This window comes from Gigantopelta aegis, chromosome 7 (genome assembly GCF_016097555.1).
Source record: "Gigantopelta aegis isolate Gae_Host chromosome 7, Gae_host_genome, whole genome shotgun sequence".
Classification (NCBI taxonomy): domain Eukaryota; kingdom Metazoa; phylum Mollusca; class Gastropoda; order Neomphalida; family Peltospiridae; genus Gigantopelta; species Gigantopelta aegis.
This window is the reverse complement of record NC_054705.1, coordinates 27,111,410-27,183,498: the sequence shown is the minus strand read 5'-3', so window position 1 is coordinate 27,183,498 and position 72,089 is coordinate 27,111,410. Positions and strand designations below refer to the sequence as shown.

Here is a 72,089-nt window from a genome sequence, read left to right as displayed (position 1 = left end):
ATATGTAAGCAACAACGAACAGTTACTCAACTTCTGAAGTAAATTTCAAAACATTTAATGATACACGGACATGATACAAGTAGTTAGGGCCCCACTATAGGGTATATCGATTTCACTATTGCATCATCCAAGATGGCCGCCAATCTGCGTAGTAAAGGGGACGATGCAATACTGACGTCACTAGGCCCCGCCTCCAGAAGGGTGTATACATCTTTATTTTAAGAACTGACTGATGCAATGCACTAGGCCTCTAGAGTTTATTTTAAGAATGGATGTAATACTGACGTCACTCTTACAGTGTGCATTACACTTTTTGTTTTAAGACAAATACTAAAAAGCCATATGTTAATTAATATCCCCACCCCTTTTTTTTATTATATAGCAGCTAATGAAAGAGCCCATTTATTAAACCCAACATATACTAGAGAAGTAAAAGGAATTTTGAGATGTAGAACGTTAGTACTTTATATATTTGTAATACCCATTTATCAGCAAAACCATTCCTATGAAGTCTAGTATTTCCAAAAGGTGTAACATATTCCATCAATGAAAAAAATCCATGATTCATTTGTGTGTGTGTGTGTGTGTGTGTGTGTGTGTGTTTGTGTTTGTGTGGTACCGAACAGTAAAAAAATAATAGTGAAATGTTAATAAATGATACCTTGATATTTGTATTATACATTTATCAGAAAAAAGCCCATTCCTATGTCGTCTTGTATTTCCAAAAAGTGTAACATAATCAATGCAAAAAAGTAAAAAATGATTCATAGATGTCTATTGTACCGACCAGCATGATGTAATCCTCCCGCACATTTAAAGACATGAATCACATGTACATATTTAGAAATTAAGAAATACTTGTTTTGATTCGGTACCACACAAACACAAACACACACACACACACACACACCAATGAATCATGGATTTTTTTCATTGATGGAATATGTTACACCTTTTGGAAATACTAGACTTCATAGGAATGGTTTTGCTGATAAATGGGTATTACAAATATATAAAGTACTAACGTTCTACATCTCAAAATTCCTTTTACTTCTCTAGTATATGTTGGGTTTAATAAATGGGCTCTTTCATTAGCTGCTATATAATAAAAAAAAGGGGTGGGGATATTAATTAACATATGGCTTTTTAGTATTTGTCTTAAAACAAAAAGTGTAATGCACACTGTAAGAGTGACGTCAGTATTACATCCATTCTTAAAATAAACTCTAGAGGCCTAGTGCATTGCATCAGTCAGTTCTTAAAATAAAGATGTATACACCCTTCTGGAGGCGGGGCCTAGTGACGTCAGTATTGCATCGTCCCCTTTACTACGCAGATTGGCGGCCATCTTGGATGATGCAATAGTGAAATCGATATACCCTATAGTGGGGCCCTAACTACTGATACATCCTGATATTTAGCCTAAGTGACTAGGCAAGAAACTTTTATCAGTGTTGGGAAGTGCTCAACGCTAAAAGGAACAAGACTCACGACCGAACTATATACATGAAATTGTTATATATGATTTTACAACCTGGAATAGTTAGGTCATTTGGTATGTCAAACTAAATTAAGGTATTAATAGGCACCATGGCCTTGAACGAAAAACGTTTAAGGTCTTGTGAAAGTCAGATAAAATATTAGTATTTATAGTGAAAAGGTACATAGGTTACTGTCTATCCCAATGTCATGTGTCTGGTTAATAAAAGCCGTACATTTTTATTTTGTGAAGAAAACTGTGATTAAAAAAATGTACGTTTTTCATCTGGAAACGCTCCTCGTTTAACCAATTTTCAGAATCTTAAAACAAACTGTGAAGTTTTGTGTGCTCTCATATTACAAAGTATCCATTATCAACCAATAAATAAGGTTCTTTTCTATAATATAATATTATGTAATCCATAAACATACATGTATTGCAGGCCGGCGTGAACGATATCTCTAATAACCGTTAAACAAAACGAACTTGAACAAACTTTATTCATACAGGGTGGTTTTGTTTTTTAGTAACAGTATCATTGTTTCATTCATTCATTCATTCATTCATGTGTTTGTTTGTTTTTTTGTTTTTATTTTTTTGACGAAGTTTGTATTTGGATATGCACACTTTACTAATTTTGTAAATGGCCCACAGCAAATGATCCTCGTAGTTCGTGAATAAGTCATTCTCTTGGTATCAAACACATTGTCGGTGTTAGATTTAATAATATTTGATTCAGTTAATCGTGATGTAGTCCTACTAAGTTTGGGGCATGCAAATAAGAATACATATAGTGACTTTACTTGTTATTTCATTCTATTTTAAATGAAATAAATATATTGTAAAAGACGTTTATGTTAATAATTAATATTTAATGTTTTTTTTATCTAAATCAATTTGTTTAATGTATTCGCCCGTTCAACTATCATCGAAATTTTAATTTGTAAGTAGCCATGCAAAAGAAAAGTACCCTCAGACGCATTTGTTTGTTGTTTTTAAATAAAAGACATCCATACAATATTTTTTTAATTGTTAATCTTCTTTTTCTAATTTATATGAATCATATATTTTAATGTCTCCATCTTATCTTATTCTTTATTTTAAAAATCCGACCGCAGATGTTAAAAATGTGCGCGTAATACCAGGATGAACTTGCTAAGGTAGATAACGAAAATGGGTTACAGGCGTAAACTGATTATATGACTATAATTATATATTTACTGCTATAGTAAAGTTAGCACACCGTGTCGTAATTTAGGGTCTGGTAGAATTTTGATTCCCACATTGAGTGAGGTGTGGATATTGTCCATTCTTGTAATCATTGTGTCCAAATGATGTAATGACCATCCATAACTCAATTTGGGCAGCAAACTCCTACAGGATGACATGGTCGAGCACACTACCTCGGAAACTTGGGGACATATGACCTATTTACTTTCAGCTATGTACTATTTATTTCCGGGTTAAACCCTAATCTTCCGTAGCCGTGTTCCACGGAGCGATCTTAGCACTACTATGGCCGTATAGTATAGTTTATTAGCTTTAAGCCTTACGGCTCATAGGCATATACATATACATTCAATAAACAATGATACAAACAGATAATATATACAATGGGTGATTGTGTAATTGGAGGATGGACAGTTATATATGCTTAGAACGTAAAAAGGTTGCATGTTTGAGAAATTTACCGAGATTACATAGTTCTTTTCTGTTTTGAACTGATAATAATTGTACAATTTTAAACATAGATGGTTTGAACCAATAATATTTTTTTTATGTAAGTAATTCGTAAACCTGTATACAATGGACATATCAGAATAAAATGATATTCGTCTTCTATATCGTCCTTATTGCACAATTTACATTTTCTTTCAGATCTTTCTATACCATAATATCTTCCTTGTTCAATGAGCAATTGATGGGAAGATACACGAAATTTTGTAATAAGCGTGGCATAACATTCAGGAATTGATATTCTAAGATAATATTGCAAACAAAAAGTATCTATCAGCAGTTTATATAATGTACATTTTGGAGATTTGTCTATTGTAGCATCTTTCTCTTGAATAAACTGGTCCGTTAGACGTATTTCTAAACATTTTAAAAATGAGTTAGCACTATCTACATGCTGACTACACCAAACATCTTCGAAACCTATTGATAGTAGTAAATATCTTACCTGGTATAGCCAATTAGAGGGATTCATGTAAATATCTACCATCGCGACCTTACTGTTTGTTCTACGATCGCCAGCCCGTTCCACGACGCGGCGTAGCTTACTATCGTCATAAATACTGTGAAACGTTACAATAGGTATGAGGCAAGCTGTAAGCTACTAACGTAAATGTCAGATGGCAGTTAGATGATGATTTGATAATTATTTAACTAATTCGTACTTCTTCGCAAAGAAGATTTTAATCATTAAAGGAGCACTTATTGTGGGGCAGATATGTGGCAAAATTGAGATGAATTATGGCTTTTGTGATAAAAGCACCAAAATTGGCACAGATCATATTTGATATGTTCTAAATGATTTTAGATATAGTGCCAAGCTGAATATTTCCCTTGAAGTCCATAAATGCGGAAAATCCAAGATGGCCGCTAAAGACAAAATCTCTTAAGTTGCATATGTTCGTCAATTTGTGACATAAAAACATGAATGAATTGTTCTTTTCTAGGTTGTCAACCATAAGGAATTAATACTATGATAAGTAAGTTTTTACAATACAGAAAATGTTTCAAAAGGACAATTTTATGGTGAAATGGGCAGACCCCAATATCAAGAATAGCATTTTTGATATTAAAACTTTGACAGTCACTATTTTGAAATGATAAGAAAAGAAGCAGTATTGAGTTCACTTGAACACTTTCATGTATAAGAACCATGCAATCTAGTTTTCTTAATAAGCATTGTAGTCACAGGTGCCAACACAATGACAGAGCGCTGTACATTGTAGAACTGTCTCAATACACTTGCATTGCCTTCTGCACCCCTTCTTGCAAGATTAATGTCTTGAGAACAACAAAAGCACCCTGTACGAATTGCCTTGCTACATCTGGAACTTGGTCATGCAATATCGCCATATCACGTATGTGAACGGGAAGCCACATAGAATAGTGAGTGTGGTCCAGGGCAAAAACCTATGGAGATAGTTCTGTTAGGGTAGAAACATAGAGTGAGAAGTTGGATTCGCGAAGAGATCGCACATACACCATTATGAGGAGCTGAAACTGCATTACAGTAAACCAATACTGGAATTGTGGAAATGCCTCAACTTGTTTGAAGCACCGGGCATCAAAATGAATTGGTTCAGTTTCATCACTGCTGTATTCATCATAGGCTTTTTGAAGGAGTATTGACAAAGCACTGGATGTCACCTGATGTGCGTATCTCGTTCGTGTGACATGTGAGCATTTGAGAAAGGAATCAGCCGTTCCAGGTGTAGCAACATCTGCTTGAGTCAGAGCATTTGTTCAGCCATTACGTTAAAAAACATCTGTTCTCCATATCCATCTGGCCACTGCCACTGGATTAGTTTAGCAGTCGTGAACAGTGGCTGATCCAGTGTTAGCACAGGAACCTGTCCAGGGTTTTAAAAATGTAAAGCATGCTGGACAACACCATAGGATGACGAATTATAGCCACAGTCTTAGAATCACTAGGGAACAATGGTACAAGTGAGTTGATGATGACGTTATAGTTGCCTGGTTGCAGTGCATTTGCATGAAATGCAGCCCATAAAATTGGATCCGTAATACTCTGTTGCTCTTTGCTTATAAGCAGCTGCTTCTTTTTTACACTTCTTCGCAGCCTTTAGAGAATGGTCATCGCCTGTGAAAGCACCTTCTATGTAAAGGATGAGGGTCCTTGTTCCACAGGGTCACAGGGGTCAAATTTGTGTAAGATTCTGGTAGTAGTGATTAAAGGTCCAGTCTTCAGTGTAGCTCTTTTACGTTCAACACCATCAGGCTCCGATGAACGAGTTTGTACCATAAACGTATCGGTAGCGGTCAATGAGCTGGAATTGTGGTCAGTTTTATCAACTCTTCCATACATTAGCTTACGAGTTGGGAGGGGTGTATCTCAGTAGCATAGTGAGGCGGGTGTATCTCAGTAGTAGAATGGGACGGGTGTATCTAAGTAGTATTTATGCACGTCCTCTTTGAACGTTGAGACTGAACACCTGCAAAACATGGTGATATTTTGTGACTAGTTGATCTTACAAAGAAGCCAATAGTTGACATTTTCAAAAATCCACAGGCACAAGAGCAGTTGTTAAAACATGACAGCAACTTGTTCACATTGTCTACCAGGTACGTGACATAAACTTAAAACACTTCCTTTTCTATGAGAATCAACCATTTCATCCACCACTATTACTTGACTATGGTAACGTAAGACTTAGTGGGGGGAAATCCCAGGTGCTTCATTTGAACTTTTTTTGCAAGACTGGTGACACCAGAGACTTGAAGTGGACATTGATGGTGCAACTATCGCCAAACACATTTGATGATTATGCATCTAGGTTGATATTTTACATAAACATGCAGTTCACAGATTATGACATTATCTTTCATGTGTACAAGTCGAGCCAGCCTCAAGGCAAATAAACACAACGGAAAATTAACACACATTTGCGGATGGAATAAGTGTTCCTGTGTGACAAGAAAGAAGTGTTCACTGTATTATTAAGTGAAAGAGTAGTCATCAAAATGTTTGATGATAATTATAGTGAAAACATAATGTGCTCAGAGGCTGCTAATGAAAAGTATTCGTCACCATGTACACACGAAAAAACAGACGGGTGCATATTTCTTCAAGCTGCCGATGCTAAAGACATTACAAAAGAATACAGATTAGAACATTAGACACACTCGCCAGCAGAATCAGATATGCATTGCCTTTAACAGAAAGTCACATACAAATGTGTACCTCAATGCAATTGCTATTGCATTGTCACTGGAGAAAGCCAAATGCAGTGCATGGTTAGTATTTCCTGCTCTGACTAGTGTGCTTTGTGCAATCTCAAAATGTTAAGGAACCATTCTAAGATACATTATAGATATGTATCACCAAGGAAGGGCAGAGATTAGTGTAAGCAGAACTAAAAAGGCCATGTTCACACGAAAAGGCAGAGGAATAGAACATAATTTATCAACACAGAATGCACTAGTCCAACGTCTTGTTATTTGTGTGGGGTACTAAGCAGACCTTGGTATTGTTCGAAAGAAGGACTGTTAAGTGGAAGGTGAAATGAACGACATTAAAAAGCTGCACAGGATACAAGCAAAGTAACACTAAACTCTGCAAGTTTGTTGGGTGTGACCGAGAACGGAAAATGGGTCTGATACCCACATTAACACAGGGTTTGCTAATAAAATGTAATATTGGAATCATCAATCAATAATCGTAGCTGCAAGTCATACTGAACTAATTTTAAATCACATTTTGTTTATTTATAACAGCTTACTACAGATTAATCGATCCCATATATAATCTGCATAATTACGCTTAATTCGATAATATCAAATTTGTAATGTGATGGCACTCAGTGTAAACTGTGACTTCCCCAAGAATCCATGGTAAAGATAACGAGAACACAGAAAAATCTGCTTCAAGTATTCACCAAATCAGCAGCCAATTTTTTGCCTTCAAAGATTTATTGGTAAAACAATTGGTGCAAAATATGTACCCAAAATTCGAAGTGAGCTATTGGTCAACTCAGTAGGTTTTCGAATAAAATTAATACCTTTTACTAGTAAATGAATTATTTTATTGTATTGTTTTATGTAGTGTAAGGTATAATCTTCATATTTTAACTTAATGAAGCCTTGTTATGAATTTATATAAATTTTTACAGTTATGACCCTGAAATGACCTCTAAAGTTCATCTGAGGTCAATGTTCTAATTATGTCTTTAATTCTAGAGGTTCATTTATGAAAATAGTTTAACATAAAATGACAATAAAATATTATTTAGGGTTATGTTGACCATGCTTTTACATAGGGAAATTGCAGTGGTGGCCATTTTGAAAAATGGCCGCCATTGCCAACACAGGTTATATTGAGAATGCCTCCAATCTTAAACGTAATCTCTGTGATGTGTAATATGTCTGTGCCAAGTTTCATGCTTTTATCGATAAGTGCATGATTCATTCACATATCCTCTGGAATAAAGAACAAAAACTAAATTAAATAACAACTAAGAAATAAAAAAGTCAGTCAAACAAATGATCAAGATTTAGTGTATTTTGCATTGGATTCCTTGGATGTCAATACCTAGTAAATGACATTTCATTCATGTTTTCACGTCATAATATGCCAAAGGTATTACGCATGGTGGCCATCTTGGATTTTTCCCATTTGTGGGGGCCATGGAAAATATTCAGCTTGACACTATATCTGAAATCATTTAGAACATATTAAACATTATATATGCCAATGCTGGTGCTTTTACCATAAAAGCCAATTTTGTTTTACATAGCTGCCCCACTATTACGACTACCATAAGGTTGCTTTGTGAAACAGATGTAAAGTGTACGATGCCAGTTGTAAAACTCACCTTAAGTCACTACAATTAACCTTAGCTACAATTCTTTCGTGGAAAGGGGTCCTGGACTATGGGAATTACGGTGACAATTTACAATTGGTACGAGGCAGTTGGAAGCCACTAACGTAGATGTCAAATGGCAGTGTACTGGCGTATGAAGTCGGGGGGGGGGGGGGGGGGGGGGGGGCAAGGGGGCATGGCATGTGCCTATCACTTTTTAGCAGCAGCGATGTTTTATATATTTATACATGTATTTGTGTGTGTGTGTGTGTGTGTGTGTGTGTGTGTGTGTGTGCCCCTCCCCACACTTTCATGTACAAATGGATCTAATATATACCGAATATATTTTATGAAACTGCGTTCCATGAAAAATGTTCTAAGCCATACTACCTTCACACGAAAATATGAGAGATAACTCTCATGTCTTACGCATTCGGCAATCATCGTTTAGCAAATAAACTAACAAATCCACTTCATGGATATCCGATACCAGTGAATACATCCAATATGTTCAGAAAAGTCGGTAACCAATTTATTATTTTACTAATTCGCACTTCTTCACAAAGAAAATTTTAATCATTAAATGGGAACTTACGACTACTGTAAAGTTTACTCGGGACATACATTTGATAATAATTGGTAACTCGTTTGTTATAATATATATTCTATATAATATATGTACTGTTATTCGTATATTTTGCTGCTTCAATACACTATTCAGCAATTGGGATTTTGGCCCGACTTCGTACATAATTATTAGAATTGGGACGTCTTGGGCAGTTTCGACATTTTGGGCCCAATCACACTTCTTCTTTTTTCTTACTACCTTTTTGCTCCATGGCACGTCTTGTAGAGTGTCATTGACACACACACACACACACAAACACACACACACACACACACACACACACACACACACACACACACACACACACACCACCCAATGGGGGTTGCATGTGTAGGGGTGATACGAGATAATAGTCAAGCTAATATTTATATAAATTAATATTGCAGTGGTTTGTTCAAAGCTTAGTGCAATTTACTGGAATTTTTTTCTGATTTGTTTTTGGCATTGGGGTTTTGTGAATTTTGCGCTTAAATAGTGCTTTGAAATGATATTGTAAATGAATTTACTTTACAGATAAACCAATTAGGTTGAGAAAAGAACTGAATTTTGAACATACCAGATTCCGAAAGTTCAACATATCGATTACACCACGTAACAATTTCTGTCCTTCTGAGAGTTACTGGCTTTATGTTGAGGTAATAATTATGTCATGCTTGTAATATACAAAATTAATATTCAAGTATTTCTGCTGTTTAAAAAACAAACAAAACCCCCAACAATAATGTATTAACGTTGGAGATTGACGAACAGGCGAGGTAAGAAGTGAAGATTGTAGATGAGAATGTGTGTGTGTGCGTGTGTGTGTGTGTGTGTCTGTGACGAGAGATAGACATACATATATATATTTATCATATATCTTACATTTTCAGTGCGATCAAAGTATGTGATATTTTTTATACTTTAAGAATTTGATAACTTTGCAAATTAGATGTAAATTAATCGAGGTCACGGCTCTAGGATTACTGGCATTTAAGCAAATGTACTAGGATGACACTCCATAATTGACATATGCATCCATAGTCATCAAATAAAAACATTTCATTAGCAATTTTACACTGAGGCTCGCATATTACAATTTTTATTCCTAATATATGATATTGACGATACCGAAAAACACTTTGGTAATAACTGGTAATAACCTCTATTTACACACACACACACACACACACACACACACACACATATATATATATATATATATATATATATATTCACACACACATACACACACACACACACACTATATATATATATATATATATATACACACACACACACATACAGAGAGAGAGAGAGAGAGAGAGAGAGAGAGAGAGAGAGAGAGAGAGAGAGAGAGAGAGAGAGAGAGAGAGAGAGAGAGAGAGAGAGACAAATATACAGGTTTTATTTTCAGTTATTTATGTTTATTATATCTAGTTATATAAACAATATGTACTATCATTTCTATGATTACCTCCACGTTTGTCATATAAAAACTGTATGTACTGGTATTTCTTTTAAAAACAAAAACAATATGGCGGATTTTTCGAATTAATATAGCCAATATCCGGAAAGTTTACAATTACTATAATAAACGAAACGAGACGTATGACCGGTTTCGATGGTAAAGTAGGTAACCATCAGATTTAAGACTGACATGACATGATTTGGTAGGTGCTGAGTTCATGTATCAATAAGAACTCCAGTCAACAGAATTTGCACACCTCAGGTGTGGGGCCAGTACGCTGAATTCTTACGGAGTAATCACTGTCCATTCACGAATTGGTCTTCTTACAACGTTTTGAATCTTTATATTGATTTGGTAATCAATTCATTCGTGTACTTACCTTTGTTTGACGCCCACTGAGAGTTTAAGATTGCTTTGTTTGACACCAAAGGGCGGGATCTAGCTCAGTCAGTAGAGTGCACGTCTGAGGTGCTTGCGTCGTAGGATGGAACTACGTCACCCATCCCAACCAGTGCACCACCACTGGTATATCAAAGGCCGTAGTGTGTGCGGTCAATTCGTGGTGTTTTTCACAACCCAATGTTTGTCAAGTCTTACACGGAGACAAGTAAACCCGCGATTCACGAGCAGATGAAATGTTGGGAATTGTTGTCACACATCCCGATCTGTCAACACCATATTTCCAAACATTATTTAAAAAAACACAATTGTCATTAAAATGCGCACAAAAGTGTCAAATCACGACACTCCCTTGAGTATCTAAAGACAATCAAGAAAATCCACATCCTCTCGAATCAATATTCTGAACAAGCATCTGTCACTTTATACAGATGTGTATGTATCCAGAGAGGGGATCGAGGGGTGTGGATCACCCTTCCCCTGGCCACGACGAACAAGTGTTCGGTGGTTTGTCTACTTATTTGAAAGTGTATTCACCGCTAATCTACAAGTAGTTGCATGTAGACACCTACCCTCCAAAAAAACACTGGATCCACGCTTAAACTCCTGCCCTGATATGAATTTTCATCTCATGTGCTTTTACTTTAGATGGATATAAGAACAACATTATATTAAAACAGACGAAATGCGTAACATGTCTATTGTCTTGTAGATTGAAGATGAAAATGATCCGCCAACCCTGGGACCGAAGGATGTGAGGGAAATTGTAGACGAAGGCAATGTAAGTTAACGTATATATATGGTCATAAACATTTCAGTAAATGAACATGTAACCACTCCAGTCGATATTCCTGCGGTGTCCTGTCAATTGCATGGACTATTCATGCTTTGTGACCACAAGTTGCATTACTAGCATTCTTTGTCACGTGCTCCTGTTTGACGTCATTTTTTTTATTATTGGACTTTAAAACTACTGTATGGATTTTCCTCACTCAGAAAAACATTTTTGTTGGTATCTGATCGTCGTCAGTGTGATGCCACGCCTCCCAAAAAATGGACTCCTTCGAACGATGGAGGTTGGATTGAGGTTAGAATGGCACAAACGCTGTTGCTAGTAATTTTGGTATTCATTGGTGTTCATCAGAACACTATGCAATATCTACGGAGATGTTCTCGACAGTTTAAGGGTACTAGAGAGCTTCCATGTTTAGGGAGTCGACACGTGACACCACGTCAGCAAATCGTCAGTATTAAGCGGGTACACATATGGAATCATTTGGAAATGATGCATTTAACATCCTAATGCATCTCTGAGTTAAGGCCAATCAGTAGAAGAACTGAACGCAACCGATTAGGTGATAACAAAGTACGACCATGACCGTACATCAGTACGTTGTTCTGTTACATCGTCACCGACGGCTCACCAAACTTTGTGTAAACAGTACTTCAGGTTCAGAAGGCAGGAGAGGATCACCGTACTTTTAACAGATAAATAGTACATCTATGTACATTTTAAAAATATAAGTCCTACTGAAATTTTAATAATGCGCAGGAACTTTTTTCCGTGAGTATATATACTGAACCGCTTTAAAAACGCAACACTTATTGTATCAAACATACTATATTTCATTTAATAATTTTTTTGAAATCATTTAACATTTTATGACAAACAACACATTAGTGCTTTTTACTTTAAAGTTGATTTAAAGCCGCACGCCCTAGTTCCATCCAGCGAAAATAAATTATAATTTGGTTAATCTACAAACCTGTAACACACTTAGATCACGTTTTTATCAAATGGAGTGAAAAAGCAGGTTTTATATCGATAAATACCATGGGAATCCCCACGTCCCAATTGCTTGAAATAATTTTGAAAGTTAGTATTCTGATGTCACCGGTAGATGTCGCTCGAAGCACAACAATGCCTACGTCACGACAAATTTCACAGAGTGCGCACAGACTTGGGGTGCGTTCCTTTCACCTCTCCTGGACATGTTCCAACTGTTCTGTCCTGGTTGTATCCCCTCTCCAGATATCGTAAGACTTAGCAAAATATTGGTTTTAAGGGTTTGTAACATTTTGTATTGAGATACTTACTTGTCTGAACTTTATTGTTACTAAAAATGTTCACGAACTGTGAAGAAAAATCTCACAAATGAACAACAAGCAAACGACAACTAATCGGATGTTGATTGCGCGAACCGTGCACGAGAAAACAAACCGAACCAAAATGATAACGGTCACGTGGTATACCAACGTCTGTGACATTGAAATGGGATATCCCCTCTAAAAATAGATTAGACCTTGTCTGCTCAACGGTTTTTTCTCAGAGGCCCGTGGCATTTTATGAAATACGAAAAATGCATTTTGTGGTATTACAAACACCAGGATTACCAGGATTACCAAAAAACACTTCAGGTGAATGGAAATGTATATTCTAAATAATAAACGGTAAGTAAAGTGCAATTTTATTTGTGAAAAAAATGGGTTTAATAGCGAAAAACAACGGCGTAATGGTTAACAGCTAGGGCGTGTCCCTTTAAGGTAAGTCTCAGTATTTAAGCATGAGCGAAACATTTTCTTTTGATCGTCATATATAATAACTGACGATTAAAAGAAAGTATACCAATTATTTTTATTATAAATAAACACAATACACGTTCATGGAAGGTTAGATAGGTTCCAGTATTGTTCGTTATAATGCAATCAATGACGAATAGTCGCACATTGCTGCGTTTGGGCGATGCCGCACGTGCAAAATGAGTTTATTCATCAAATTTATACTGCACGAGAAACATGATACTCGTGCACATAAGGGTATAAAAAAGGGTGCCATTGCTTAGAATTGCCTCAGTCAACAATAAAACACCAGAGAACATGGCAAGGCTAACTGCTGAAGAAAGAGAGAGCTACTGGTATGGTGCAGGTGGGTGCGAGTTATGCCCATGTGGCAAGAATCCTGAATTGCACAAAATTGACGATCACCAGGTTAATACAGCGTTACAGGGTGACTAGCAGGACTGCAGACAGACCACGAAGTGGAAGATCCCGCATCACAACGGCCAACGAGGACGCCATCTCCGCATCTTACACTTACGTAACAGATTCCTCACTGTGACGTCAACTGCAGCGACTGGCCTTGGACATATCATCAGTCGTCACACTGTACGTCGTCGACTACGACAGCATGGTATCAGGGCCTATCAACCATTCAGAGGGATGACATTGACGAGGCAACATCGACTTCGACGTTTACGTTGGGCACGTCAGTTTCAACGTTGACAACATCGGAACTGACAACGTGTACTCTTTTCTGATGAGAGCAGGTTCCAGTTATTCAGAGCTGATGGCAGGACTCGGATATACCGACGTGCAGGAGAAAGAATAGCTCCGTGCTGTGTTCAGGAGATTGAACCGTTTGGTGGTGGATCTGTGATGGTTTGGGGCGGTATCTGTGGCCAACAGCGGACAGACCTTATTGTCATTGACGGAAATCTTAACGCACACCGTTACATAAACCTGATTTTACGTCCCGTCCTGTTACCGTTCTTGCAACACCATCCTAGACTCTTTTTTCAACAGGACAATGCCAGACCTCACACAGCTCGTGTGGTGCAACAGTTCTTCGCATCAAACAACGTTAATGTTTTGCCATGGCCAGCCCGTTCACCTGACCTGTCACCGATAGAACATTTGTGGGATCATCTTGGCCAGCGAATTCGACGTCGTCCTAACCCTCCAATGAACAGGGATCAGTTGGTACAGGCACTGAGGCAGGAGTGGAGGGCAATACCTGATGTCGTCATTAGGCGCTTAACAAACTGTCCGACGTCGAGTCCATGCTTGCATGCTTGCACATGGTGGACATACACGCTATTGAACATGTTCTTTGTGGTTAAATTTATTCACCTTCGTTATGAGTGGTCCTTTATGAAATCGCACATTTCACCCCTAGTGCTGTTGTGCACTGTGATATTATCATTTTATGGGTTTTATTGAGTATACTCGTGTTTATTTATCGCCAAATTATTATACTTTCAAAATATAACATTTGCATCAACTTGTGTTTTATGTTGTTTTTAATACTTTGAAAAAATAATTGGTATACTTTCTTTTGATCGTCAGTTTATATATATATATATATATATATATATATATATATATATATATATATATATATATATATATATATATATTAATTATATTACTACTCAAAAGAATTTAAGGGTCAGACGATATTTTCGACATTATTTTCTGAATGTCAGTTATATTAGCTAGACCATAATGTCACGCATGGTATTGTTCCTTTTTGACGAAAGTGGGTCTAAGCAACCCATAAATGAATTAAAATCCACTGTCATTGACACTGTCGACTAGTTCTAATGGCGAAAACATGCTTACATTTGCACGTAAATTAGGGCGAAAGCGAAAGGTCTGCTAAGTGCCCATAACTTGCTTTTTCACAAAGCGCTTCATTTGCACGCTTTGCATGTGTATTCCATGTTCCAAATGCTGAATTTCCGTATAATTGGAGCTTGCGTTCGTGTATGGTGCACACTCCAAATTCGACAATGGTACGACTTCAACTGACTATCGAAGATCGAGGAAGGGCTATTGCTTGGCTTCAGGATGGCAATACGCAAAGAAATGTTGCTCTGAGACTTGGTGTCAGTCAGAGTGTCGTTGGCCGACTGTGGCAACGGTACCAAGCAACGAATTCTGTTCGAAATCGTCCACGTTCGGGAAGACCCCGAAGCACTACAAATAGAGAGGACCGCTACATCACCAATATGGCTCTACGTCAACGCACAACCACTGCACACCGATTACGTGACAATCTGCGGACTGCGACTGGAACTCGAGTGTCTGATCAAACCATACGCAATCGTCTGAGAGCCAATAATCTACGCTGCCGTCGCCAGGCTGTTCGACCACCACTCCTACCACGTCACAGAACGGCCAGACGTCACTGGTGCACGCTTCATCTGCGGTGGCAACGTGTTCAGTGGGGTCGAGTGATGTTCACTGATGAGTCCAGGTTTAGTCTCCAGTTCAACGACGGTCGGGTTCGTGTCTACAGACGTCCTGGGGAGCGCTTCGCTGACGTTAACGTTAGACAACGTCACCGGTTCGGTGGTGGCAGCGTCATGGTGTGGGGTGGCATCTCTATCCACCACACGACCCCCCTCTATTTGGTGGATGGCAATCTGAATGGAATCCGCTATCTGAATGAGATTATCCGGCCGTTGGTTCTCCCAGGCCTTCAGCAGATTGGCGGCGGGGCATTTCTGCAGGATGACAATGCCAGACCCCACCGCGCCAGGGTGGTAACGGACTTTCCCAGACAACAAGGTATCGCCAGAATGGATTGGCCAGCATATTCGCCTGACTTGGCCCCAATAGAGCACGCCTGGGACGAATTAGGCAGGAGAGTTCGGGATAACCATGCCCCTCCGGCCAACCTTCATGATCTGGGTCAACTTCTTATGGCAGAGTGGCAGGCCATTCCCCAAGAGTTCTTCAGACGTCTGATCAACAGCATGAGGCAACGATGTGTCGAGTGTATTCGCGCCAGGGGTGGATTCACACACTATTAAACGAATGTTCTAATGTGTAAAATCCATGTTTGACAACCTTCAACTTTGACAGCATGTCATGTGACTTTCTTGTATACAGTGACGTTTATTTGTGGTTTTTTGTAAATATGGAACAATAAATAAAAAATTTGGTGTAGTTTACATCATCAATCTAATACACTCTGAAACTTATTTGGTTATAAATTTTTGACCCTTAAATTCTTTTGAGTAGTATATATATATATACTTGAAAAGAGCTCAGTCAAACCCTATATGAAACCAAACAACACACCTTTATACATCCACAACAAGAGCAACCACCCTCCAAATATTATCCGCAGTATACCAAAAACAATAAATAAAAGGCTTTCTGATATATCTTTGAATGAGTGCATCTTTGAAGGAGCGAAACGCGCATATAAGGAAGCCTTACTCAAGAGCGGATATAACTATAACCTCAAATACACCCCAACAGCAGAAAACAACAGACGCAGAAACAACCGCAATAGAAACATCACCTGGTACAACCTACCATATAGCTCCAACGTGAAAACCAACGTAGGTCACCAGTTCCTCAGATTACTCGATAAGTGCTTTCCCAAAAGCAACCCTCTCCACAAAATTATAAATCGAAACACCGTTAAAATTAGCTATAGCTGCATGCCTAATGTTGGGAAAATAATTTCAGCGCATAACAAAACCCTACTTCAACAACACAGAGACAAAGACGCCGTTCCCCCCAGAGAATGCAACTGTAGACGAAGAGCTGAATGTCCACTTGAGCGCAAATGCTTGCAGAAAGGTGTAATATATCAAGCTACCGTTAATACACTCGATAACAACAAGCAAGAAACATACGTTGGTTTGACCGAGAACACATTTAAGACGAGATATACCGCGCACACGAGCAGTTTTCAAAACGCAACACAGAAGAACGCAACAGCGCTAAGTCAATACATTTGGACACTGAAGGATAGATTCACCCCATACTCCATTAAGTGGAAAATTTTATCCAAAGCAAAATCATACTCTCCAGCGAGCAAAAGATGTAACCTCTTGCCTGAAGGAAAAACTGTTCATAATGTATAAACCTGAAACCAGGGCCCATATTTTCGAAGCTATCTTAGCCTACGAAATCGTGAAATTATCGTAAGCTATGACGTCACTATGGCGTGCGCTGTAGTGACATCACAACCTACGACGGTTTTACGATTTCGTAGCGCTAAGATGGTTTCGAAAATAGGGCCCCAGCACACTAAACTCCAAGAATGAACTCGTATCAGCATGTCGACACAGACGCAAATACCTTCTGTGCGCATACCTATAGACATCACCTATAGACCTGCATAGTGACGTAACCTCGACGTCACAGAGTCCATTACGTCATCAGCTTTCCGTTGACGGTGTAATTAAATCTACATCTGATGAGTGAGAGCAATTCAACTCTCTCACGAAACAAGCCTGTCATGTAGACACTTTTTAACTATATATATATATATATATATATATATATATATATATATATATATATATATATATATATACACAGATATATATATATAATTAAAATAAAGGAAAGACGGGGGGGGGGGGGGCCCCCCCTGCCACCTTCCCCCAATCCCCCCCCCCCCCCCCCCCCCCCCCGTACGCTTTATCATATACTGTTACAGATCAAGTTTAACTTTTATGGCGACCTACCCATTTTTGACAATCGGTCTCGGTGGCGTTGTGGTTAGGCCATCGGTCTACAGGCTGGTAGGTACTCGGTTCGGATCCCAGTCGAGGCATGGGATTTTTAATCCAGATACCGACTCCAAACCCTGAGTGAGTGCTCCGCAAGGCTCAATGGGTAGGTGTAAACCACTTGCACCGACCAGTGATCCATAACTGGTTCAACAAAGGCCATGGTTTGTGCTATCCTACCTGTGGGAAGCGCAAATAAAAGACCCCTTGCTGCTAATCGGAAAGAGTAGCCCATATAGTGGCGACAGCGGGTTTCCTCTCAAAGTCTGTGTGGTCCTTAAGCATATGTCTGACGCCATATAACCGTAAATAAAATGTGTTGAGTACGTCGTTAAATAAAACATTTCTTTCTTTCCATTTTTGACAAGAGTTATGACCTTTCCAGATTGTTTTTTGGCAATGGCTGAAGATATTTAGTTGAACTTTTGTGTATATCTTTATCATATATCATATATATGAACATTCGTTTTCCGAAAAATAGTTTTTGCAATGCCTCAAAATATTTAGATGAATTTTGTGTATAGCTTTATCATATTTTGTTACAGACAAATTTAGACTTTCGTGGTAAGTTACCCATTTTTCACATAGTTTTGCCCCTTTAACTTAGCAGATATGAACATTATGTTTTCCGAAAAAACAATCCAAATGCCTGAAAATATTGAGATGAATGTTTTTATATAGCTTTGTCATGTACTGTTACAGGTCAAAGTTAAATTGCATAGCGTTATGGCCCTTGCGGATATACATACGTGCTAATCGAAAAGAGTAGCCCAATATCTGTGTGATCCTTAACTATATGTCTGACGCCATATAACCGTAAATAAAATGTGTTGAGTGCGTCGTTAAAAAAAAAAAAAAAAAAAATATATATATATATATATATATATATATATATATTGTAAACCACCCGGCTAACAAAAGGAACAAGTCAGGAATGGTAGAAAACATCAGTTCAGATTTATTTACTGCAGCAGATAGGCAGCCAAAATAACACAGCAACATCAACATCATTATCCAGTAGATCCTGTCTGGTGTTTCAAGTGAAGCTGAGCTACGAACTTAGCAAAAGTAGTGTAATAGGAATGCAGGCACAATAATAATTTCATTTGATTTTAATGCTTTAAATTGCTTGTAAACAGTGTCAGTCTGCATTCCAAATGTCAGGCCTAAATAGTTAACTATTGGTCATAAAGGTAATCTTCCATTTTCTGTTTATTATTATTATAGATGCATTGACTTTTAACACTGAAGTGCAAAGTGATAAACAAACGTTCCTTCGCGCTTTTTATACTTTTCACATCACGTCACATGACGTCATCTAACCAATCGCGTTACGTAATTTGGCTTGCCGATACACCAGATCGGATCTATTTTACAAAGAAAATGCTAAATAACCTAATAAATAACGTGGGGCAATTTCTGCCCCACACGCATTCAGAATCTACTAGTACAGAGCATTCATGTGCACTTTACTGCCCCAAAACTAAGTAAATATTGGCTGCACAGTTTATGAAACAAACATCGAGTCGGCCATTCGGCTTGCTTCGAACATTTACGTTTACGGAATTAGTGGGGCACAGCAATACGTAATATCATACAACAATTCATTTTACGATAAATTCTACGTAAAACCATGCCCCGTTATTTTGTGGTGATGCAACCAAAAGCCGTGCTATACAAATAGACTACAGAGTCCTATAAAAATCACCAGTAAACTCGTACAGCATATCAGAGTAATTCTGTACACATTATAAACAAATAGCTTTGTCATTTAACATCATTTTACAATATTTTAAAGTTAACTAATTAATTTATTTTTAACACGTGTTGTATTTTCGACCCCCGTGCCAATAACGCCGGTGAAGTCAATATGGCGGACATCGATGAATTCGTCTGCGAATAGGTTCCAAAATAATATTAACTAAGGGAAATAACATAATTCTAGGTTATTTAGAGTACAGTGAAATCAATAGCAAAATGTACAGAGTAACAACTTCATCGAAATATCGTCTTATTAAGTAAAATAAAATTCCTCACGGCTAAAGTGTCAAAATCAGCTGTTTGCCATTAACGTGTTAATCACGTGATTTCGTACATTACTATAAATACTCATAATAATTAATGGACACGGTAGTAGGGTCCATTACAATATATATATATATATATATATATATATATATATATATATATATATATATATATATATATATATATATATATATACATACGTGGTGGAAGATACTAGAAACTGGGTTGGGGTGTGTGCGTGTGTTATATTAATTCACCTCTCAAATGAGGAGTAGGCAATGCTTAATCTTTGAAGGTTTTCTTTTGTTTTTTGTTTTTTTCTTTTGTTTGTTGTGGGTTTGTTTTGTTTTGTTTTGTTTTGTTTTGTTTGTTTGTTTTGGGTTGTTTTGTTGTTGTTGTTTTTTCTGGGGGGAGTGGTGTTTCAGCTCTCCCCGCTCCTCATCTCTGACACGCGCTATTTTCTAAGCACTGGAGATGGTGAATGGTGCTGAAATGTCAAAACAAATTATACTTCAAATTTCTGTTTCAATTTTCTTTTTCAGATCAAAATCAACTTTCATAAGTATTTTTCGATTTTTGACGAAGACGAGTTAAGTGGTGGCGACACCTGGGAGTATAGCCTAGTAGGCAATAGCTATGGTTTCAGTATCAATAGATTCACAGGGGAGATAACTGCAAACGACTATGACGTAGATCAACCGCTGGAGCAGAATGTCAACCTGACCATCATGGTGAAGGATTCTAAAGGAGCAGGCACCACCGGGCGACTCAACGACACAGTGCAACTACATCTTCATATTCGTGACGTCAACGACAATCGGCCACATTTTGCGAAAACTGGTTTCATTTTGAGTGTATATGAGTGTGACCCAATAGGTTATGAGCAGAATTTCGATCCTCCAGCAGACTATCTTTCAATAAACGACAGAGATTTGGGCTACAAGGAAAGTAATATGACGAATTGTGTGCCAGTTAACAACGGGAAGATTGCCGTCAGCGCTGACTGTAAGGTATGCTTGTACTTGTAATTATATTTGTCAATAAGTATAATTTCATTTTAAAGTTAGCGATAAGAGTAGTATTAGGGCCTGTATAGAGTCATGCTTGACCTACTTTCCCGTGATCACGTGACCTTGGTAGGAGACAATGGGCTTTGTGTAGGAGACAATGGCCTTTGTATAGGTGGGTGCAGGTGTGTGACCTCGGTAGGAAACAATGGTCAAGGAAACAATGACACAATGGTCTTTTGTGTGGGAAGCAATGACACAATGGTCTTTTGTGTGGGAAACAATGGTCTTTGTAGAGGTGTGGTGCAGGTGTCTGACCTGGGTAGGAAACAATGGCTTTTGTGTAGGAAACAATGACACAATGGTCTTTTGTGTGGGGAAACAATGGCACAATGGTATTTTGTGTGGGAAACAAGGGGCCTTTGTAGTGGTGGGTGCAGGTGTATGGCCTCGGTAGGAAACAATGGCTTTTGTGTAGGAAACAATGACACAATGGCTTTTGTATAGAAACAATGGCCTTTGTATAGGTGGGTGTAGGTGTATGATCTTGATAGGAAACAATGTCCTTTGTGTAGGAAACAATGGCCTTTGTATAGGTGGGTGCAGGTGTATGGTCTCGGTAGGAAACAATGGCCTTGGAAAGGTATGCGATCATGGTAAGAGACAATGGCCTCTGTGTAGGTGTGCGATCATGGTGAATTCAATTCAATGTATTGCATATTACCAAACAAACTGGTGTCAGCAAACAAATAAAAACAAAGAAACAACAACAATTAATAATAACAATATGTACAGGCCAGGTGTAAGTCTGACGTTGGTTTTGGCTTCATTGTATAACGTCTATTGTGTTGTTTTTTGTATTCACAGTGGACATACACGTGGATGTTTTTTCACAGTGTTTTATTCTAGAAACCCAAAATAATAGCCGTTAAAAGATTTCTCGTGTGCAAGGACTGTAACTGTTTGCTGACTGTTTGGTTTAAAGTGAGGCTTTCATGTCGCCAGACAAAATGCGTGTGTGATGATTTTCATTCATTTGTATTTCTTTAGCACATTGTCGACGTTTTCTTTTGTGCTCGGAGGATCATTGAGCCATTCATTCGTTTAATAATAGAGGAGTACAAAGAATGAACGATCAAGAGCTTTCTATTCAGTCTGTAAACCTTTATTGGTAGCCATTTTACAACTGTCGGACCTCATCCAAAGACATTTTATTAAGGCTCTCAGTGTTTATGAAACCAGGTGAACTGCAAAAGACATACCGACGCGTGCCCGTGTCAAGTAGCAGAATAAATTTGTTATGGTATGCACACTGACCGTCAAAGTTTGTTTGTGTTTAGCGACATCACTAGAGGACATTGATTTATGAATCATCGGTTATTGGATGAAAAACATAATTTTGACAGTTTTAGAGAGGAAACCCGCTACATTTTTTCCATGAGTAGCAAGGGATCTTTTATATACACAATCTCATACCCCTTATGAGGCCAGTATTTCATAATTAAATACCAACTTTTTTGTGCGTGCGTGTGTGTGAAACACTCCAGCCCATTCCTATGAAGAAAGAACGCGTGACTGCAACTCAACACTCCAACCTAACCTATGCTCTTTTAACTGCATTTTAAACGAGTATTTCCCAAGAGTACAAGCCTTTATAGACAACCAGTGTATTATGTCTGGTATATCAAAGGCAGTGGTATGTGCTGTCCTGTACACACAACTCTTGATACTATAAAGTAGCGGCAGAAATATTAAATCACAAATCTATTATAGAGTAGAATACACCAAAAAAAAAACGCAATGGTTGAGAGAGAGAGGGAGAGAGAGGGAGGGAGAGAGAGAGAGAGAGAGAGAGAGAGAGAGAGAGAGAGAGAGAGAGAGAGAGAGAGAGAGAGAGATATGTCACACGTGATTAATCCATTAGTGTAAGTCGGCGACACGCGCGCCGCCATGGGTTTAACAAGTAGTACGTGTTAACCAAAGGGAAATAGCTGCATTTTTAAACAGAAATTTTCTCTAGAGTACTAGCCTTCCGACAGGGCTTTTTAATTACCAAATGGGTAAATACAGTGATCGATCTAGCATCGATCCTCATCGATGGCCAAATAGTCTATAGCCAACCAGTGCATTATGTCTGGTATATCAAAGGCAGTGGTATATGTTGTCCTGTACATACAGCTCTTGCTACTATAAAGTAGCGGGGTAGAAATATCCAATCACAAATCTAGTCATAGAGTAAAAAAACACAAAAAACAAACGCAATGGTTTGGTTTTTCATTTTTTATTTCTAAATTACAATCACTATAGACAACTGCACATGCAATGGACACACATTGGGTTACATCAAGAGGCCTTAAGGGTGACATGTGAATAATATGAGTGTTCATTTCTCTTCATCTTCGTCGTCCTCCTCATCGTCGGTATCGTCGTCGTCTTGTTCGTCCAAATATTCGCCAATCCATGAACGATACTGATTTAATTTAGAACGAATCTGAGGTCTGAGATCTCGGTCTGGATTCACAAACTGTTGAATTTTTCTCGTGTTGGGGCCTTTGTCAAAGTAATGCATATACGTCAGAAAGCGAGAGTACGTGTTTTTAAATAACTTCCATTGCAGTGTCTTCATGTTTCTTTCGATGGCAACTTGGGACATGTTTTTTTCTTCGTAGCATTTCCTCTTGCTTTCGAAATAGTCACGATTGATGTCGAATTCACGCTCGATCGTCAGACGTACGCCTTCGTTTTCCAGATCAGACGACGGCTCTTCATTTCCCTCCTCGCACGTTTTCACGTGTTGCTGCAAGTCACTCCCGTCTTTAAAGACCAGACCGCACGTATCGCAAGACTGCATCCTCTTGACCTTTTTCAGATAGGACTCTACCTCATCTTCTTCTTCGTCGTCGTCACTTTCGTAGGCGGGTATGCCTGGTAGTTTTCTCTTGAATGCGTTTCTTTGCATGATTTGCACGTAGAGCTTTTTCTCCGACGGTGGTTGAAACTCTTCTGAGACATTCGCCGTTACGTTCGTGCTTTTATACCATTCGGACGGTCCCATCTCTAAACCATTAGGTCGAAGGCGCCAATGTTCGGGCGTGGTCGGTTTCAAGTCCACCAAGAGATGTCCGTAGGGCCTGTGGGTAGCTTCCTCAAACCGCTGCATGAAATGACGAGTATTTCTAGGATACATCTGCTGTGCCAAGGTTAGGACTTGCTGCTTGTCGATGGGGTTGTTGAACAGTGCCAGGTAATGACAGTTTCTTCTCTGTGTCGGGTCTTTGCTGTTATAGAGGTTCTGGTTGATGGCAATCACCGAGAGGTTTCTGTGAGGACTTCCTTCCGTGAACAGATCGGTGATACGAGAGTCTTTTCCAGCTGTAGACATCAGGTCGTCCAACACGATGAGATTTCTGACTCCTGGATCCAAATAACGATCATTTTCCAAATTCTCAGGTATGCCTTGAACAAATTTTACTCGAGCAACCATTTTGATCGTATCATAGAGGGGTTGCCATCGTTTGTAGAGCCAGATGATGCGCTGGGGACGCGGGTGGATTTTACCATCCCTTAGCAGTTTGTACAACAAAAATGTTTTTCCACACGACGTGGGTCCCGACACGATCATGGTGAACGGATGTATCAATCTTAGGGGATGCTGCTGCTGTGGTGGCTGTGGTGGTGGTGGTGGTGGTGGCTGCTGTGGTGGTGGTGGTAGACCTTTAGCATGTTTTTGTTGAAAATGTCTTAACATGGCGTCTCTCCGAGAGAATGTGAAACCACATTCTGAACATGTGCTCTGCATGACGACTCTAAATGAAATGACGATATCTGACCCACATAGTTCCTTTTATAGCTTATTTAGAAATGCTTCTGCAGTTTCGGGGCTTTCCAGCCCGTACCACTTTGTTGTTGTTGTTGCTGTTTCCGTTTCAGATCGGCCTTGGCTTGCTCTACCACCTGTTGTGTTGGGGACACCATGACGACTTTGGGTGTCGGAGGCTTGTTCTGTCCCTCTTTTTCTTTTTTCCATGTAGGGTCATACAGTTCTAGACATCTACACTGTACATCATCTGACTTTTCCCACCACGTTGCACTGGAAAATGAGGTTGAAGTTTACCTTCTGCCTGCAGTTTATAGAAACGGGTCCACTTATCCACGTCGGGTACATATAACTTGTACTGGTCTGACATGTTGCTCCTATGAAGGTTCTACCTCAAATGACGAATTTTCCAAAACTATTATACTTATATACCTTATGACGCATAAAGATATGGTACAGGAATGTTTGAATGTGTGTGATACGTATGACCAGTGCCCCTTCTCCCAAACACGAATCTCGTCGTGCGAGCTCCCAAAAAAACATCGTTACCAACATATTACCCTTTACCAGTGTCACTACCATAGGGACACGTCCAGAGACACACACATGGACGCAGGACATAACTAAGAAAGCAAAACATGTTATTCACGGTTTTATTCACAACATACAACATGAAAACATAGCACACAAGTGCCTGAAATATTTAATGTCTGAACATGTTGTTCACATAGGGACATCTTGGAGAGAGTCTGTAATGTTCCATCACTGGGTCGTCTGTCTTCTTCCATCGGTAGATGCGAAGTCCGCAACAATAACAGGTGATGGCATCGTGGTCTCCCGTGTAGTAGAAACCGGCCTTGGCAAGTTCTTTTGGTTTTTGACGTAATTGTATGGGCCACCGAGCATACGTCAGCATCCGGGCATAGAAATGTCTCATTTCGGGACGATGACAGAACACGTAACGTCTCGAATAGCAGTCTTCCTCACAGGCAGCATCTGATACACAGGCAGCATCCGTCTGATCTGTGGGTTCATCCACGAGTTCGCCATCTTCAGTTCCAACCCCAATTTCACGTGTAGCGTCCGTTTGATCCGTATAATGAATACTCGTCTTCTTCTCATCTTGTTTGGTAGTCACTCCTTTACATTTGATTGTATGTCTTTCTGAACATTTGCAGATCAAGACGTCGTCCTCGTCGCTACTGCTGCTGCTACTAACACTGCTCGAATATCCCGATGCCATCGTCTTCTTTCAGAATATCTTCAAACTCCAAAAGCAAAAGTAGATCTCCTTCACAGAACTTTCGTCAAGCAAATGACGCTACTAACAACACACCCCTTTTTATATCCAAATACGAGCCTATTTTCTTTCAACAAACATGAACGTTGATCTGTAGACTTTTCGGCGAACCAATGACAATGAAGCCAAAGGCACCCTTTTTATACCCGAGGGAGGCACCCCCAGCTCGGTCCAAGGATGCACACCTGCACCCAGACCATTGTTTCCTACACAAAGGCCATTGTTTCCTACCGAGGCCATATACCTGCACCCACCTATACAAAGGCCATTGTTTCCTACACAAAGGCCATTGCTTCCTACCAAGGTCAGACATCTGCACCCACCTATACAAAGGCCATTGTTTCCTACACAAAAGCCATTGTTTCCTACCCAGGTCAGACACCTGCACCCCACCTCTACAAAGGCCATTGTTTCCCACACAAAAGACCATTGTGTCATTGTTTCCCACACAAAAGACCATTGTGTCATTGTTTCCTTGACCATTGTTTCCTACCGAGGTCACACACCTGCACCCACCTATACAAAGGCCATTGTTTCCTACACAAAGCCCATTGTCTCCTACCAAGGTCACGTGATCACGGGAAAGTAGGTCATGGCCCCAGACAGGCCCTAATACTACTGATAAGTACCACACAAAATGCCAACTTACCCAAACACACCCATACTTACATACTAATTCAAATACTTTGTATCCCGATGACAGCATGCTTTGAATCTTAAATGGATATAGGCACGTCAGATACTATAAAAGCAAAACTAAAGGAAGGTTTTGATTTGTGGGTAGCAGTGGCGACTGTTTGCTGTCAGCTGTTTGTGGTCTATTCGCTACTTCATTCCGGGAATCAGGCATATTCTGGAACCTAGTTTTCAACATTCCTGAGAAAATGCTGAGGTTGGTTGAGACAGCTCTTGAAATTCGGACTATCTTGCAATGTCAATTTATTACACTAATAACAGAGTGAATATCCAGTAATTATGAGATAATCGTTGCAAATCAATTTTGAAAACCTTTTAGCGGCGGCATTGCTGTTTGCCGTTGCGAAGGCTGTGGAGAGCTGTGTAGTTTTATAGGGCGGGACGTAGCCCAGTGGTAAATCACTCGCCTAATGCACGGTCAATCTAGGATCGATCCCCATTAGTGGTATTATTGGGTTATTTCCCGTTCCAGCCAGTGCCTCACGACGGGTTTATAAGCCATCATGGTGTGTGCAATTTTAACTTGTGCATAAAAAGACCCCTTGCTACTAATGGACAGATGTAGCGTGTTTCCTCTCTAAAACTACATATCAAAATTATCAAAGGAGACAACATTTGTTGCCAAGTTGTAGTCAAATAATTATCAAAGTAATAATCGAATATTCGATGGAAATGACGAGCGAATACCAAGTAAACAAGTAATTAAAAACAAACGTTGTTTTACAGTTTGAATTGTGTAACGAACTGTTAATACCCCACCCCCCTAATAAAATCAAAACAAAAACGAAATAAGAACGAAACAACAACAACAACAACAACACACCCTTTAAAAAAAAAAAAACTTATTCTAATTTATTTCAGCGAATTGGCCGTTATTTTGTTATGAACTAATGCATTTTTAAGTATTTGCCGTGTATATAGCTAGTCCTCATTTTTCAAGGCTCTATACACGGCAACCGTGTATATAGACTTCAGTGTTATATATTACATAACAGCCGTATATATGGTTTCACCGCTCGTATACTTTGTAGATTTCTCATAGAAGACTTGCAAGATTTGAAAATACATAATATCCTAGATAGTCCAAGCTCCAAAACCCATTGTTGAGGTATACCTGATAAGGTAACCTGCAGAAGGTTTCTATGCATTTTTTAATACAAATGTTTTCACCTGAAACTATTCAGGGTGGGGTACTAAATTTTGACCTTGGCATGGTACTTTTTTTTTCACTCTCATTGTTAGAGTATTGTGGGTAAATGTATAGCTATTTTAATCAAATGCATCAGAGTATTCTATAATAGCTCTTAATTAGAAACAATATAAATAATTAAATAATAAAACCAACTATGTAACACAAGTTCAAAGCATAATAAAACTTTAAAATTGCAACCCAGGGATCATATAACCACAAACCGTAATTACCCACCCCCGCAATTGCCATTAATTTCATTAATAAGCTGACCTAAACACCTTCAGTAGCTTCACCTCCTACAGAATGACAAGGGTATAATTGTAATCAATGTCTATAAACAATATGGGCTTCAATGGTGAAATATGTTTTGTTCATATCACTTAATGCTGATAGGTACTGGGTTCGTATCCCGATACCGTCTCCCATTGTGATGAGTTTTAGTGGCCTTAGTGTACGGTAACTACACCGACTTCCCTCCCACTAAACACTAACAACTAACCATTAACCTATTGTACTTGACAAACGGGCTAGCTGAGGTGTATGGCAGGATACCTTGTTTGAACATTAATAAAACATAAAATTTGGTTTCCGTGACAGACGCAGATCGCATAAAACTGTTTTTGGTCTGTATCGATCTGTATAACCGTAAATAAAATGTGTTGAGTGCGTCGTTAAATAAAACATTTCTTTCTTTCTTTCTTTCTGTATCGATCTGTATAGGTCGCCGATATGTTACATGTACCGAAATCAGGCTTAAGGATGAAAATCAGGTTGAAATACATTAATATCATAAACATAGGGTCTTTGAACTGTTAAGTTGTCGGCCCTGCTAGCAAGACTTACAAAAGAGTAAACATATGTATTATTGGATGGCTGTAGCGTTTATATACATGTACTGCATAGGAAATGCACCACGATATTCTAGCTTAAATAATGCTAGATATGTATAACATATAGAAATTTAATACATTTGATTTCATGTAATGTAAATATTAATTATAACGAAATTCATAGCTGCAAAGACCAGTTATAAGGTGAAGATTTCTAAAATACACGTACATCATTTGGGGGAGGGTGTGTCAAAATAGAAAATATGTCATTCAAACTGATACATTTTAGTTTTGATTACGCACTATAGTCCTGGGCCCCGTTCCACGAAAGAATTGTAGCTAAGGTTAATTGTAGTGATTTAAGGTGAGTTTTACAACTGGCACCATAAACTTTACAGCTGTTCCACAAAGCAACCTTACGGTAGTCGTAAGTACCCATTTAATGATTAATATATTATTTGCAAATAATTCCATTTTATAATTACTGTTTAGTAATAGGCGTCAGGATTGGTTAAAATGCTATCACGTGATCTAAAAAAACCAACGTTCATTCTTCCATGAACGTGAAAACTGCACTTTTTCGGTAAACAAATAAATACAGAATGTTATTACCGGAACTACTTTTTATCAATTACGTCAACAACGGAATCCCCGAGGATTTCATCGTTTCTATTTTTATCCCAATATCGTCTGCACTGTAAGTGACAGTGACAAACTGACAGACAACAATCACAATGTCGGATGACAGACACGAACGTTTTGGTGGAGACTGTACATTAATCTACCACAATTCAGGCTTTAAACGACTCAGGTTTTGAACTGAGACACAATGTATATGACAGGCCACACAAACGAAGCTTCTATTAGAAGTTATAGCAGAGAAAGCTCAATAAATCAAAAGAGAGACATGAACGCAGCTCTGTCACATTTGACAAAAAACCCAAATCGACAACTTACACGCGCGAAAACACATACACCTTCGTGCACCCTTTCTGAGAATAATATCACACAATCACAAACTTCCTCTGAAATCCACACACACAGTAACACTGAAACCACTTTATCCCTTTCAAGTCAGTCTTCACATTCACGTTTCACTAATTCCACTTTTGACAATTGCAATTTTAATAAAGTAATTGATAAACCTTGTAAATAATTTGACACTCTCCCTTATGTTAATTAGTTCAAAATTAATACTCTAACCGCTTTACAACAAATCATCCATTTAAGTATATAGATCGTTCAATTCTTAATTAATTATCGTTTGATATTTTTGAAAAACCTGTTTGCGTTATCAGTTGATGTTCAGTTATTTTAAATTTTATAACTTTTTACCCACATTTGATTCAGAAAATTAAAATTTATAAAACCTTACGTAAATCATTATAATGAAGAAAAAAACCCCGAATGTAACTTTCTAAGGGAATTCCCTTATTTGTGTATTGATACAGTTGTAAATAATTGTGGAATAGAGTTCGATTGGGTTCTTTCAAATATAGTTTTGTATAATGGCAATATTAATGAATTTGGAATTATAAGAATTGAACGTTATATTATGTATGAACGGCTTCGCGCTAACGGTAAAACGGTTTTGGTGTTTATCATCGCATTAACGTCAGAAATATAACGTTCAATTCTTAAAGAAGTGCGAATTAGTTAAATAATAAATTGATTACCAATTTTCAGGAAAATCTTGGATTTATTCATTGGTATCGGACATCCATGAAGTAACATTGTCAGTTGCATAAGATATGAGAGTTATCTCCCGTATTTTCATGTGAAGGTCGTATTGCCTAGAATGTTTTTCATGGAACGCCGAGTTTTATAAAAGGTATTTGGTATGTATTAGGTCTATTTTTACACAAGTATCCATCTTAGAAAATGAGAACATCATCATCTAACTGCCACTTGACATCTACGTTAGTGGCTTACAACTGCTTCGTACCTATTATAAAAAAAATTACAGTAATTTACAACGATAGTAAGCTACACCGCGTCGTGGAACTGGCTGGTGATCGTAGAACAAAAGTTTAGGTCACGATGGTAGGTATTTACGACGATAGTAGTGCTAAGATCGCTTCATGAAACGGGGCCCAGTTCAATTGTTTAGACCCTAACGTTTTTTTGCAAATGTTACGTTTTATTCCTATTCAATCCTTGTTTTCTTTACATTTACATGAAAACAAACACAAACCCCGACAGGTTTGTATACAATTCATCATCTAAAATGCACACAGTTAACTTATTTCCATTTTACAAAAATCTCTGTATGTTTTGAATGCAGGTTCTTTCTCCTATAAATAGCTACGGCTATTTGCATAACGAAAGATTAGAATACGAGGCTACGTGAAGGCCATTATAGCTTGTTTCATTGAATGAAGGTTATGCATGTTTTGGAATGTAAAATGTGTACGAGCTTTGTCTAACCTTTTCTTTAAACACATACGTCAAAATACATGATTGAATAAATTTTGCCAATACATTATTTATTTAAATTTTATTTTATAAATTATATATTTACATACCGTACCTAACCTAACACACCTGGGGTGCAGTAACAAACAAAACATAGCTTACACAAGTCCACAGTGTTAAGTTTGGTAGGCCCTCCCCTTTCCACACGTTTTCCCTTTTATTGGGATCCCTTGTGGTCAAATCTATAGTATTTATAGTGGTTGTCACGGGGATCCTATAATACCCGTAACTGAATAAAACACGATTATCCAAATATCTCTCCTAACTGTATATCTATTAGATCTCTGTATCGGGCAGTGTATACCCGAGTAGCTCGGCTCTAGGTATATCAGAGATAAGATCTTATATAAATATGTGTTATTATAGCACGTTTAGTTCACTAGAAAACACAACAAAAACACAATACACTTTGGAATCTGTATTAATACTACGCTGACAAATGTACTGCCGCAGTAGTTAATTAACAACAACAAATAATAACAACCCAGAACTGATCACTTAATTAGTTAATCTCTAGGTGTCTAGTTTACACAATATTCTAATCACTTCACCATGACACCACCCACACGTGTGATAATTGAGAAACGCTTCCAGGGGAACTTAATTAATAACGGAATTACAACTCTATTCCTAACTGGTTAATTTTTAATTAACCCTTAACTACTCATTCAGTAACCTTGTAATACAGACTTAATACTGGTACCTATCACAATAAAGACAATAACCTACAGTTTAGCTAGGTCCTCTAGGATGACTGGCTAAGCTTTAATAATTTTAGCACAGTGAAGCCTACAATTTACTTCGTCAGTTTACCGGAAACACTGTCTAAATAATATAGGTATAATACAGTATTAAAATATTTAAATCACATCAAGGTTATACAACAGAGCAGAAATAATATATTTACCAGTCCGGACGGACAACGTTCCCCTGGAACCTTCCTTTTGTTTCTCCCCGATATCTCTAAAATCCTATCTATTTATTACAAAACCGAATATCGCCCGGGGGCACATCGCGGTACTCCCCCTATCATGTGAATTTTCCACAGAGACCAAGACGACATTTTCTCTTAGATGGTCAGACTAGCTGTCGGCATCCGCTAGGAATACAAGGTCGTAAAACAGAACTCGCGGAGGTATTACGTAACTACTGGCCACATGGCCTCCACACCTGGTCTGGGTGTGTATTAGAGGATACGGTCGCGCGGAGGTATTACGTAACAAAGTGCCCACCTGGTCTTAAGTGCAATTGGGAACAGCTCGACCACCATCGCGCAGGGGGTATTACGTAACCACGCCGCACACGGCCCTCTGAAACAATTAACATCGCCACAGGCGAAAAAATATAAGAGCATGTTCCGTCACAGTGGTGCTTGGGGGGGGGGGGGGGGGGGGGTACTTTTGTAATGCGCAAATCAAGTTTTGTAAACCAAAAAGCTGTTGTTCAGACTTTTTCGACGTTTCACCACTTGCCCATCCCCTGAATGTCCAAAATACGATAACATTGCTTGTACATATCAAGTCGATGGTCAATAACATATTATTTTCGAAGTATAATCTGTGATTGCACGTGCTATTATAGCATTGTATAAACCACATGAAATACAAGTACAGAAGGGTATGTAAGTTGGGTTTTTTATTTAAAGATTTTTATTTAAATTTTTGGTCACATTTTCACATAGTATATATAATTTTATACATACATACACTTATCAAAATTAGTTAATATAAAATAAAACAACAAACCTCTTACCAACACGTCATTGAACCATATGATAATAAATACTTAGATACTGTCAGTGGTGGATGACGTCAGAGATATTTATTCGAACAACTTATGGTATACACTCCGTCGTTTAATAAATTCATTATATTTGATTTTATTGGAATACATTTTTTTTTCTAATATATAATAAGAATGTATATGAATTTTTAATATTTTAATATCTAGTGATTTCTTCAGAAAATTTGAACTATATATAAATTGCTTTGTCAAAAGAGCAATACTGTCAATTATGGTATTTTTCTTTAAAGCCGCACACCCTAGTTCCATCCAGCGAAAATAAATTATAATTTGGTTAATCTACAAACCTGTAACACACTTAGATCACGTTTTTATCAAATGGAGTGAAAAAGCAGGTTTTATATCGATAAATACCATGGGAATCCCCATGTCCCAATTGCTTGAAATAATTTTGAAAGTTAGTATTCTGATGTCACCGGTAGATGTCGCTCGAAGCACAACAATGCCTACGTCACGACAAATTTCACAGACTTGGGGTGCGTTCGTTTCACCTCTACTGGACATGTTCCAACTGTTCTGTCCTGGTTGTATCCCCTCTCCAGATATCGTAAGACTTAGCAAAAGTATTGGTTTTAAGGGTTTGTAACGTTTTGTATTGAGACACTTACTTGTCTGAACTTTATTGTTACTGAAAATGTTCATGAACTGTGAAGAAAAATCTCACAAATGAACAACAACAAATCGGATGTTGATTGCGCGAACCGTGCACGAGAAAACAAACCGAACCAAAACGATAACGGTCACGTGATATACCAACGTCTGTGACATTGAAATGGAAATATCCCCTCTAAAAATAGATTGGACCTCGCTTGCTTAACGGTTTTTTCTCGACAACACGTCTTGTGAAAAAAATGCATTTCGTGGTTTTACAAACATCACGATTACCAAAAAGCACTTCAGGTGAATGGAAATGTGTATTCTAAATAATAAAATGTAAGTAAAGTGCAATTTTATTTGTGAAAAATGGGGTTTAATAGCGAAAAACAACACCGTAATGGTTAACAAATAAACGTAACTAGGGTGTGTCCCTTTAAGAGGCCAAGAAGAAAACTGGAACGAGAGAAGATAACTTTAATGTCTGCAGCTTCTTTTATCCATTGCTCGACTTGTTTAATTACATTTTGGACGTGTACACAATCAAAAAAATAAATGCGTATACGTTTCAATATACGCATTACAGAAGCTACAGTTTAGGCTGCTTATCACTCTAATATTATAGAAAAACTTATTTGTAGGGAGAATTCATTGAATTATTCTATATTGGAACCATCTTAATTTGGTATCCTTAGATATATTGAACACATTGCTGTTGATACTTTTCCACCAATTGTATTCTTGTTCAAAATTTAATTCTCTTTCGCATTTAGATATATTTTTTGGTGGAGAAAAATATGACTTTGTATAGGTGTTATATATATATATATATATATGTTTTGACCCCTGTTTGTTTTGTATTATGGTATGTATATTCTTAGGCCAAAATAGAAAGTCAGCTGAATGTGGTTTGATGGATAAAAATGTCCTGAGTATGTAAGTTCATAGAAAATGTATTACTGGACATTCCATACATTATTGTTAAAATATGGGTAAATCGAAAAACATTTCAGTTGATGTAAAATCATGTATTAAGAAGGTTTTTGATTATTTTGAAGACGAATATCAGCATGGTAGACCTAGATATGCTGCTTATGGAATTGTCGAACGAGTTGCCGTTGCACTTAAAGTTTTGGTTTGAACAGTGAAAAGAAGTATAAAAAAAATCTAAACGCTACTAATCCGAGCACAAAATGCATTGTTAAAGAACCTGACCGATAACTCATCGATTTGTTTGATAAAGATGTCATTAGATGACGAGTAGACCGATTTTATACAGAGGGCGAATTACCTACATTACATAAGATTAATTTGGTTTTGAGGGAGAAATGCGGAATTAACATTACGATATCAACATTACGTAGAAAACTTCACAACCTCGATTTTAAATATCAACATATTTCTACAATTGGGAAATTGATTTTTGAGGACGCCAATATATCAGACAGGAGACTCTCCTATCTCCATGAATATCCAGTTTACGAGAACAGGGGTATTTAATAGTATTTCAAGATGAGACGTGGGTGAACGTTAACCATACAACATCCCAGCACTGGACAGATATCCATCCGGGCACAAGCACCGCCAATCACGTGCCTAAATTAGACGCTACTCATCGAGTTCCTCAACTCTGTTCGATGACTGGGAAGGGAAAACGACTTATTATAGGTCATGCTGGCTGTGATAAATATGGACTGATAGATAGTTGCGACTTGGTGGGATGAATCATGAAAATTTTATTAAATAGTTTGAAGAACAACTTATGCCTTCTTTACCAGAGCCTTCTGTCATCGTCATGGATAATGTTAGCTACCATAACAAAATAACTGAGATAACACGATGTTCTACATTTAACTCCAAGAAGGACGACATATAGTCGTGACTACGAACAAAAAAAATACCAGTTCTTTATGATCTTGTGAAAATTAACAAATGTGCACCGCAGTTTATTACTGGTGATATTGCCGAACGCCATGGATACTTATGTCTACGACTGCCGCCAAGACATTCAGAATTGAATCCAATAGAACTGATTTGGAGTCAAGTAAAAGGGCACATAGTTAGTCATAATGATGGTAAAATGACCACGGTAAAGAAAGAACGTGCACTTGGTTTTAACTCTGTCACACCTACAAACTTCTCTGACGCCGTTAAACATGTAATAAAAATCGAACAAGATTTCAAAAAGCAAAATAGTTTTATAAGAAATAAAATACCACCTGTGATAGTCTCCCTTAACGAAGACAGTGATGAAGAAATGAGTTCATCGAGTGATTAAGTTGCTTCTCCCTACCCATCTAGCATATAACGTTCAATCATTTATGAACTCTTTAACACTGAAAACAATTTATTCCCATGACATTCATTATCAGTCACTATCAAACAACATATCAATTGAACAAATATAAACGTGTATTACAAAATACGGACAATCAATATAAAACCATATAAAATACACCTACATACGAAGCCAGAGGTGGGTGTGGGTTTGGGCAAAAGGCCACGCCTCCACCAATCGCGGGTATACAATATTCTGGCCACGTATCTGTGCAATATGTCACAATGAACATCACGAGATAAAGACCTCAACCCAACCCCCATCACTAAAAGGGAACGTGGCCTTTAGATGAACACTTGCCCGTGCATTAGTAAATAATAAATATTATATATTATTCATGGACATACAACCTGTCAGCCATAATGTATCAACCTATTTTATAATTACTTTACATTGTTTTATCCCCAATAGCACCCAAACTTATTTATTTTTGTATCAGTACATTGCATTAATGACATAGCAGGTGCGGTTTCAGAAGGGGTTTTTTTAATAGCGGGGGCCCAAAACACATTGTTGCTTTTGAACAGGTGGATGGGATAAGTTTAATTTGTGTGTGTATTCTGTAATATGTATTGTTTGACAAAAATATAGGGGTGTGTGTCACCTGGACTCCCCGCCTGAATCTGCGCCTGAATTGTTTATCGACTTATATTTCTAAATTGTTTCTTAAATATAGGTCATACTACAATATATTCCGCTAGTAAAGTGGAAAGGAACATTAGTTTGAAACACACATTAGAGTGATGCTTTTGTTATGCATATAGCCGTAGTTATTTATAGGAGAAAGAACCTGGATTCAAAACATACAGAAATGTTTATAAAATGGAAATAAGTCAACTTTGTGCATTTTAGATGATGAATTATATATGAAATATGTCTGGATCTGGGTTTGAATAGGAATTAAACGTAACATTTGCAAAAACTTAGGATCTAAACAATTGAACATTGCAGCTTTAAATACCCATCACTACCCCAATTTCCCCCCGAGTTTCACGTGCATTCGCCAAAATCTGACCATTTCACGCCGATTTCCTGCAATTGTCGTACAACGTGAATATACTAAAAAAATATGTGGTACCAGATAAAAGTAACTTAAAATAAACAGGTGTATCACACATAATCTGAAATGGCGGATGACAGGCAATTTGGACAATGCGTGGACACCACTGCCTCAGTATTTAACCCCTGGGTCCCAAGTGCAAAGTGGTTATGTTGAAACAATGGGGTACCAGATAAAACCACCTTAAAGGAATAAGTACATCACACAGAGTCTGAACTAACCCATGCCAGACAGTATGACTCCTGCGTCGACTCTGCCAGACACTCCCAGTATGTATAACAAAAGGGACAACGTTAGTTTTCCAATAGTCAGTTTATCCTTTAAGTTGAGCAATATTCTTTGTGTCCAGCTTTTGTTATCTACATATCACATCTTCTGAGATACCTTTGAGCATGATCATTACGATTTTGAAATAATTTTATATCATTCTGGCACAGGATTTGTTCCATCATGGTTATGCCATTAAAAGACTCCTAAAAACGTTTTAGGGTTGACATTTTGAGGTTATGTTTCAATAATACGTATGATTGATAAACATTTATGTATGATGCTATACTTTATTTTGATCTTGTATATGTTTTTTCATACTTTCGATGAAAATTGTCTTTATTTATTGTTTTGTATGAAAACAACAGTGTGGACAACTATTGAGTGTGCTTATGACAAGTGCTACTGGTTGGGTAGAAAATGCTTTCCTTCACAAACACCTGATATTACAGTGATTCATGAGTGTATACCTTCTCAATTGTCTTAATATCCATTAAACTTGTCGAGTTGGGATATAGCTCAGAAGTAGATCTGTTAGTTTTATAACAAATTCCCCATAAAGAAATATCAAAGTTGATGTCCATGATATATGCATTCCTGTTTGTGGTAAAGAGTACATACAAAATACCATATTTCCATTCAGGAAGAGTAGCATTTGTGATTACAGACGTCCTCTCTCACATCTCGACGAAGTTTCCAAATAACGTTATGGTAGATATCAAGAAGACATACATGTTGTTCAAAAACATGTGCTTGGGTTTAATTGAACAGATAATACCTTTCTTTCCATTATTTTGTCTATTTTATCATCTTAGTTCAGTTAGAACCATTTCAAACAGAGAAGACAATCAAATAATTGAAAAAAAAACGGGTTTTATCTTCAAATATAATCCGAACAAAGGTAATGCATGCAACATCTAATGGCGGCCATTTTTGATTATGACATCACGTGGCCAAAATGAGGCAATGTACGGTTGATCCTATATTAACGTTTACTCTGTAACACAACTAAATGACAAAAGTAGACATCATATTTCATATGCAACTTATATTTCCATGCTTAAAGAAACAGAATGCATATGGTCACTTTTGTCATAAATCCAAAAGGGGCGTGTCTTATTACATCATCCTAACATTTTTGGGCTGATACAAGAAGTCTATCTTTTTCTTTCTTTTTCATCTTGGGATGGGGGTGGGGGGTCCCCTGATGGAATACATAGTAATTTAGTGGATACGGGCATGCATACAGGATTATTCCATCATAGTGCTTTAAAAATGGAATACTATGACTGTCTGGACAATCATAAATATCGTCCAAAATAATGGGGTTCCCATTATTTGATTTTAGTACCCTTACCCTAGTTTCATTTTGGGGATGTGTACAAATGATAAAATAATGACAAAGCTTCTGCAGCTCGCCGTGTCAGGTCCATCTAGAAATAGCGTCCCCACAGAATCTGGAGCTTGGACTAAGATAGTTGTCATGGATGTCACTTCATCGAGGATCAGTTAATGGGTAATACAATAGCGAGGTTTGGTATCTCAAATGAATGTAGTTTTCATGTATAATCCATATTTTGAGAAATACGGACATGTAAATGATCGTAAACCCGCGACGTTATGTTTTTAACATCAAAGAGCCGTACCTATCCTAAAATAAGTGGGAGGTGGGTAGTAAAATAACACATAACATTCTTCCCTATCTAAAGTAACTTTATTCTAAAACAGCCACTTATTCGTTATGTCCTGCCTCTTCAGTGGTTACGGCCCTGCATTATTATCAAGGTTTTGTTAATGTTTTAATTAAAAGGTGTACCACATCGGCCGCATCCCTGGAGGGACGTTATCGACAATACAGGTGTACGGCACCGACAGAGGGACTCATTACAAACCTCTACGTACAGAGGTCCCCGCTACAATCGTCATGACGTCAAAAGTGTGTATAACCACGACGTACAACCCTCCCCCTGTAGTAACCCAGTACGCGCCGGCAAAGACGATTGATGTCACGTCGACGACCACAGTGATCGTCACTGTAACTGTACCGCCTGCTACGACGACAGCCCCGGTACCAATGAAGAGTACGAGTAACCTGGCGTGGATCATCCCGGCCGCCATTCTCGGCGCGCTGGCCCTGGCCGGATTGTCGTATCTTCTGTGGAAATATTGCAGCTGCGACTCGTACGTAATCCAACACATCTTAAAGGGGCATTCCCGAGTTTGTAGCCAGCAAGTAATATGTAATTATACTGTAGTTATGTAATAGTTTTACTTAACTATAGCATATTATTATTATTTTATTATTATTATTATTAGTAGTAGTAGTAGTAGTAGTAGTAGTAGTAGCTTAGTAGTAGTAGTAGCAGTATTAGTAGTAGCAGTATTAGTAGCCTTGTAGTAGTAGTAGTAGCCTAGTAGTATTAGTAGTAGTGGTACTACTACTACTACTACTACTACTACTACTACTAGTATTTTAATATTTGTTAAATTTTGTATTCATTTGGTAGTTTAAAAATTTCCAAAACCAATGTTTTATAATGTAAAAATGTAAGACAAATAAATTATTGCTATTGTTATGCACTTTTCATTGTAATAACGAGGTCTGTTGGACCAAAATCCATTGCAGCAATATCGATAAAACGAAAAGAATGTGTTTGTATGTGCTAATGACATTGAAAACGCATTTAAAACGTTCACTTATTAAGTAATATTATTGAAAAAAGCATTCTGTGTTTAAATGCATTCAATTGTTTACCACACATAACATTGAACAGTTGCGCAATTTGGGTAAATGTCTATATCTTACTAGTAGTAGTAAGTTGCTACAAACTTGAAAATAGTTATATTTAATATTTACATTGTATACACACCTACTACAATATTAAAATTATATCCACTTATGTCAAATCGCCAGCTTTTACCTTAGATACACATGTCGGGCACGGTAGAAGAAGTAGACATGGGGGACGGGGGGGGGGGGGCTAACTGAGATCGAGGGCGCAAAGCAAAGTTTCTAGGGGACTCAGGGGTATGCTCCCCCGTAACATTTTTAAAACTAGATGTCCTGAAATGCAATTTCCTACATTCTACAAATAAAATCCATCTCTACCTTAAGATTTACTACCAATAATATTTATTATTCAAAAATTTAGTTTTTTGCTCCGCCGTGCCTGATATTTGTACTGATGTGCTTTGCTGCTCAATGATGAATTATTAATCATTTTAAAATGTTGAAATATCCAGTTTTAGAATTTATACTTTTATTATAGTTACTGGTACTGATATTTTTTAAAAATGATATTGTTAAAAATACTGAGTTATGTTGTTTAACGATGTGATATACATATTGTTTATTTACAATTATTCACTTTTGAAATTGTTGAGTTATTCATATTGTTTATAATATTAAAATATTCTGTTCTAAACTGTTCTATTATTCATATACCGTTAAATTATCCAGTTATAAAATACTAGTATTCAATTGTTTATATTGTGTTTTTCATGTTGACTTATTCAATTGTTTATATTGTGTTTTTTCATGTTGACTTATTCAATTGTTTATATTGTGTTTTTCATGTTAACTTATTCAATTGTTTATATTGTGTTTTTCATGTTGATTTATTCAATTATTTTGAAATGTTGTCTTATTCATACTGTTTAGATAAGGTCGAATTATTTAGTTTTAAATTGCAGTATTTAAACATGGTTGAAAATTAGCTATCGCCCGGTCGCCCGTGACGACCATTATTGGCTAAGGGCTACTAACAATTTTACTAAGAATTGGGCGACCATCGATTTTAGGGTCTGGCGAGTATGGTGGTACCAGTTAAACATGAAATGCACTGAAACTGAATCGAATGAATGAATGAATGAATGAATGTTTAACGACACCCCAGCACGAAAAATACATCGGCTATTGGGTGTCAAACTATGGCAATGCAAATAAATAAAGTGATGATCAACATCAATATGAAAATTCAAGGTTTAAACAAAAAGAGTGTAAAGAACTGTGCATAAATACAAATACAATTATCACAGAATTTTAAGGACACCGAATTTTACTCTAAACTTCAATTTGTGCTGTATTGGCCATTCTTTAAGAGAACGTTACACCCCTGCACCACGGTGAGGTTACAGCACACGCAGGGGCTGAATCGAATGTGACAAAAAGACACGAACTACACATCTGGCAGCAGAAGACATAGAACATGGTTTATATGTTGACACTGCCTGTGATTTAGGCCGGATCTTTCTAAAAATAATAAAGCTCAAAACACATTGCAGACACTGCATGCATTTCTTAAAGTCTAGAATAGAATAGAATAGAATAGAACAGAATAGAATATACGTTTAACGACACCCCAGCACGAAAAATACATAGTTATTGGGTGTCAAACTATGGCGTTAAAATCTTGAAGTCATCGGCTTATTGGAATGGACTTGATACGCCATAATTATCTAGTAGACCTACTTTTGGACAATTGTTATTCAATGTTATGGTAAATATTAATCATATTTAATCAACTTATATTTTTCTGGGACAAAATCAAAATCAGTCTTGTAGTTTTAACTCACGCTAACTAATAATGGAATGTTCCATTACTACAGGGAGTATTCAAAAGGTCAGTTAATTGATTGTCGGTATTGTTTTAAGTTTAAGCGATTTGGATGAAATTTAATAGATCAGATTTAAATCTTGACACCAAGACTTACATGATGACACCCCCCCCCCCCCGATTACTTTGCTTTGTAATATAATAACAAAGTACATCGTAAAATGTTTGTTTTTTTCTGTGTTTTTTCGCAGATTTATTTTTCTTTCGATATTTATTTTATTAGTAGCCAACTACTGTAACATTTACAATATCCAAATTATACGCACACGTGTGCGTGTACAAAAACGCACACACGCACACACACGCGTGTGAATTATTACATTTTACTGAGGCAGAAAATATTCATTCTAAGACTATTGTCTGTTTGAGTCAAATGGGAACTTATGTATTGGTATGTAAACATATTCATTTATTAAGTTTTACCCATGCGCGTGCTGTAACCTCACCGTAGTGCAGGGGTGTAACATTCTCTTTGAGAATGGCCAATACAGCACAAATTGAAATGTTGTGTAAAAGTCAGTATCTATCTGTGATATTTGTATTTTTGCACAGTTCTTTACACTGTTTTTATTTAAATCTTGAATTTTTATATTGATGTTGATCATCACCTTATTTGTTTGCATTACCATAGTTTGACACCAACTAGCCGATGTATTTTTCGTGCTGGGGTATCGTTAAACATTCATTCATTCATTATTAAGTTTTAAACGCATTTTTGGAGAGAAAAACGTTCAGTGTAAATTTAAAAAATCGGCCTCGGTAGTGTCGCAGTTAAGCCATCGGACATAAGGCTGGTAGGCACTGGGTTCGCAGCCCGGTACCGGCTCCCACCCAGAGTTTTAACTATTCAATGGGTAGGTGTAAGGCCACTACATCCTATTCTCTGTCACTAACCAGAAACAGTGTCCTGGACAGACAGCCCAGATAGCTGAGGTGTGTGGGCCCAGGACAGCGTGCTTGAATCGTAATTGGATATAAGCATGAAAATAAGTTGAAATGAAATGAAATTTAAAAAACCAAAACATTCTTCACAAATTACCATCAAACTCCATAGGTAAAATCTTCTCTGATACAGGTTTTAAGGCAACTGATGGAACATCCAAGGTAATCTGAACGACAAAACCATAATAGATATTCGGAGCCGTATCTCTGCACAATGCAGAATCGAATGGGCATTTGGCAAAACAGTGGATGATTCTGTCATAGTGGCAAACTTAATATATTCAAGTTAAACAAGAATCGAAATAGAACACTCAAGCATGAATGACACTAATTACACTTTAAACATTAAACCTGCTAAGAAGGATAAATAACAATTAAATAAAACCTGCCAACATCATCAATCAGCTGAACCAGCTAATAAATGGGACACAGAATATAATTTACAATACGTCTTAAGGGCGAATCCGATCTACCAACAACAATAAACAATATAATACGTAACACACATGTCATAAGCTTCTTAAAACTATTACCGCATAAAGAAATAGTAGGCAATTAAAACATATAACAATCAAATATCCACTTAGCTGCATACGTAACCGATATGAGTCGGGTCACATATAAACCGGGTACAGCTCAGATCCAGACACATACATCTGACTGAGAAATAAACGACGGACCCACAGTGACTCATATCTTGTTCTTGTTGTGTAGCATTCCGTATTAAGCTAGTCGTTCGGATTTGGGGTTTTCGTTGACACGAATATTGATGCATTTCTGTTGGTCCAACAGTTCTGTAAGTTCTATTTCTGTCAAATCTTGATTAGAAAAAAGTTAATTTTGGCAAGACTGTGCTCGTTCTGTTATTCTTGGTTCAGTTGTACTTGGCTGTACCTAGTTGCAGAGTCACGTAGATGGTGTTGTAGTCGCTTCGCTGTAGTCAGGTAGATTTTGGTGTACTCGCTTTTCTGTAGAATAAGGTAGATTTTGGTGTACTCACTTGGCCGTAGAATAAGGTAGATTTTGATGTACTCATTTGGCCGTAGAATAAGGTAGATTTTGATGTACTCATTTAGCCGTAGAATAAGGTAGATTTTGCCATCGGATCTCCACCACTTAACACAGCGTAAACTTTTTCTTATGAATGTAAATGAAGTAACAGAAGTCTCAAGTTGGTGATGTAGTATTGTCTTGTATTGTATTTTCCAAACATGAAACATGATTAACAAGTTAACAACATGGTGATACAGATAATATACAAGTCAGAGTTCTTGGGTGAATGACACACAGGTCTCCCGATAGAGTTTACATTGCTTATGTTACAAAACTGTCTCTCGGATCTTCCAGTAGAGTTTGTGCTTGGTGAGAGAACTTCAAGGCGTGTGAACAGTATCTGTTCTTCCCGAGTCTGTCTTTCATGAATAAATCATCCTTATTTATAAGACGCATACTAAACACGTATCTATGTAATATGCAGTTGTCACGGTGTACTCGTTCAGACGCCTGCAATACCCGTGGCAACAATTAAATTGCATTGTATTATATTGCTCATTACATATTTAATTAGTGCTTGACGCTAATTGGTTTGATTGGCATATCTCTAAGTGGCAGACGTCAGATTACCAATTAACTAATTCTAATTAATGAACATGTAAAAATAAAGATATAATCCGTATTGTTATAAAGTTGAAGTTTAGCACTGTGACAGTTCCATGAATATCTATCTAGTGCCTCATCTATAGGAGGACAGCCACTCCTTACCACTGTGTTAAACATATTTAATGTGTATAATTTAATTGTAATAATAAGAAAAACAAAAAACAATTGGTTTTATTTATACTGGATGTCTTTTTAATTTTTTCTTTTATTTGAGTTGGTATGGGTTTAAAACTTAATAACATGTTGGTTTTGTTTAATGAATTTTAATTTATTCATTATGAAGTTACATGCCAATTTATCAGTTTCCTTTTGACGCAAACGGACTATATACGGTGACAATATGGTTATTATTCAACAAACAACATTCTAGAGTTTATTTTGGTTGTGCAGTTAAATTTTAATGTGGTAATTGGAGGGTTAGTTGAATTTGAGAAGGGGCAGTAAGATTTTTCTTCAACTGGCCTGCTGTCGACCATGGTTTACATGTTAATTTTCAACCCTGATTGACGTAGCGTTGAAGTATTCAGTTTATGCATGATTTTGTTAGCATTGTGCACATAATGTTGAAATATTCCGTTTTAAAATGTGTTTATTTAATGTTGAAATACTCGTGTTTATATATTGTTGAAATATTCACTTTCAAAATGTGCTATTTGACTGTTTATAAATGTTGAGTTATTGATATTTGTAGACCTCCTCCTCCTCCACCAACACCACCTAAACCAGTGACACCACCGCCTCCAGAACCGCCGAAACGGTAAGCAGTAACTTCATCGCTTGTGATAAGTTAACGACGACGAGCGCTCGCGAACAATTTGACTGATTTCCATCATTTCCTGTCCATTTATATTCGTTTAACGTGCTCAGACTCCTGAAGTACAGACACGTGACACCAACATTTGTATATTCAGTTTTGCTATTGTGATATATTTCCATTATATTTGCGTTTATTCTCCCTAACATCGTCTAGTGCGGCGGCGAATCATTTTCACCTATGACCTAACTGGTGTAACATACATATTATCCTGTCTCTCTGGCATAGCCAGGATTTTATATTGGGGGTGGGGGGTGGTGGGGGCACACCATGTATGTATGTATGTAGTATGTATGTATCTATGATAACCCCTGTGCCACCTGGTTACGCATTTGTCCTGTCTGAGGGATGATGGTTATAAAAGATGCTTTGCTGCTAATCGAAAGGAGTAGCCCCCAAAAAGTTGGGAAGCGGGTTTCCTCTCTAGTTATCTCTGTGATCCATAACCATATCTCCGACGCCTATTAATCGTAGTTAAAATGTGTGTCATTTATTAAACCTATCGAGGACAAAACATTCAGGTGAAGTAGGTGGTAGTGCCCACGACAAATGTGCTTCAACTGTTCTCTAATGGAAGCAAGCCAAAAATTACCCACACCCATATTTCTTTCTTAATCACTTTCAAAGGGATTAAAACATCCCACGACGTACTAATAGTATGCTGACTGGAAGCCACACTTGTAAAACATCCCACGACGTACTAATAGTATGCTGACTGGAAGCCACACTTGTAAAACATCCCACGACGTACTAATAGTATGCTGACTGGAAGCCACGACGTACTAATAGTATGCTGACTGGAAGCCACACTTGTAAAACATCCCACGACGTACTAATAGTATGCTCACTGGAAGCCACACTTGTAAAACATCCCACGACGTACTAATAGTATGCTGACTGGAAGCCACGACGTACTAATAGTATGCTGACTGGAAGCCACACTTATAAAACATCCCACGACGTACTAATAGTATGCTCACTGGAAGCCACACTTGTAAAATTTGGAAGTGTGACTTGAAGAATTGGCAACGTGTGTTGAGGCCCATTTTGTAATAAACGACCCATTTTGTAATATGTACCCATTTTGTAATAAAAAACGACCCATTTTGTAATATGTACCCATTTTGTAATTAAAAACGACCCATTCTGTAATAAACGTAGGTACCCATTTTGTAATAAAATCGGACCCATTTTGTAATAATAAATAGGTGCCCATTTTGTAATAAAAAAAATGCCCATTCTGTAATAAAGGCTTAAAACGTCAGATTACAACATAGGTGTAGGCCTTTGTTTAATATATACAAAGTGAAATAATATTAAACTTTGTGTTTAGATTTATTTCGATGGTCGATGGTTCGCCTGGGATACGAAATTTCTAACGCTAACCCTATAAATATACATTGTTTTCTTGTTCCAACCAGTGCTATTCGGTTGGGGTATGAAGAACCAAGTATGTTCTACAGCTGTGTATCAAAAATAGTAGCTTGTGTGGGTAGTCTGTATCATAATTATCGGAACAGCAACAGCTGATTAAAATACTTTGTGATGTTAAAGAAGCATACATTAAAGATTTAATTAATATTGATAAGTGTATTAGTTTGGCATAAAAATTATAAGTTAAGGCACTCTCTTGTCTAAAAGCATACTAGTTGTCACTTTTCTTTTATACTGTCTGTGAATGTAATACTTTTATGCATGTAGGTAATTTTTTATTTTATATATTTCATTGTATTATTACCTAACATGAAAACCAAAAGCGTGTAATAGTTCATGACACTATACATCGTTTACAGTCTGACGATGATTCTATATTAGATGATGATCACGAGTATCCGTCTCTTGTAACACATTCCACACCAGTAACTGACAGTGATACGGAATGTCTAATTAGCAACACCGGTATAATTAATGCATCTAACAAAGGGGAGTGCGGTGACGGACAGGCTTTACCAAACGAGATTTTTAAGGAAATCATTAGATGGTGTATGTATGATGACTGTCACATGCTCGGAACGTTTAATAGGGTATCCACAGGACTTAGAAAACTGACAGAATCTTTCTTACCAGAAATACATATTGACGATTTCTCAGCTGAACGACTGCATTTATGTGGCGCACTTGAAAAAGTTATAAGTGTTCAGAAATTAATTAGAATTGCGGGTAAAAACAGTGGGCTTGGCCTGAGAATACGACAGTTTTCTCACAAAACCGCAGATGGTACAGTGCCTGGTTGGTTGTTTCCGCGTTATATTTTGGGAAATTTATCATAAACGATATATTTTGGAAATGATCGAATTTCTTACATTTTTAAATTCATATTATTCATCATATGGTGGTTACGATCACTAATCATTATTCTATTTCGGCAGTCCTCTAACGACATCCTGCTTCTGCATAATAATAATGTTAGAATAAGTTGTATTGGGAAAAGAAAATTATAAATGTTACGCAACCAAACGGACGCTCTCTCTCTCTCTCTCTCTCTCTCTCTCGCTCTCCCCCCTCTCCCTCCCTCCCTCCTCCTCTCTCTCTCTGTGTTTGTGTGTCTGTTGTTTTGTCTATCCGTGTGTGTCTCTGTGAATATATATTTTTGAAAACAGGTTTTTTTTCCCATGAAAAGTTTCATTATTCAAGGAGAACTTTTCTTTGTTAGAAACGATGACAGTTTGGTTTTCTTTTCGCAACACAGGTCTGTCTGTTTCTCTCTCTCCCTCACTGGTTCTCTGTATGTCTCATTCTATCTGTATCTCTGTCTATATTGCTTTCTCTGCATATATGTCTGCCTGCCTGCCTGTGTCTGTCTGTCTGTCTGTCTGTCTGTCTCTCTCTCTCTCTCTCTCTCTCTCTCTCTCTCTCTCTCTCTCTCTCTCTCTCTCTCTCTCTGTGTGTGTGTCTGTGTGTCCATCTTTGTATTTATCTGTGTGTGTCTCTGTGAATATATAGTTTGGATAACGTTTTTTTTTTCATGAAAATTTTCATTATTCAAGGAGAACTTTCCTTTGTTAGAAACGATGACGGTTTGGCCAACAACTTTCAGTTCTTTTTGCAATACAGGTCTGTCTGTCTGTTTCTCTCTCTCCCTCACTGTTTCTCTGTATGTCTCATTATATCTGTATCTCTGTCTCTGTTTCTCTCTGCTTATCTGTCTGTTTTTTTCTCTGCTTGTCTGTCTGTCTGTCTGTCAGTCTGTCTGTCTGTCTCTCTCTCTCTCTCTCTGTGTGTCTGTGTGTCCATCTTTGTATTTATCTGTGTGTGTCTCTGTGAATATATAGTTTTGAAAACAAGGGGTTTTTTTTCCAGTTCTTTTCAAAATATACGTTTATTTTTCAGTGAATTCATACATTTATAATAATATTTTGTGTTGACTTCAGGAGGAAGTACCTGTACATGCTTATAATGTATGTAAAAAATAAACCGGTTTTGATACACAATGTTCCTTATCGAAATATTATTAGCACATTTATGAATTAACTTAAATAGTTCCTATTGTCATGCATAAGGGATAGTTCATGTTCAGTTACTACGATTTAACATTTCCTGACACTTCTAGTGTCTCACATGGTATATTTTTAATCTATGGGATCGTTCAATTAGTTGTGCAGCAATTTATTCAAATACATCAAATCTTATTCAAAATTCTGTAATATTATTACAGTGTATATATTTAAAATGTTCATATTTATGGGATTATTAGCAAATGTATATAGAAGTTTAGAAAGAAATATATATATATACCTAATATTGCCGGTAACCATAACAAAAGAAGAATAAGAATAAGAAAGGCAAGTGTGGGTAGTTATATATATATATATATATATATATATATATATATATATATATATATATATATATATATATGCATTCAAGACCGCATATGAGCACACATATATGTATTCAAGACCGCATATGAGCACATAGTCAGGCGGCAAACTAAAGTACAGTGTAAGCGGTAAATCGGTTAAGGGACAGTACCTGTACACAATAATTGTAGAATTAACTTCCACAACCATCGGCTGAATGATCACATGTGTTTTATGTGTATTGTTCACTTTCTCGTGGTGGGTGGGGGATGGGGTAGGGCGGCTGGGGTGTGTGCGGAGGGAGTGTCAGTGGGAAATCACTTTTGACGGATACTAGTTTGAGTGTATTTCAGCTTAAGTAGTTGTTGATTAAACCCACTGTTTTTAATCAGCTGCTACGGCTTTTACAACACATTCATGTAGGTTACTTTCTCTTACACATATCTACACTTAGATTATAATGTAACAGTCGTGGCGTAATAGGGGGGGGGGGGGGGGGGGGGGGGGGGAGGAACTGGTTGGAACGGCAAAAAGCCCAATTGATGTGTTCACCGAGGAGGTTCTATCCTGTTACCCAAGTCCCCCAGGCGAACGTTCAACCGATTAAGCTAGATCCCGCCCCGATCATGATAGATAATACCACACGATGGGTTACGAAAAACAGCAAGGATATTTTATATGCACTTTTCCATAGTCAGGATAGTACATACCAGGGCTTTTAGTATACCAGTTTTAGGATACTGGTTGGAACAGACAAAAACCCCAATTTGTGTGTCCACAGAAGTTCGATCCTGCGACACAAGCACCTCAAGCGAGCGGTCTGGAGTAATGGATGAACGGAAAAACTGAATAGGTTCACTTACAGAATCAACCTTAAGACATATTCGTATCCCTGACGAACTCCCAACCACTGAATAAAATCTAAACACAAAGTTTAAAATTATTTCAATTTGTATATATTTAACATCTATGTCGTATTCTGACGTTTTAAGCCTTTATTACAGAATGGGCATTTTTTTTATTACAAAATGTGTACCTATTTTATTACAAAATGGGTCCGATTTTATTACAAAATGGGTACCTGCGTTTATTACAGAATGGGTCGTTTTTTATTACAAAATGGGTACTTATTACAAAATGGGTCGTTTTTTATTACAAAATGGGTACATATTACAAAATTGGTCGTTTATTACAAAATGGGCCTCAACAAACGTGTCCATTTACCGTCGGATTACGCGCTGCTGACGCTACACTGTGCCCCGCTTACACTATAGTGTGTCTCCGGCATTAAACTACATGGTCTACACGTAATAAACCTTTATTAAAAGTGGCGACACACATTGACACCTGGCCATAGACCACAATATTCACTCTCTCTATATGTCTACAAGGCAGAAGTGGATACACACATTTTAGTAATATCAGAAAGTCCAAGTGGCGTAGGCAATGTGTGTGTGGGGGGTGGAGGTGGGGGTGGGATGTGGGGGAGGGTACACAGGGACCATGGTTCCCCCATCAAAACATTTTTTAAAAGTGTATTAAGTTTGATAAAATCCTGTCTACGCCAGAGGAAGGCCCATGGATTATTTTATGCACTTTTGCCTGCCTTTGGCAACATATCCTGAAAAGAATAATACATGTACTAAACGTAACCGAAATACACCAATTTGGCATTTCATCGGTCTTAATTAGCACAAAGAAATGTTCAATGTTAACAAGTTAAATAACTGTCATGTTTGCAAACTACATGCTCTTCCTTATCAAATTGCCATTACAAAGCTGTCTGTCTGAGATAAACTAATCACACTCACACAACTGACTATAGCTAGTTCCCCGTGGGAAGCTAACTATAATCTGTATTTACCAGGGTGCTCTGTATTGCGCTCACACAATTTTACTATCATACTTCACTTATATGTTTGTTCAAACAATAAGTAGTACAAAAAACCCCAACAACTTGTATTTGATTGGCCAAGAAGCATTGTCGATATTAAGACTGCACAGACAAACACTGTAATGATATATAATATAATGTTACATATTTTATTTTCAAGATTATTATACGATACGAACATTATAAAATCTGAACAAGTCCATTTAGGCGTTTAAAATTGTATCTATGCACAACATAGAGTATAACGCATATTTTGGCGAGGATGAACCACCAACTGAACTGCCCTTCCCCAGCGATAATCCTGCATTCTGTCTGTAGTAGGTCTGTCACTCCACATAGTGATAATCCTGCATTGTATCTGTAGTAGGACTGCCACTTAACAGTGATAATCCTGCATTGTCTGTAGTAGGACTGCCACTCCACATAGTGATAATCCTGCATTGTCTGTAGTAGGACTGCCACTCCACATAGTGATAATCCTGCATTCTGTCTGTAGTAGGACTGCCGCTCCACAGTGATAATCCTGCATTGTCTGTAATAGGACTGCCACTCCACATAGTGATAATCCTGCATTCTGTCTGTAGTAGGACTGCCACTCCACATAGTGATAATCCTGCATTCTGTCTGTAGTAGGACTGCCACTCCACATAGTGAAAATCCTGCATTCTGTCTGTAGTAGGACTGCCACTCCACATAGTGATAATCCTGCATTCTGTCTGTAGTAGGACTGCCACTCCACATAGTGATAATCCTGCATTCTGTCTGTAGTAGGACTGCCACTCCACATAGTGAAAATCCTGCATTGTCTGTAGTAGGACTGCCACTCCACAGTGATAATCCTGCATTCTGTCTGTAGTAGGACTGCCACTCCACATAGTGATAATCCTGCATTGTCTATAATAGGACTGCCACTCCACATAGTGATAATCCTGCATTGTCTGTAGTAGGACTGCCACTCCACATAATGATACACCCTCCAGTCTAGGACTGCCTCTCTACATAATGATACACCCTCCAGTCTAGGACTGCCTCTCTACATAATGATATACCCTCCAGTCTAGGACTGCCTCTCTACATAATGATACATCCTCCAGTCTAGGACTGCCTCTCTACATAATGATACACCCTCCAGTCTAGGACTGCCTCTCTACATAATGATACACCCTCCAGTCTAGGACTGCCACTCTACATAATGATACACCCTCCAGTCTAGGACTGCCACTCTACATAATGATACACCTTCCAGTCTAGAACTGCCTCTACATAATGATACACCCTCCAGTCTAGGACTGCCACTCTACATAACGATACACCCTCCAGTCTAGGACTGCCACTCTACATAACGATACACCCTCCAGTCTAGGACTGCCACTCTACATAATGATACACCCTCCAGTCTAGGACTGCCTCTCTACATAATGATACACCCTCCAGTCTAGGACTGCCACTCTACATAATGATACACCCTCCAGTCTAGGACTGCCACTCTACATAATGATACACCCTCCAGTCTAGGACTGCCACTCTACATAATGATACACCCTCCAGTCTAGGACTGCCACTCTACATAATGATACACCCTCCATTCTGTGTAGAAGGACTGTCACTCCTCATTTACGCTGGCAATTTTTCTATTTATCGTTTTTAATTTCGTTTGTTTCAGACCCAAAACTCCAGATCCGCCCGAGCCCACTCCCGTGGAAGAAGGTACGCGGTGTTTTTTCCCAGAGCTCTCAATGTGTTATTTTCTTTACTTTTAATTCCATTAGCCTGTACATGCATTTCTAAGTCATTAAGCATATCATATTATAAGAGTTTGTTGTAGATTGGAGAGAACAGTCGTAATTCAAACAGTCGGCTCAGTACAGACATAAGTAACTGATACACGCTGGCCATATGGATAAAGCAATAGCGGTTGAACAAATTACGCCACGATCTAGAGAGATTGCATGCTACCGAAATAGGTACAAGTAGTGTTGATTTCAAGCACATCTCCCGTATTTACGTTCAGATAGGTTTACGAGTATTATCACAGTATATATCTTCTTGCACATTTATAATATCAAAATAAAGAATCTGGTATTTAAACAAGAGAAGTCATTATATTCAATATAATAACATATTTATACATAATAATGATTGCATGTTCATTCATAAATAGTGATATATAACGGTCACTCGTACTGTCGGTGTCTCAAACTGCGTTCCGGTTAACAGTAAAACACTAGTAGGTGCATGCGAAAGCAATTACATTTTGCCATTACGCTACTTAAAAAATAATATATTCCAATCAATTCATGTGAATTAATTTTAGTAAGCAAAAGTGCTACCATATCGGGTAAAGAGAAAAAAAGTCTTGGACTTCAAATTACCTCATAAGGGAAGGAAGGAACTGTTTTATTTAACGACGCACTCAACACATTTTATTTACGGTTATATGGCGTCAGACATATGGTTAAGGACCACATATATATTGAGAGAGGAAACCTGCTGTCGCCACTTCATGGGCTACTCTTTTTGATTAGCAGCAAGGGATCTTTTATATGCATCATCCCACAGACAGGATAGTACATACCACAGCCTTTGTTACACCAGTTGTGGAACACTGGCTGTACGTTATAAGGGATGCGTCGAAAAAAACCCGTTTTTCGCACATACACGATTCTACGTTTCGACTTTTTTGTCTTTACGTGAAGAAGTATATGTTTCTGAAATATTTGCAACATACGAACATATTTAAAGAGAGAGAAAAGATCGGAATCTACCTTTTCCCCCAATAATCGCTTACACAACACCTGATGTCAATACAGATATGCAATATTTTTATACCTGAAAATATTTTATAAAATATACATTTTCGTATAAACTTATTCTTAATTAAAACAAATTAGACGCTCAAATTTAATTTACAATTGTTATACATGGAAGTTTACCTTTTACTATAGTAGGAGCACAAAAAGCATCATATATTCTGCAACCAAATATACAATTGAAAAACCCCCAGAAACTCCAACAACGAAGGGTTTGAGTAAGTGGGAGGGGTTAAAATTATATGATTTGGCATTGGCGGTGTGGCATGCATGAGGTCACGAGTCGCGCCCCGAGTGTTAATTCATCTTCCTCCATGTTAACACGATTTCTACGAGTCAAGTGGACATGGGCGGACATATTTTTAGGTGGGGAGACCAAGCAAAAAGGGGCACATTGGCTAGTTAAAAGGGCATCTTAATAAAAGTGTTAATATTTGCAGTTAATATGAATGCGTTTGTGTATATATCACAGTGTACGAACGGTTTTCTGTAGCAGTTTTCTGTAGCAGTAGCAGTTTTCTGTAGCAGTTTTCTGTAGCAGTAGCAGTTTTCTGTAGCAGTTTTCTGTAGCAGTAGCAGTTTTCTGTTTTCTGTAGCAGTAGCAGTTTTCTGTAGCAGTTTTCTGTAGCAGTAGCAGTTTTCTGTAGCAGTTTTCTGTAGCAGTAGCAGTTTTCTGTAGCAGTAGTTTTCTGTAGCAGTAGCAGTTTTCTGTAGCAGTAGTTTTCTGTAGCAGTAGCAGTTTTCTGTAGCAGTAGCAGTTTTCTGTTTTCTGTAGCAGTAGCAGTTTTCTGTAGCAGTAGCAGTTTTCTGTTTTCTGTAGCAGTAGCAGTTTTCTGTAGCAGTAGCAGTTTTCTGTTTTCTGTAGCAGTAGCAGTTTTCTGTAGCAGTAGCAGTTTTCTGTAGCAGTAGCAGTTTTCTGTTTTCTGTAGCAGTAGCAGTTTTCTGTAGCAGTAGCAGTTTTCTGTTTTCTGTAGCAGTAGCAGTTTTCTGTAGCAGTAGCAGTTTTCTGTTTTCTGTAGCAGTAGCAGTTTTCTGTAGCAGTAGCAGTTTTCTGTTTTCTGTAGCAGTAGCAGTTTTCTGTAGCAGTAGCAGTTTTCTGTAGCAGTAGCAGTAGCAGTTTTCTGTAGCAGTAGCAGTTTTCTGTAGCAGTAGCAGTTTTCAGTAGCAGTTTTCTGTAGCAGTAGCAGTTTTCAGTAGCAGTTTTCTGTAGCAGTAGCAGTTTTCTGTAGCAGTAGCAGTTTTCTGTAGCAGTAGCAGTTTTCAGTAGCAGTTTTCTGTAGCAGTAGCAGTTTTCTGTAGCAGTAGCAGTTTTCAGTAGCAGTTTTCTGTAGCAGTAGCAGTTTTCTGTAGCAGTTTTCTGTAGCAGTAGCAGTTTTCTGTAGCAGTTTTCTGTAGCAGTAGCAGTTTTCTGTAGCAGTAGTTTTCTGTAGCAGTAGCAGTTTTCTGTAGCAGTAGCAGTTTTCTGTTTTCTGTAGCAGTAGCAGTTTTCTGTAGCAGTTTTCTGTAGCAGTAGCAGTTTTCTGTAGCAGTAGCAGTTTTCTGTAGCAGTAGCAGTTTTCTGTTTTCTGTAGCAGTAGCAGTTTTCTGTAGCAGTTTTCTGTAGCAGTAGCAGTTTTCTGTAGCAGTAGCAGTTTTCTGTAGCAGTAGCAGTTTTCAGTAGCAGTTTTCTGTAGCAGTAGCAGTTTTCAGTAGCAGTTTTCTGTAGCAGTAGCAGTTTTCTGTAGCAGTAGCAGTTTTCTGTAGCAGTAGCAGTTTTCAGTAGCAGTTTTCTGTAGCAGTAGCAGTTTTCTGTAGCAGTAGCAGTTTTCAGTAGCAGTTTTCTGTAGCAGTAGCAGTTTTCAGTAGCAGTTTTCAGTAGCAGTTTTCTGTAGCAGTAGCAGTTTTCTGTAGCAGTAGCAGTTTTCAGTAGCAGTTTTCAGTAGCAGTTTTCTGTAGCAGTAGCAGTTTTCTGTAGCAGTAGCAGTTTTCTGTAGCAGTAGCAGTTTTCAGTAGCAGTTTTCTGTAGCAGTAGCAGTTTTCTGTAGCAGTAGCAGTTTTCAGTAGCAGTTTTCTGTAGCAGTAGCAGTTTTCAGTAGCAGTTTTCAGTAGCAGTTTTCTGTAGCAGTAGCAGTTTTCTGTAGCAGTAGCAGTTTTCTGTAGCAGTAGCAGTTTTCAGTAGCAGTTTTCTGTAGCAGTAGCAGTTTTCTGTAGCAGTAGCAGTTTTCTGTTTTCTGTAGCAGTAGCAGTTTTCTGTAGCAGTAGCAGTTTTCTGTTTTCTGTAGCAGTAGCAGTTTTCTGTAGCAGTAGCAGTTTTCTGTTTTCTGTAGCAGTAGCAGTTTTCTGTAGCAGTAGCAGTTTTCTGTTTTCTGTAGCAGTAGCAGTTTTCTGTAGCAGTAGCAGTTTTCTGTAGCAGTAGCAGTTTTCAGTAGCAGTTTTCTGTAGCAGTAGCAGTTTTCAGTAGCAGTTTTCTGTAGCAGTAGCAGTTTTCTGTAGCAGTAGCAGTTTTCTGTAGCAGTAGCAGTTTTCAGTAGCAGTTTTCTGTAGCAGTAGCAGTTTTCTGTAGCAGTAGCAGTTTTCAGTAGCAGTTTTCTGTAGCAGTAGCAGTTTTCTGTAGCAGTTTTCTGTAGCAGTAGCAGTTTTCTGTAGCAGTTTTCTGTAGCAGTAGCAGTTTTCTGTAGCAGTAGTTTTCTGTAGCAGTAGCAGTTTTCTGTAGCAGTAGCAGTTTTCTGTTTTCTGTAGCAGTAGCAGTTTTCTGTAGCAGTTTTCTGTAGCAGTAGCAGTTTTCTGTAGCAGTAGCAGTTTTCTGTAGCAGTAGCAGTTTTCAGTAGCAGTTTTCTGTAGCAGTAGCAGTTTTCAGTAGCAGTTTTCTGTAGCAGTAGCAGTTTTCTGTAGCAGTAGCAGTTTTCTGTAGCAGTAGCAGTTTTCAGTAGCAGTTTTCTGTAGCAGTAGCAGTTTTCTGTAGCAGTAGCAGTTTTCAGTAGCAGTTTTCTGTAGCAGTAGCAGTTTTCAGTAGCAGTTTTCAGTAGCAGTTTTCTGTAGCAGTAGCAGTTTTCTGTAGCAGTAGCAGTTTTCAGTAGCAGTTTTCAGTAGCAGTTTTCTGTAGCAGTAGCAGTTTTCTGTAGCAGTAGCAGTTTTCTGTAGCAGTAGCAGTTTTCAGTAGCAGTTTTCTGTAGCAGTAGCAGTTTTCTGTAGCAGTAGCAGTTTTCAGTAGCAGTTTTCTGTAGCAGTAGCAGTTTTCAGTAGCAGTTTTCAGTAGCAGTTTTCTGTAGCAGTAGCAGTTTTCTGTAGCAGTAGCAGTTTTCTGTAGCAGTAGCAGTTTTCAGTAGCAGTTTTCTGTAGCAGTAGCAGTTTTCTGTAGCAGTAGCAGTTTTCAGTAGCAGTTTTCTGTAGCAGTAGCAGTTTTCAGTAGCAGTTTTCTGTAGCAGTAGCAGTTTTCTGTAGCAGTAGCAGTTTTCTGTAGCAGTAGCAGTTTTCAGTAGCAGTTTTCTGTAGCAGTAGCAGTTTTCTGTAGCAGTAGCAGTTTTCAGTAGCAGTTTTCAGTAGCAGTTTTCTGTAGCAGTAGCAGTTTTCTGTAGCAGTAGCAGTTTTCTGTAGCAGTAGCAGTTTTCAGTAGCATTTTTCTGTAGCAGTAGCAGTTTTCTGTAGCAGTAGCAGTTTTCAGTAGCAGTTTTCTGTAGCAGTAGCAGTTTTCTGTAGCAGTAGCAGTTTTCAGTAGCAGTTTTCAGTAGCAGTTTTCTGTAGCAGTAGCAGTTTTCTGTAGCAGTAGCAGTTTTCAGTAGCAGTTTTCTGTAGCAGTAGCAGTTTTCTGTAGCAGTAGCAGTTTTCAGTAGCAGTTTTCTGTAGCAGTAGCAGTTTTCTGTAGCAGTAGCAGTTTTCAGTAGCAGTTTTCTGTAGCAGTAGCAGTTTTCTGTAGCAGTAGCAGTTTTCTGTAGCAGTAGCAGTTTTCTGTAGCAGTAGCAGTTTTCAGTAGCAGTTTTCTGTAGCAGTAGCAGTTTTCTGTAGCAGTAGCAGTTTTCTGTAGCAGTAGCAGTTTTCTGTAGCAGTAGCAGTTTTCTGTAGCAGTAGCAGTTTTCAGTAGCAGTTTTCTGTAGCAGTAGCAGTTTTCTGTAGCAGTAGCAGTTTTCTGTAGCAGTAGCAGTTTTCTGTAGCAGTAGCAGTTTTCTGTAGCAGTAGCAGTTTTCAGTAGCAGTTTTCTGTAGCAGTAGCAGTTTTCTGTAGCAGTAGCAGTTTTCAGTAGCAGTTTTCTGTAGCAGTAGCAGTTTTCTAGCAGTTTTCTGTAGCAGTAGCAGTTTTCTGTAGCAGTTTTCTGTAGCAGTAGCAGTTTTCTGTAGCGCTGGCTGCATTAATAAAGATTATTATATGAGCTTTGAGGCCCGTCGGAGCATTTTGTTTTTTAAATGTGAAGTGGGCTAATGATCAGGGATGTTATTAAGCATGACACGACATGTGTGTGTGTGTGTGTGTGTGTGTGTGTGTGTGGGGGGGGGGGGGGTTACCGAGGGCATGCTCCCCAAGGGAAATTTTATAAACTTTAAACGCCTTTTCTTGGCATCTGAATCGCAAAATTAGCCATTTTAATTTTTTTTATTTTAAAACTATTTTAAGCATTATTTTGCAAAGTATTATAACCCAAGAATGTCTTTTTTCTTGGCATCTTGATAGCAAAATTACCCATTTTCAGACGGTAATCACTTCCTCTTTTGGAGTTTTATACGCCAAAAACTATTATTTACAAGAGTTCAAAACCATTACTCTTAGATCTCAATCACTAAATTGTGATGGGGACCCGGGAAAAAGCCATAGAATCAATTTTGCTTCGTATATAAGTATATATAACTATCATGTATTTCACTGTAATTTGCTTCGTATATAAGTATATATAACTATCATGTATTTCACTGTAATTTGCTTCGTATATAAGTATATATAACTATCATGTATTTCACTGTAATTTGCTTCGTATATAAGTATATATAACTATCATGTATTTCACTGTAATTTGCTTCGTATATAAGTATATATAACTATCATGTATTTCACTGTAATTTGCTTCGTATATAAGTATATATAACTATCATGTATTTCATTGTAATTTGCTTCGTATATAAGTATATATAACTATCATGTATTTCATTGTAATTTGCTTCGTATATAAGTATATATAACTATCATGTATTTCACTGTAATTTGACTTTGATAACTTTTTTCAAAGGGCTCTATTCTAAGGACCCCCCCCCCCCCCTCCCCCGGTTCTGTCTAGGTAGAGAGTTAAAAATTTAAAAAAAACGATATAAAAGGGCATTTGTAAATTATAACTTGAACTATTCTAGGGACGGCTCTGTCTAGGTAGGGCAGTTATAACGATACAAAGGGGTATTTGTAAATTATAGCTGTAAAGAGCACTATTCTACAAACAGATGTCTAGATAGGGCAGATATACACAAAAATGACAGAGCCTATTGTTCATAAGTAATTTTGAAAATCTATACAATTTGAAAGCAAAATCTATTAGGCTATCATTATGTAACTTTGATCACGCAACTTTAAGGCGCTCATTACTCGCTTTAGATAATGTGGTCAACCCCATTGAGACTCAGTAACACAGACACAAATCTACAACGCATACACGCACAACTTAACTCCAGGCAGCTTAAAATGCTTACGTGCAAAATAGTTTATATACAAACAAAAAAGGCACTTGAACATTTTGAGGGCACTTTAAACAAAATGTTTGGGTATCGGTAATGTTAATTCATCTTCCTCCATGTTACCGCGATTTCTACGAGTCAAGTAGAATCGATATCGGTAATGTTAATTCATCTTCCTCCTTGTTAACACGATTTCTACGAGCCAAGTGGACCAGATATCGGTAATGTTAATTCATCTTCCTCCTTGTTAACACGATTTCTACGAGCCAAGTGGACCCGATATCGGTAATGTTAATTCATCTTCCTCCTTGTTAACACGATTTCTACGAGCCAAGTGGACCCGATATCGGTAATGTTAATTCATCTTCCTCCTTGTTAACACGATTTCTACGAGCCAAGTGGACCCGATATCGGTAATGTTAATTCATCTTCCTCCTTGTTAACACGATTTCTACGAGCCAAGTGGACCCGATATCGGTAATGTTAATTCATCTTCCTCCTTGTTAACACGATTTCTAAAAGTCAAGTGGACCCGATATCGGTAATGTTAATTCATCTTCCTCCTTGTTAACACGATTTCTAAAAGTCAAGTGGACCCGATATCGGTAATGTTAATTCATCTTCCTCCTTGTTAACACGATTTCTACGAGCCAAGTGGACCAGATATCGGTAATGTTAATTCATCTTCCTCCTTGTTAACACGATTTCTAAAAGTCAAGTGGACCCGATATCGGTAATGTTAATTCATCTTCCTCCTTGTTAACACGATTTCTACGAGCCAAGTGGACCCGATATCGGTAATGTTAATTCATCTTCCTCCTTGTTAACACGATTTCTACGAGCCAAGTGGACCCGATATCGGTAATGTTAATTCATCTTCCTCCATGTTAACACGATTTCTACGAGCCAAGTGGACCCGATATCGGTAATGTTAATTCATCTTCCTCCATGTTAACACGATTTCTAAAAGTCAAGTGGACCCGATATCGGTAATGTTAATTCATCTTCCTCCATGTTAACACGATTTCTAAAAGTCAAGTGGACCCGATATCGGTAATGTTAATTCATCTTCCTCCTTGTTAACACGATTTCTACGAGCCAAGTGGACCAGATATCGGTAATGTTAATTCATCTTCCTCCATGTTAACACGATTTCTAAAAGTCAAGTGGACCCGATATCGGTAATGTTAATTCATCTTCCTCCTTGTTAACACGATTTCTACGAGCCAAGTGGACCAGATATCGGTAATGTTAATTCATCTTCCTCCATGTTAACACGATTTCTAAAAGTCAAGTGGACCCGATATCGGTAATGTTAATTCATCTTCCTCCTTGTTAACACGATTTCTACGAGCCAAGTGGACCCGATATCGGTAATGTTAATTCATCTTCCTCCTTGTTAACACGATTTCTAAAAGTCAAGTGGACCAGATATCGGTAATGTTAATTCATCTTCCTCCATGTTAACACGATTTCTACGAGCCAAGTGGACCCGATATCGGTAATGTTAATTCATCTTCCTCCTTGTTAACACGATTTCTAAAAGTCAAGTGGACCAGATATCGGTAATGTTAATTCATCTTCCTCCATGTTAACACGATTTCTACGAGCCAAGTGGACCAGATATCGGTAATTTTAAAGAATAAACAAAAACAACTTGGTAAAATTACGCACCACAAAATAGCTAACTGTATTTTGCTACCTAAGGGTACAGTTAATGCAAACATTAAAACAAATAATGATGTATTTTTAAGAAACGTATTTAGCTGTTAAAACATTATAGAGACAATAATTTTGCGGCCTGAAATAAAATATAAATTGTTTAGCTGTACGTAAACAGAAAACAGAACATATTATTTCGGACGTAATATCTCTGGAATCGCTTCAATATTTTACTACACACTTATTTAACTATATTTCGTTTCAGATCAGCAAGAACAGCTTTAAAAATCTATAAGAAATTTAAAATTTCCCCTTAACTGTGGGATTACTCAAGTTGGCGCATTAACTGCGGCGTGATTTACCCAACGTCTATTGCTTTATTCGTATGACCAGTGTGTGACAGAGATGCTGTAAAGTGTGTAGCGAGGGGGAAGGAAAGGAGGAAGAAAAACGAAATACAATATATACTCTACCAAAAAAGTTCTGTTACACCTGACTTCTACATCATTTATTTCAGTTAAATGTTACACATTTTATTATGAAGTGACATTGTATGATTACTGAATTATCAAATCGTAGTCCACCCCATTCTGAATTTGAAGTGTTAACGTGATGTGAATCAATCATGGGGTGTCAAAATGTTCAGTATCGGTTATGTCCTCCTCGTACTGCAATTGCAACTGCAGAACGATGAGGTATGGATGCAACAAGATTTTGAATGGTGTTTTGAGGAATGCTTTGCCATTCATCCCGTAACGACAAGTACAGTTCCTGTAGTGTTTGTGGCATAGGGATCCTTTGGCGAACTCTGCAATCCAGGACGTCCCAGGGATGTTCAATTGGGTATAAATCTGGCGATGTTCCTGGGTATGACAAGACACGAGCGTAGGTTTGCTGTTGAAAGTCTCGACAGACACGTGCAATGTGTGACCCGACATTGTCGTACTGCAAGATACCACTACTGACGTTAATCAGCGGAACAACGTGATTCTGTAGTGTCTAGTCCCGGTAGAAGTTGATAACGGTTTGGAGGGAAATTAGTCCTAGTCCAGCAATTTGGATAGCTGTGGAGGTTGCTGCCCTAAATCGATCCCAAAGGTAGAGCAACCGGATTTATCGATCTTGGGCTGGAGTGGTCACTCTTGGTCGGCCTAATTTGTTCTGTACGAGTGCTTCCAGTGTTATTGTAACGCATCCAAAGTCTGCTTTAGGTGGTTCTGCAAACCCCCATATGTCGGGCAACATCACCCTGGTTCACCCTACTTGATGACGTCCAATAGCGTTACGGCATTGTTCTTCTGTAAGCTTTGGCATTGTAACGTCAACCTCTGTGGGAAAAACACAATCTCCGATACTGTCCTTTATACTCCTATGAAAGACCCACAGCGTGTAACTTGTGATAACATTTAGCTGCATGTGTCACGTGCAACCTGTGATTTACCAGTTTCACGTAAAGTTGGATTGAGGGCTGCGTTTTGGAGTCACGATCAAACTTTGATAGTGATTTCATTGCAGGGTATGGATATTGTTTGCTGTGTGTTTAATGAATTATATGTTCATATTTGTCAGACATATTCAAGTAGTTGGTGGTGTAACAGAACTTGTTTTGGAGAGTATAATAAACCCTCCAAACAAAAACAGAAAAGTTTGCTTAATGGCATAGTGATAGACCCCCTATCCCTGTAAAACAAGTAATGATCTTTTATTTTTTGTAAGAAGACATTATTGCACATAATTAGTTTTATCATATATAGACGTTTTTCTAATACATTAAAAAAAAAAAAAAACGTAAACAACAAAACTACTATTTTTTATTTTTAATGAATAAATGAATTACTTTTAGCTGAAGTTGCGTGGGTGTACAGCGGGACCTCCGTATCCTATGATTATTCAACAGCTGAAGTTGCTTCGCAACAAGTCCTTGTACAGAACGTGCAGCCAGTGACATACGAAGTGCAGCCTGTGGCCTATGAAATGCAACCTGTGCAACTTGTGGGCACTCAGCCTTACGTGACATATTGAGAAGGCAGTCGTCACGGCAGTCGTGATTTATGTTTTTGAAACGACAAGTCCAATAACTCATATTACGGATAAAAATTGAATGCTTGAAATGACTTATGCTTTTTATTATTATTATTATTAGTAGTAGTAGTAGTAGAGTATGTGTGTGTGTGTGTGTGTATATATATATATATATATATATATATATATATATATATATATATATATATATATACTTACTGAACAAAATAAGAAACTTCCGCTAACTTTGCTTGAACATAACTTGATGAAAACAAACCGGCGGAATAATTGTTATATATGCGTTTAAAGAGTGTTCCATGATGCATCGTTTGGTGCAAAAATCATGGCCATAGGTTAACAGAAACTGGGAGAAATTTTGACCAAGTGTGTTAAAAAAACCCCACCCATTTAATAACGGGTATGACCACCTCTTGAATTGACCACTGCAGTGCATCACAGGCGCATAGAATTGACTAAAGTGTTGATTTCTGCCTGTGGAATATTGTTCCATTCCTGAATGAGCGCTTGACGAAGTTCGTTGACGTTAGCGGGTGGGTTGGGACGACGCCTCAATCGTCTGTCCAGACTATCCCAGACATGCTCGATGGGGTTGAGATCAGGACTTTTAGCGGGCCAGTCATCAATGAAATCAATGTTATTTTTCCTAAGAAAAGTTACAGTGTCTCTAGCTGTATGAGAGGTGGCATTATCATGCTGAAAAATCGAGATGTTGGCGTTGTTATGGAACAGAGGAATGACGTGATGGAGCGAGAATGTCATCGCGGTAACGTTGAGCATTTAAATTGCCATCAATGACTAGTGGTGAACGATAACCATGTGCAATGGCTGCCCAGACCATGACACAACCCCCACCCCCGAAACGATCTCGTTCAAGAACACAACAGTCAGCATAGCGTTCATTTCTCCTACGGTAGACGCGCACCCTGCCATCATCACGTTGTAAAGAAAATCTGGATTCATCCGAAAAAAGAACGGTATTCCAGCGTCGCCGTATCCAACGAGTGTGTACACGTGCCCAATTAAGACGATTTAGACGATGACGTTGCGTTAAAACGCATCCGACGTAAGGACGTCGTGCATGTAAACCGTTCTCCCGCAGACGATTACTAACACTTTGCCCACTGATTCGGTTATTATGAAGCCCAGGTGTGTTAGCAGCAGTAGCAGTGGCAGTTTGGAATCGATTGCTCGATTGTTCATGATATAGCGGTCTTGACCAAGCGTTGTAACACGTGGACGTCCACGACGTGGCAAGTCGTTGGTGCTTCCTGTCGTTCGAAATCTTACGCGAAGATTTCGTATCGCTCGACTAGAACTCCCAACATGCCTTGCAACGTCTTCTGTCGACATGCCAGCATCAAGCATGCCAATCGCCCGTTCGCGTAAATTATTGGGTATTCTTGGCATGCTAAAAATGCTACAATGTAAAAAACGTTAATTTAAAAAAAAAAATTTGAAGCGTTTTCGTTCATTTGACAACAATGTCAGTAAGACAAGTAAAACAAATTGACCGAATACTATACGGAACATGTCGAACCATGCATGCACGTCGACGATTAACAGTGCAAAAATAATCGATAAAATTCATGAATCATGATAATACTACCTATATAATTTCATTACACAATTAATTCTTTAACACCACAAATACTATATGTACAAATCGGAAGTTTCTTTTTTTGTTCAGTATATATATATATATTTTTTTATTATTTTTTTTTATTATTATTATTTTTTTTGCAATAACAGACACAAACAGTGGATTAGCTGTTGTATTAGGGATACTGACATGCTGTACTAGACTTAATCATAAACGTACAATATGGGGGTCGAGGGAGGGGGTGTCCCAGTGCTACACTCGGGCAAAAATATGGAAAAGTTTCCCTGAAACCTTTTCACGATGTATTTACATCACATTACTCACAACATTAGTTCGCTTGGAACCCTGTTTAGCTGTTTGGTAATAATGCAAATAATGCCAAATATTAATAAATGTTTTTATCCAAATTCAATAATGTTCGTTTAATTGGAGCAAAACTCTTCTCCCCCACCCTCCCCAAAAACAAACAACCCACACACGCACGCACAAGAATAAATAATTTTCATTATAGTTGTCTGTGGTTCTTTTATAAAGCCTGTTCATTCATTCATTCATTCATTTCATCTTATTTTCGTGCTTAATCCAATTAAGGGTAAAACACGCTATTCTGGGCACACACCTCAGTTATTTGGGCTGTCTGTCCAGGACAGAGAGTTAGTGGTTACGTATTAGTGGTTAGTGAGAAACAAATCCGTATAGTGGCCTTACACCTACCCACTGAGTCGGTAAAACTCGTTCTGTGTGGGAAGGAAGGAAATGTTTTATTTAACGATGCACTCAACACATTTTATTTACGGTTATATGGCATCAGACATATGGTTAAGGACCACACAATATTGAGAGAGAAACCCGCTGTCGCCACTTCATGGGCTACTCTTTTTCGATTAGCATCAAGGGATTTTTTATATGCACCATCCCACAGACAGGGTAGTACATACCACGGCCTTTGATATGCCAGTCGTGATGCACTGGCTAGAACGTTCTGGGTGGGAGCCGGTACTGAACTGCGAACGCAGTACCTACCAGTCTCATGCCCGATGGCTTAACCACTACACCACCCGGCGGAGGTGGGGTGGGGTGGGGTGGGGGGTAAGGTCTTGAGAAGCGCGGAGTAGGTCACTAAAACACACCGGGTCGCGCACATAGAAACACTGCTATAGTAGCAAGGATGGCACTTGAGAGCCATGTGTACTCGTTGACCCCGGGTCACGTGGCGACGCTGACCTCTAAGCGTGGGGGCGTGGCCCAATGACATTATGGCGTGGGGACGCCAACACTGACCTGCTTGAGTGCATGTACCTCTGGGTTAATGGCTATGGCAGCTGGGTGACCTTTAAGCGTGGGACGCTACTCTAACGGGGTTAATGACTTTGGCAGCTGTCAGATGACCTCGGTGACCTGGGTGAATAGGTTTGGCAGCTGTCGAGGGAAAATTTCACCAGGGCGTTGACCTCAAAGCGTGGCGAAAGTGTAAAATAATGGATTGTGTAGCTGTCGGGAGTGTGGATAAGAACAAACTGGTTTCAACCAGTTCTATAAACGCGTCCAGACCTCGAGTTAGCGTGGGTACGCCATTCAGAGAGTATAAACAAATCCAGAGCTAGAACGATAGGCATTCGCTCACAGACGTTGCTAGAAAAAGAGGTACAACTTTGATGATCTTTACAATATATTCTTCTTCTTCTTTGTTCAATTTTTTAAAAATTGTCTCATATAGATATTCCGATCTGAGTGATGAATTGAGCAGTTGTTTGCAAGTCCTCCATGAATCCCCAGAGCTTCTGATGTAGGTCTGTTCCATACGGCTAGAAGTGGCTTCTCTCTGATATTATATATAAAATGGCATCGGGATATTCAAGAAGCACTACAGAAGGCAATGAAACCAGATGTCAGATAGATCTTGCTAAGTGTGGAATAACCTTCTCAAAGAAAGGTGGCCTACAGCGTCACATGAAGACTGTCCATGGCACTAAACAATTCGATTGTGATCATTATGAATTGTCTTTTACCAGAAAAGATAACCTTAAGTGCAACACCAAGAAGCATTGTCCTAGTATGCCAACTGTGTCAAACCATAATATTCAAATGAACCGTTGTGCCAACAATAAGTCATGTGCTTCCAGTGGATTAATATTCATTCACAATCCATTCTGCTAACATTACAGGTTTTTATTGAGAATCCCCTATATTCACAATGTGTTCAGAACATAAACGTTTCAGACACGTGTGTACTACTTAATGGTGACATTGCTATTCACATTCGTCAGTATCCCACCAAGAAAGGCGTCCCACTGACGATGAAACAGTGCTTGAAATTAGCGACTGGGAAACAAACGTAACCTAACATACAATAATGTAACCCAACGTACCATAATGTTATGTAACGCAATGCAACGTAACGTAAACTAACTTAACCTACTGTAGCCTAACGTAACATAACTTATGCAACACAGCCTAACATAACAACGTTATGTGACGTAACGCGACATAACGTAACGTAACCTAACCTAACCTAACCTAAGGTAACGTATCATAACCTAACGTAAAGTAACCCATCGTTACGTAAAGTAACGTAACCTAACGCAACCTAACGTAATGTAATCTAACCTAACGTAACATAATATACAATAATGTAACATAACATTATGTAACGTAACCCAACGCAGCATAACCTAGCGTAGCGTTAGGTAACTATATTTAACGTAACATAAAGCAACCCCACTGGCTGGTCAATGCCTTGATGCCCCAGTGACTGGTCAGTGCCTTGATGCCCCAGTGGTTGGTCGGTGCCTAGATGCCCCAGTGGTTGGTCGGTGCCTTGGCGCCCCACTGGCTGGTCGGTGCCTTGGTGCCTCAATGGCTGGTCGGTGCGCTGGTGTGCCATTGAATAGTCGGTCCCCTGGTGCCCCACTGACTCGTCGGTGCGCTGGGACCCCTCTGCCGTGTCGATGTCATAGGTCCCCACTGGCTGTGCGGTGCCTTGGTGCCCCAGTGTCTGTTCGGTGCCCTGGCGCCAAACTGGCAGCTGTGTGCCCTGGGGCCACACAGGCTGGTCGGTGCTCTGACGCCCCACTGGCTGATCGATGCCCAGGGACCCCACTGGCTACCGACCCTGACGCCCCACTGGCTGGTCGGTGCTCTGGGACCGCTCTGGCCGGTCGGTGCCCTGGGGACTCATTGCCTGGTCGGTGCCTTGGGGCCTCACTGGCTGGTCGGTGCTCTAACCCCCACTCTCTGGTCGGTGCCCTGATGCTCGACTGGCTGATCGGTGCCCTGACGGAGCCCTGGGGCCCCTCTGAGTAGTCGGTGCCATAGGGCCCCACTGGCTAGTCTTTGCCCTGGCGCCCCACTGGTTGGTCAGTGCCATAGGGCCACACTGGGAGGTCGGTGTCCTGATTCCCCACTGGCTGGTTGGTGCCCTGGGGCCCACTGCCTGGTCGGTGCCATGGGGCCCACTGCCTGGTCGGTGCTCTGACGCCCCACTGGCTGATCGATGCCCAGGGACCCCACTGGCTACCGACCCTGACGCCCCACTGGCTGGTCGGTGCTCTGGGACCGCTCTGGCCGGTCGGTGCCCTGGGGACTCATTGCCTGGTCGGTGCCTTGGGGCCTCACTGGCTGGTCGGTGCTCTAACCCCCACTCTCTGGTCGGTGCCCTGATGCTCGACTGGCTGATCGGTGCCCTGACGGAGCCCTGGGGCCCCTCTGAGTAGTCGGTGCCATAGGGCCCCACTGGCTAGTCTTTGCCCTGGCGCCCCACTGGTTGGTCAGTGCCATAGGGCCACACTGGGAGGTCGGTGTCCTGATTCCCCACTGGCTGGTTGGTGCCCTGGGGCCCACTGCCTGGTCGGTGCCATGGGGCCCACTGCCTGGTCGGTGCCCTGGGGCCCACTGCCTGGTCGGTGCCTTGGCACCCCAGTGACTCGACGATGCTCTGGGGCCCCTCAATGAGGTAAATTATACTACTCAAAAGAATTTAAGGGTCAGACGATTTTTTCGACATTATTTTCTGAATGTCAATTATATTAGCTAGACCATAATGTCACACCATTTTGACGAAGGTGGGTTTAAGCAACCCATAAATGAATTAAAATCCACTGTCATTGACACTGTCGACTAGTTCTAATGGCGAAAACATGCTTACATTTGCACGTAAATTAGGGCGAAAGCGAAAGGTCTGTTAAGTGCCCATAACTTGCTTTTTCACAAAGCGCTTCATTTGCACGCTTTGCATGTGTATTCCATGTTCCCAATGCTGAATTTCCGTATAATTGGAGCTTGCGTTCGTGTACAGTGCACACTCCAAATTCGACAATGGTACGACGTCAACTGACTATCGAAGATCGAGGAAGGGCTATTGCTTGGCTTCAGGATGGCAATACGCAAAGAAATGTTGCTCTGAGACTTGGTGTCAGTCAGAGTGTCGTTGGCCGACTGTGGCAACGGTACCAAGCAACAAATTCTGTTCGAAATCGTCCACGTTCGGGAAGACCCCGAAGCACTACAAATAGAGAGGACCGCTACATCACCAATATGGCTCTACGTCAACGCACAACCACAGCACGCCGATTACGTGACAATCTGCGGACTGCGACTGGAACTCGAGTGTCTAATCAAACCATACGCAATCGTCTGAGAGCCAATAATCTACGCTGCCGTCGCCAGGCTGATCGACCACCACTCCTACCACGTCACAGAACGGCCAGACGTCACTGGTGCACACTTCATCTGCGGTGGCAACGTGTTCAGTGGGGTCGAGTGATGTTCACTGATGAGTCCAGGTTTAGTCTCCAGTTCAACGACGGTCGGGTTCGTGTCTACAGACGTCCTGGGGAGCGCTTCGCTGACGTTAACGTTAGACAACGTCACCGGTTCGGTGGTGGCAGCGTCATGGTGTGGGGCGGCATCTCTATCCACCACAGGACCCCCCTCTATTTGGTGGATGGCAATCTGAATGGAATCCGCTATCTGAATGAGATTATCCGGCCGTTGGTTCTCCCAGGCCTTCAGCAGATTGGCGGCGGGGCATTTCTGCAGGATGACAATGCCAGACCCCACCGCGCCAGGGTGGTAACCGACTTTCCCAGACAACAAGGTGTCGCCAGAATGGATTGGCCAGCATATTCGCCTGACTTGGCCCCAATAGAGCACGCCTGGGACGAATTAGGCAGGAGAGTTCGGGATAACCATGCCCCTCCGGCCAACCTTCATGATCTGGGTCAACTTCTTATGGCAGAGTGGCAGGCCATTCCCCAAGAGTTCTTCAGACGTCTGATCAACAGCATGAGGCAACGATGTGTCGAGTGTATTCGCGCCAGGGGTGGATTCACACACTATTAAACGAATGTTCTAATGTGTAAAATCCGTTTGACAACCTTCAACTTTGACAGCATGTCATGTGACTTTCTTGTATACAGTGACGTTTATTTGTGTGTTTTTTGTAAATATGGAACAATAAATTAAATTTTTGGTGTAGTTTACATCATCAATCTAATACACTCTGAAACTTATTTGGTTATGAATTTTTGACCCTTAAATTCTTTTGAGTAGTATATATATTGACACGACATTGTAATCAACGTACTAGTAAACAAATAGACAAGGCTTCATTTTCTAGTAACGCAGAACATTATGTTGTGTAGTAAGCAAAATGATTGTGCCACAATGGTTTTGTCTGTGCAGGCATATACCCATATATCCATTTTTGGGGGTTATTTTTCGGGTTACATGTCTCGACCCCTCACCGTAAACTTCACTCGCCTCCGTGTAGACCCCCTTCCCATGCTAAAAGCAGTGGCACTGTGTACGGAACTGCGTAAACAACCGAAACCAAAACAAACCAACAACAAATTAAACAACAAAATAACCCTCGCTCCCCCCTCATCCCCCCAAAAGTAAATAAAATAAAAATAAATAATAATAATAGTCGCTTGCTCAATCCCCTGCTTAAGCAAATTTTGTTTTCTGGTGGGGGTTTTTCCCTCGACAATTGTCCGGCGGAGCGTGCCACCCCTATAAACGTTGCTCACCTCAGTCTAGACCCCCCCCCCCCCCCTTGTTAAAATTCCTGCACACGCGCACTCAGTGGTCCTGTGTACTATTGCTCCGTAAAAGAAAACCCCCTAAAATAACACACAATAATAATAATTTAAAAAAAATAAAAAAATAAACCAAACAATAAATAACAAATAATAATAATAATAAATAAAAAATCGTGAGTTTATGTTCCAACAGGGATATGGTTTAATAATAGTTTTTGTGTATAATTTGTTACTTAAAACGTAAGATGGCTGGGGAGAAGGTTAATCACTATTTTAATGTGGCTGGTGGCTGGTGGAAAATAGGGAGCTGGGTTAAAGTGTTTTATTGTGTAATATGGTATGTACCAATCTTTAAAACGTTCCAAGATTGGGGAGAGACATATGGATCAGGGATAACGACTGTTTTATTCTGTATTATTTATGTCCCACCCTTTCAATGATAAGAAAAGCTGGGCAGAGACTTGGTTTCTGACTATTTTATTCTGTAATTTGCTACGTTCTGCCATTTAAACGTAAGAAGGCTGGGGAGAGACAGGGAGCTGGGTTGATGACTGTTTTATTGTGTAATTTGTTACATCCCGATCTTTGAAACATAAGCAGGCTGGGAAGACACAGGGAGCTGTGTTAATTACGGTTTTATTGTGCAATTTGTTACGTCCCGACCCTTTCAAAAGAAAGGCTGGGGAGAGACAGGGAGCTGGGTTGATGACTGTTTTATTGTGGAATTTGTTACGTCGTGCCCTTTTAAACACAAGAAGGTTGGGGAGAGAGACCGGGAACTAGGTTAATGACTATTTTATTGTGTAATGTTTTATTTCTCGACCTATGATATGTAAGAAGACATGGACGAGACATGGAGGTGGGATAAAAAGGCAAGAAGGTTTGAGTGAGACAGGTTAATAACTGTTTTATTGTGTAATTTGTCACAACCTAATGTTTGAAACATAAGAAGCCTGGAGAGAGAGAGAAAGAGAGAGAGAGAGAGAGAGAGAGAGAGAGAGAGAGAGAGAGAGAGAGAGAGAGAGAGAGAGAGAGAGAGAGAGAGAGAGAGAGAGAGAGAGAGAGAGCTACTTACTGGACTATTGTTAAGTTTTTACGTCCGACCTTTTCAAACGAAAGAAAGGCTGGCGAGAGACAGGGAGCTGGGTTAATGATTGTTTAATTGTGTAATTTGTCAAATCTCGATCTTTGAAACGTAAGTAGGCTGGCAAGAGACAGGGAGGTGGGTTAGTGATTGTTTTATTTTGCAATTTGTTACATCCCTATCGTTGAAACGTAAGCAGCCTGGAAAGAGACGGGGTGCTGGATTAGTTACGGGTTTTTTAAAATGCAATTCGTTGCATCCCG

General features: G+C 38.8%; 1 protein-coding gene across 1 annotated transcript; it reads left to right on the top strand.

The window, feature by feature from the left end:
• The first annotated feature begins 20,411 nt into the window (after positions 1 to 20,411).
• LOC121377430 (mucin-2-like) lies at positions 20,412 to 63,166 on the top strand. The gene is made up of 5 exons (XM_041505414.1): positions 20,412 to 20,865; positions 39,045 to 39,415; positions 45,143 to 45,208; positions 52,623 to 52,666; positions 62,902 to 63,166. Exons 1-5 carry the CDS (start codon positions 20,584 to 20,586, stop codon positions 63,078 to 63,080), a joined length of 942 nt encoding a protein of 313 aa, XP_041361348.1. The 5' UTR covers positions 20,412 to 20,583; the 3' UTR covers positions 63,081 to 63,166.
• The last annotated feature ends 8,923 nt before the right edge of the window (positions 63,167 to 72,089 follow it).

Coding starts and splice junctions, on each gene's coding strand:
- LOC121377430 (XM_041505414.1), top strand. CDS start 20,584: ATGGTGAAGGATTCTAAAGGAGCAGGCACCACCGGGCGACTCAACGAC. Junction 39,416..45,142: donor AAATATTGCAGCTGCGACTC/GTACGTAATCCA, acceptor TGATATTTGTAG/ACCTCCTCCTCCTCCACCAA. Junction 45,209..52,622: donor CCTCCAGAACCGCCGAAACG/GTAAGCAGTAAC, acceptor CGTTTGTTTCAG/ACCCAAAACTCCAGATCCGC.